This window comes from Humulus lupulus, chromosome 8 (genome assembly GCF_963169125.1).
Source record: "Humulus lupulus chromosome 8, drHumLupu1.1, whole genome shotgun sequence".
Lineage (NCBI taxonomy): Eukaryota > Viridiplantae > Streptophyta > Magnoliopsida > Rosales > Cannabaceae > Humulus > Humulus lupulus.
In genome coordinates this window covers 23,630,462-23,702,225 of record NC_084800.1, presented here as the reverse complement: position 1 = coordinate 23,702,225, position 71,764 = coordinate 23,630,462, and the positions used below count along the sequence as shown (strand labels likewise).

The window sequence follows — 71,764 nt, the reverse complement described above, 5'->3', positions numbered from 1 at the left end:
TGATGCAGCTCCTGGAGACGAGGCTGGGCATCGAATCGACTCCGGGCCTATTTCACAATCGTATGGCCAGGTTAGAGGAGCGGGCGCATACGTCCATGGATGGATTCGGGGCCTGGAGTGCCGGCCACATCAGCGCGGGAGCTACGCTTCCGCTTCATGACTACTTCGTGCGGTTCCTGACGTATGTGGGGATCGCACCATTCCAACTGCTGCCACAAGCATACCGTCTGCTTGCTGGGTGGAAGGTGTTATGTGTCGCGAAAGAGATCGCGGATCCTACCCCGGCGGAAGTCCTGTACTTCTACAAGCTGGCGCCGCAGGTCAACGCCAAAGACAAGAGCCAGGACGGCTTTTACAGGCTGCAGCCGCGGAGTGGCTATCCGGCACCTACCAGTACCTGGAAGCACCCCCCGGATGTCAGGCATTACTGGTTTATGACATCCGGGTTCCTTATTGACGAGAATCCCACGCTGCTGCTAGACTTCCAGCGAGTGGGTAAGTACTTCCCCGGACCCTCTATTTCACTCCCCTTTCGTTTTCCATCTCTCATCGTATTTTCCAGGTCGCAGGTCCCTTCATCCAAACCCCCCTCACCGCCTTTCTCCTGGAAAGGAGGAGGTTCTACGCCAAGCTGACCACGGAGGAGCTGGACGTAGGGGGCTATGTCAACGACAAAAACCTCCGGCTAGTAGGGTTACTCGCGGCCACCCAGACCATTGTAGTCCCTAGCTTCCGAGGCATCCCGTTTGAGAAAAACGTCGAGGTCCGGGAGCAGCTAGCCCTTGACCACATCGCCGGGGTGGTGAGAGCGGCGCGGGCCACCGCAGCCCAACGTAAGAAGAATCAGCCCCCGGTGGAAGAGGCCACCTCGGAAGAGCTGGAAGAGCTTTTCGAAGATGCCCTACCAAACGTTGGGACTCCCGGGGCTAGCGTATCGGGGCGAGGTAACTCCCCTTTAGTCTTAATTTATGCCCCTCAAGTTGGGGATTTGGCTAGGGATAGGCTAGAGCCGCCGGGCCCCGCGTTTGGGGCTGATGGGGAGATGAGGCCCTCGTCTCCCATCCCTGTAGGATCAGAAACCCTAATGTTCCTGTCCGGGTTCCTCCAGTATGGGGGGTTTCTAATCCCGGACGACGTAGGAGACCGGATACACTCATTTGCTTTAAGGGAATTGAGTCTCGCCCGGGGCCTAGACGAGGGTTTGTCCCGGGCTTATACTTTCTTCTTACTGTTGTGCTTTCCCGTTCGGCTTATCATACTAACTTTGTTTTTCTGTATTTTTGCAGAGGATTCCAACATGTCTGACCCGGCCAGCGAGATGAGGAGGCTTATCAAGGAAAGATCAGCCTTGAAGGCGGCCAGGAGGCCAAATGTCGTGGCCGGCGCGGAGCTCCCCCCAACCAGTGAAAAACCCGGGACAACGCCCGGCCCAGGCGAGGCACTGGCCGTTGTACCATTCCGGGCCATGGAGCCGGCCGCAGACGGTCTCCCGGACCAGCCCCCGGTAATCGATTTGGAAGCGGGCGAAGCCACAAGCCGGAGCTCTGGGAAGAGAGGCCCCGGAGATGATGCCCGGGAGGGCAAACTCGGGAAGAGGCCTCGGACGACGTTGTCAGAGACAGCCGAGGAGTCACACGGGGAGAGCAGGCTAACCGCGAAGGAGATCCCTGCTCCGCCTGTCCTTCCCCTCCGCCCAACCCTTCTCGAGGAGGGGGAGTCCGCCCTGCGGGACGAGCAGTCCCGGTTGGTCAACCGGACCTGGGAGAGCGGCCGATGCTGGAGAGACGACGCTTACAAGGCCCTGATGATTCGTCGCCAGGTCGAGTTTTCAGATCGTCCCGCCGAGTTTAGCGCTCCTCAGCCGATCGTAGATCGGCTAGCTGCTGAGGTGGGCTTCCGCCCCAAGCTGGGCCAGGACATTGCCCCCATGGCCGCTGATCTGCTCGATCAGGTCGGGAGCACTATGTCTAACCTCCAGCTGAAGAGGTACGCCACGATAGCCAATCCGGACGGACTGTTCATTTCTCAGGCTCTCCGCCACCAGGCTACCGCGGTAATTTTCAACTCATGTCCTTCAGTCATTCGTTGGTGGTGACTCTTTTTTCTAACTTTCGTTTGTTCCAGGTTGCCTTGTTATCTCAGAGGAGTGCCGATTTGATGGCCGAGCTTGCCCTCAAGATGGAGACAGCCAGGCTGGAATTAGAGGCGGCTGAGAACCAGAGGGAGATCGCCAAGGAAAATCTCAGCAAGGAAAAGGCCCGCCTCCAAGAAGAGCTGGCCCGCGCGAAGGCAGAGCGCGAGGAAATTAGCCGTGCCAAGACCGGGGTGGAAGAGGAGTTGTCCCGGACGACGAAGGTTGCTGACGAAAGGGCGACTCTCTTGGAGACGGCTGCGGCACAGTCCGTCCAGGACAAGGAGGAGATCCGGGTCCTGAAAGCCCGTGTTCTTGAGCTGGGTGACTCCCTTCTTCAGGAGAAGGCGGCACACGACACCACCCGTCGGGAGAAGGAGGAGGCCGACAACTTAGTGGATGTCACCTTTAACGAGGCCATTTATATGGCCTGGTGCAAGGACAAGAACATGAACCTCCTTATCTTCCCCGATCCCGACTCGAAGCGTGCCGAGTATGAGGCCAAGGAGAGGGAGGATGCGGACCTCCGGGCGGACGCGCTGTAGGCCCTTGTCTCGGCCTCGTTTTTTTTTGTTAATTAGTTTAGCTTGTAATTTAATTTCAAACACTGCTTCTTCCTTTGGTTTTTAAAAGATTTCTCCTTTCACCATTCAGTAAGAAGTTGATGTCGCGACTAACCGATTGCAGGGGGTTTTGTCCCGGTTCCAACGGCCGGGACTGAACCCAACGACTAGTCTTTGCTCTGTTCGGGGCCCTTGGGGCTTTGTTTAACCCGGAGTGTGCTTTCCCTGGAATTTTAGGTCCTGGGTTTGTTCCGGGGTTGACCTGGTGCTTCTGTGCTCCGAGGATCAACACGTCCGGGTTGGACGGACTTTATACCCCCGGACGGTGCTCGTCCGGGTGGGACCGGCCTTGGGCTCGGTTCCCTTTCATTTTTATATTCCCGGACATCGCTCGTCCGGAGTGGGACCGGCCTTGGGCTCAGTTCCCTTTATTTATACCCCCGGACGTCGTTCGTCCGGGGTGGGACCGGCCTTGGGCTCGGTCCTCTTATTTTTATACTCCCGGACATCGTTCGTCCGGGGTGGGACCGGCCTTGGGCTCGGTTCCCTTTATTTATACCCCCGGACGTCGTTCGTCCGGGGTGGGACCGGCCTTGGGCTCGGTTCCCTTTATTTACACCCCCGGACGTCGTTCGTCCGGGGTGGGACCGGCCTTGGGCCCGATCCTCTTATTTTTATACTCCCGGACATCGTTCGTCCGGGGTGGGACCGGCCTTGGGCTCGGTTCCCTTTATTTATACCCCCGGACGTCGTTCGTCCGGGGTGGGACCGGCCTTGGGCTCGGTTCCCTTTATTTACACCCCCGGACGTCGTTCGTCCGGGGTGGGACCGGCCTTGGGCTCGGTCCTCTTATTTTTATACTCCCGGACAACGTTCGTCCGGGGTGGGACCGGCCTTGGGCTCGGTTCCCTTTATTTATACCCCCGGACGTCGTTCGTCCGGGGTGGGACCGGCCTTGGGCTCGGTTCCCTTTATTTATACCCCCAGACGTCGTTCGTCCGGGGTGGGACCGGCCTTGGGCTCGGTCCTCTTATTTTTATACTCCCGGACATCGTTCGTCCGGGGTGGGACCGTCCTTGGGCTCGGTTCCCTTTATTTATACCCCCGGATGTCGTTCGTCCGGGGTGGGACCGGCCTTGGGCTCGGTCCTCTTATTTTTATACTCCCGGACATCGTTCGTCCGGGGTGGGACCGGCCTTGGGCTCGGTTCCCTTTATTTATACCCACGGACGTCGTTCGTCCGGGGTGGGACCGGCCTTGGGCTCGGTTCCCTTTATTTACACCCCCGGACGTCGTTCGTCCGGGGTGGGACCGGCCTTGGGCTCGATCCTCTTATTTTTATACTCCCGGACATCGTTCGTCCGGGGTGGGACCGGCCTTGGGCTCAGTTCCCTTTATTTATACCCCGGGACGTCGTTCGTCCGGGGTGGGACCGGCCTTGGGCTCGGTTCCCTTTATTTATACCCCCGGACGTCGTTCGTCCGGGGTGGGACCGGCCTTGGGCTCGGTTCCCTTTATTTACACCCCCGGACGTCGTTCGTCCGGGGTGGGACCGGCCTTGGGCTCGGTCCTCTTATTTTTATACTCCCGGACATCGTTCATCCGGGGTGGGACCGGCCTTGGGCTCGGTCCTCTTATTTTTATTTTTATGCCTGGGATGACACCCCCCGCAAGTGAGCAGAGACTGGTCTATGGTCACTTGAGATAATAGCCCTGAGGCACACATTTTCATGGAAATAATAGCCCTTTATGACGTTTTGCGCACGTCATTTTCATTGTTCTACAAAAGGGAATTAGCCCTGAGGCGTACATGTTATAGCGTAAACATTAAACTCGGACGAGCCCTTAGGCTACTGGTAGTATTTTACGGAGGTGTTCTGCGTTCCAGGCTCGCGGAACCTCGGAACCATTGAGCCGCTTTAAGCGGTACGTCCCGGGGCAGATCTCTTGCTGGATCTCATACGGCCCTTCCCAATTGGGGCCCAGAACCCCTACCCCCGGATCCTGAGTGGCCGGGAAGACCCTCCGCAGGACCAGATCGCCGGTTTCGAACTTACGGCTCTTGACTCTGGAGTTGAAGTGCCGAGCGATCTTGCCCTGGTACATCTTTAACTGCACTTGCGACTTTTCCCGGATTTCCTTGATAAGGTCCAGAGATTCTTGGAGTAAGGCATGGTTCTGGGTGGGATCATACGTGTCGCGACGATGGGACGGGATGGTCGTTTCGATTGGGATGACGGCTTCGCATCCGTATGTCATTGAGTATGGGGTGTGCCCGGTTGATGTCCCTTCGGTTGTCCGATAAGCCCACAACACGCGGGGGAGCTCTTCGGGCCACTTGCTCTTACAGGCCTGAAGCTTTTTCTTCAGTGTTCCTTTCAGGATTTTGTTCACGGCTTCGGCCTGGCCACGGCGGAGAAACTCTTCACTATACCATGCCTCTCGCAGAAATCCGTGAAGTGATGGCTGTCAAATTGTTTCCCGTTGTCAGACACGATTTTGTAGGGGAGGCCATACCGACACACTATGTTGTTAACGACGAAATCTAAGGCCTTCTTGGACGTGATCGTGTTCATAGGCTCTGCCTCAACCCATTTCGTGAAATAGTCTACCGCCACAATGGCATACTTCACCCCTCCTCTCCCGGTTGGGAGGGATCCCACAAGATCGATCCCCCACACTACAAAGGGCCAGGGACTGTTCATCAAGGTTATCTCTGTTGGGGGGGCCCGAGGGATCTTCGCGTACCTCTGGCATTGTTCGCACCTGCGGACGTAGTCTATGCAGTCCCTTTTCATGGTGGGCCAGAAGTATCCTTGGCGCAGAATCTTCTTGGACAAACTGGGTCCGGCTGTGTGGTTTCCGCAAAAGCCTCCGTGGACCTCATGCATGATGGCGCCCAGCTCAGTCCTGGACACGCACCTGAGGTAAGGCATGGACAGTCCCCGGCGATAAAGTTTCCCGTCCATCATGACGTATCGGTGGGCCTGGTACAAAAGCTTCCTGGCCGCGACTCGCTCGTTCGGAACCTCCCCGGTGGACAGGTAGCGGATCAGCGGCCCCATCCATGAATTGGAGTGATCGACGGCATGGACGGTCGGAGTCCCTATGCTTGGGACGGGGAGATGGTTGACGGGGACCAGCCCGGCCAACTCGGCCTCTGCGTCGGTTGCTAACTTCGCTAATGTGTCCGCAAAGACGTTCTTCTCCCGGGGTATCTGGCGGATGGAATGCGCTGCGAACGCTTGGAGCATCTCCCTCGCTTGGGTTACGTACGCCGCCATTCGCTCTCCCTTGGTCTGATACTCCCCCGAAATCTGTCTGACTACCAGCTGAGAATCGCTGTATATTTCGAGGTTCTCCGCCCCTACTTCTCGGGCCAGACGCAAACCGGCTATGACGGCCTCATGCTCCGCATCGTTGTTCGACGCTTTGAACTGGAAACGGAGAGCGTTTTGTAGCTGATGCCCCTGCGGGGATACCAGGATGATCCCGGCGCCGGCCCCGTTCTCGTTCGATGCTCCGTCCACGAAGACTTTCCAAACGGGAGAAATGCAGGCCGCGGGGGCACTCTCTTATGGGGTGACCCCAGAACATTCGACGATGAAGTCGGCCAGGGCCTGTCCCTTAATGGCCACCCGGGGCACGTAAGATATATCAAATTGGCTCAGCTCCATGGCCCATTTCAGGAGTCTCCCCGACGCCTCAGGTTTCTGCAACACCTGCCGCAGGGGGTGGTTGGTTAAGACCTTTATCGTGTGGGCCTGGAAATAAGGCCGAAGCTTCCGGGATGCCGTCAGCAGACAGAAAGTCAGCTTCTTGATTAGTGGGTATCTAGATTCGGCGTCTAGTAATCGCTTGCTCACGTAGTACACCGGGAGTTGAGTCCTCTCCTCTTCGCGTACCAACGCGGCGCTGATGGCGTGTTCGGTTACGGCCAGGTATAAGTACAAAAGTTCTCCTTCGACTGGCTTCGCCAGGATGGGGGCCTTGGCCAAGTGCTCTTTTAGCTTTTGGAAGGCTTCTTCGCACTCGGGTGACCATTCGAACCGCTGGCTTCCCCGGAGGGCGTTGAAAAAAGGGACGCACTTGTCCGTGGCCTTGGAGACAAAACGGCTTAGGGCGGCCACTCGCCCCGTCAGGCTTTGAACGTCCTTGTGCTTCCGGGGAGAGGCCATGTTGATCAGGGCCTTGATCTTCTCGGGGTTGTCTTCAATTCCTCGGAAACTCACGATAAAGCCCAGGAACTTCCCGGATGCGACGCCGAAGGTGCACTTCTTAGGGTTTAGCTTCATCCCGTACTTCCGGATAACCGCGAAGGCCTCCGCCAAATCGCTCGAATGTTCCCGCGACGTCTTGGATTTGACCAGCATATCGTCAATGTATACCTCCATGTTTCGACCCAGCTGGACCCTAAACATTCGATTGACGAGCCTCTGGTAGGTTGCTCCGGCATTCTTGAGTCCGAAAGGCATGACGACATAGCAGTAGATGCCCTTGTCAGTTTGGAAACTGGTGTGCTCCTGATCTGCCACATGCATGGAGATCTGGTTGTAGCCTGAGTAGGCGTCCATGAAACTCAAGATCTCGTAACCGGACGTAGCATCCACCATTTGGTCTATTCGGGGGAGCGGGAAACAGTCCTTCAGACACGCTTTGTTGAGGTCCGTGAAGTCGATGCAGGTCCTCCACGTCCCGTTAGGCTTCGGTACTAAGACCGGGTTGGCCAGCCATACGGGGTACACGGCTTCGCGGATGAAGTTAATGAAAGACAGCTTCTCTACCTCCAGCTTGAGGGCCTCGGCCCTCTCCGTCCCCAAAGGTCTGCGCTTCTGGCGGACCGGGGTCGCGTTTGGGTCAATACTCAGCGCGTGGCATATGATGTTATGGTCAATCCCGGTCATATCAGAGTGGGACCATGCCATAAGATCCTGGTTTTTCTTGACTTGGGCGATAATGGCGGCCCGAATGTCTTCCGGCAGGCTTTTTCCCACTTGGATGACCCTGGCAGGGTCGGACTCGCTGATGCATACCTCTTCTATTTCGTCCATTGGCTCAAGAGTGCGTTCCTCTCCCAACCGTGGGTCCAGATCGTCTTCGTCCTGGATAGCTTGCTCGGGCGGGCGGAGTGCCGGCCCGACGGGCTCATCCCGGACCATACAAACAGGACGGGCAGAGATATGGTAACACTTCCGCGCGCTTTTCTGGTTTCCGCGGACCGTCCCAATCCCTCCGCTGCTACACGGGAACTTCATGCATAGATGGCAGATGGACGTGATGGCCCCGAACTCGACCAGGGCGGGCCGGCCAAAGATGGCGTTGTAAGCGGTTGGGCAATCCACCACCACAAAGGTGCAGAACTTGAACGATTGCTGCAACGCGTCTCCCAGAGTAACAGGCAGCTGGACCTTTCCCATGGGGAGGAGTGCGTCTCCGTTGAAGCCGTAGATGTGGGTCGGGCACGACGCCAGATCAGCCTCCGTCAGGCCAATGGTGGCAAAGGCGGATTTGAACAACAAGTTGACGGAGCTTCCGTCATCCACCAACACTCGGGACACCATCTTGTTGGCAATTTGAGCATCTATGACCAGTGGGTCGTGGTGCGGGAAATGGACGTTACGGGCGTCGCCTTCCGTGAACGTGATGGGGAGGTTCATCAGTTTGGGGCGCTGAGCAGGGGCCTGGACGAGGGCGCAGACTTCTTAGTCATGGTCCAGCTCGCTCAGATAGCGCTTTTATCATTCTTCGAAGGGCCTCCTAGGTGGGGTCCGCCTGAAATGGTCGACACGTGCCCGTCCACTCGAGGGGGCGCTGCCCCGGAAGGATAGGGCATCCCAGGACCGGGGGCCTGCGTGGCGACAGCCCCCTGAGGGGTCTGTGCCGGGAGCCCTTGCGCGTACCCTTCCTGGGGCGGGTATGCACGGGTCGTTGCCGGCGCCGCGGACTGCGCGGGATTTGCTGTCATGCCCGGGACGCCTATGGGCATCCTTACCCACTGATGGAGGTGTCTCAGCTTGATGAGGTTTTCAATTTCATCTTTGAGCTGCCGACACTCGTCGGTGGTGTGGCCCACATCTTTGTGATAGGCGCACCGTTTGCTGGTGTCTCTGGGGTTCCTCCCCCCCCCTAAACATGGGGCTAGGTTTTCGGTAATGGACCGCTCTTTCCGTAGCCAGGTAGATGTTTTCCCGGGTATCCACCAAGTTAGTGTATTCCGAGTATTGGGGCTCATAGCCCCTCTTCCCTTTTTTGGCCGATTCCGGCCGGTTCTGGCCTTTGCCGGCCCGCTTACTCCGGGAGGGATTCACGCTTGCCTCGGTTACCCCGGTCTGCGATTGCTGGGCCACGACGGGGGCCATGCTGTGCCCCGCTGGCGCGACACCATACCCGGAGAAGGGCGTTGACTGGGCCGGGGCGTACCCCGAAACGGCAGGACCGTACACCGTAGGCGTGTAACTAATGCCGAGCGCGACTACCCCCCCCCCCCCCCCGGGACGATGGGGGGCAATGCGTAGGACTGCGCGGGGAAATGTCCCGCACCTCCCGGAATCGTCTGAGGGACTGGGTGAGGGGCCGAGGGCCACCCGAAGGCCTGGATCTGGGCCTCCTCCCAGTTGATGAATCCTTGGGCCCTCCTAATAAATTCTTCTAGGGTGGCGGATTTACTGCGCTGCATGTCGTCCCAGAGCGGGGACCCGGCCCGGATTCCAGACTGTAGTGCCACCAGGCGCTGTCCGTCGTCGACCTTTGTCTTGGAGGCTTCTTCAGTGAAACGCTGGATGTAGGCCCTCAATGTTTCTGCGGGCATTTGCTTAATATTGGTGAGGGCACTGATTTGCATGTCCATCCTCATGGCGGCCACGAATTGCTTCCGAAAAGCCGACTGTAGCCCGGACCATGTTTGGATGGACCCCGGTTTAAGCCTTTTCCACCACTCTTCGGCGAGACCGCCCAACGTGATGGAGAAGCAGAGGCATTTGCCGCTGTCGCTGACGTGAGCCACGGTCATGAGTCGGTTGTACCGGGACAGATGATCCCTAGGGTCCGTGCTTCCAGTGTAGGCGGTGAGAGTTGGCATCTTGAACCCCTTGGGCAACACGGCGTCTAAGATATGTCTCGCGCACGGCTCCTTGTCCTCTTCGTCAGAGTCAGTGTCCGCGCCCTCTTGCTTGCGGACCAAGCGGTCGGTGACCTTTTTTAATGTTGCCATTTGCCCCATGAGCTGCCTGGCCGCGCTTTCCTCCAGGGGGATTCTCTCGTTCCGCCTGTCGTTTATGTCATTCCTGAGGTCGCCGTTTCGAGGAAGGATTTTTTGCTTGCGGGCCTGATCTTTCCGGGCATTCAGTCCGTCACGTAAATCTACCCAGGAAGTGTCGTCCCCGGAGCTGAGAGCGTCACGATCCTCGCGGCGGGGTCGTTCCCGATGGTTCTTGTTGACCGAGGCACTCGGGTGCAAAGACTTTTCCCTCCCGTTCGCCCTTGGGGCGGGCCGGGGCTGATCGTCCTGCGGCCGTACCCCATGCGGATCGATTGGGCGACCTCGTCCTGGGACGGGGCACACCTTCTCTTTCCTAGGTAACGGTTGTGAACGTGCCCCGGCTTTACTGACGGGGGTAGTCTTTTTCTGAGTCGTCCGTCGCTCCTTGTCCGGGACTTTCGGAGCCGTGTCGGGGGGAGGCTCTGGGAAACGGATCGGGCTGGCCCCCCTGGGGCCCTCGGTTTGCGCTTGGGGAGCGGGATGTTGCGTTTCTGGGTGCGGGCCAACTGCGGGGTTGGCCGCCGGGCCCTGCGCGGCCATCAGCGCTTGCAGGGCATGGAGAGACTCTTGCACCCGGCGGTGCGCCTTCGCCTGCTCAGCCATCCTGGCTTCCTGATCCTGGATCTGCTGCCTCAGTCTAGTCACCTCCAGGTCTTGCTGATCGTCGCGAGGGACCTCGGGATCCGCGGATTCATCATGATACTCCCCCTCGTTCTCCTCCTCATAGTACTCTTCTTCGTTTCCTACTTCGTACTCCGTCTCATCCTCGTAGTCTTGCGACTCGTCTTGGTGAGATGTCTGAGGAGGCACGTCTTCAGGCAGGTTCTGAGGGATGCGCTGAGAAGGCAGTGGGTCTTCGTTGCCCTGCTCCGGGTTGGCAGGGTCGAAGGTGGTGTTACGAGTGTTCACCATCGTAGTAAAGGCCTGACGTTGGCGCTAGCTTCCTTCAGCTCTCAATGAAAGCACCAAACTGTTAACCGAGTTTTTCGGCAACTATCTTAAAGAAGGATATTTACTGATTATAATAAAGAGAATAGAAGATCGACACAAGATTTTTACGTGGTTGGGGCATTAACTAGCCTTAGTCCACGAGTCCATATATAAGTCTGTATTAGAGCTAGAATAAGCTTTTACAATGGAGTTGTTTAACTGTATTTGAGCAGAGTTTCTGCCTTCTCCCCTCTTTCTACGGTGCATTACAACTTATATTTATAGAATGAGGGGGACATCAGGTGTGGGCCGGGCCTGACCCGGGCCCATTTGGAATATGTGTACAGGGGGCCTTCCTAGTAGAGGCCCGAGCAAAAAAGATATATAGTACATCAAACCCAAACCAGCTCAGGCCCAATTAGTTACCCTGAGATGCAAGCATTCTCCCGACAAAACGACACTTTGGCTCAGACCACTTCGAATCACGAGGCAGATTCAGGGGACAAGACCGGTCAGAGTACTTGGCTGCGCAGTCCTGACACGCCAGCAGACAATCCCAAGGAGACCCTTTCTGCAGGTGAAAAGTGGGGGGACAAGACCCACGCGAAATGAGGCGGCTTCAGTGTCCTGGACGCCTGGCCCATAGCCTGGGGATGAAGCGGTCCAGGTTCGTTTACCTTGGGCCCGCTGCGTTTACTTCGGGCCCGGACCGTTCTGGGCCTGGGAGCGGGACGCGATGGCCGCGATGATCCGGGGCACTTCGGACAGTGCCGGGACCGTTCGAGCCAAATCATGAACCCGGAGGTACTTCCCGGACCCTTCTACACAGGCCCAGTCCGTAGTCCGCGAGTTGGGCCCAAATACCGAACCGGCCCCTCTGACCGTGGGCCGGGGCGAGGGCCCAAAACCCTGAGAGGAAATGGGGATAACAGAACTCATGTGTTGAGTTATGAGAATCTGGGAACTAAAGCTAAGTTATCCTATAAGGAATAGCCAGTTCAGATATGAGACTGAAAAGAATAAGGTTTTGAGAAACAAAGTGTACCTTGAGTTAAGGTATGTTACAGAAACAGTGAGATCGAAGGAATGACCTGGGAAACTACAATCAATTGTGCGAAATTCTTATTCCAAGCTGTTCAGATAAATTTCGAGGACGAAATTTCTGTAAGGAGGGAATAGTTGTAATGCCCCAAATTTCCTAATAAGGTTTAGGACCTTGATTAGGAGGCCGGGAGGGCCATAATTGCTTTATTATGTTATTAAATGATAATATGCATGTTTAGGTGTATTAAATATGCATGTGAACCCATTTATGAGTAATTGGGTGATTTTCATATTTTGGCCATTTCGGGCATATTTGGCATATATGTGATATGTGTGTGGTGCTTTATTATTATTTGGTTATGCCAGAGTTACCCAGCACAAGACGATCTTAGGAGGTAAGCTAGTGAGAAAGTCACAACGGGATTTATTCTTGACTTGGAGTAAGTCAAGGGGTATTTAGAGCATTACCGGGTTATTGGGTAATGGGAATAAATATTTGGTGATAAATTGGGAGTTAGTAAGATTAGGGGAAAATTCTAGAGGTTTTGACTATTTTGTCCCCGGGGGTGTTTTCGGGACCCCGAGTGTTAGGATATGGTTGAGGCTACTTAAGCTTGAAGTAACCTAAAGAATAAAAAGAACGTTCTGTACATTCTCTCTCCCTCTAAGTTTCCTTTTCGTCTCCCGATCACATTTTCGAAGGTAACTTGAGTTCTAGGACTCGGATTCAAGCGAGAATCGAGGCATAGCGATCCTAGGAAAGATTGGAAGCTTATTAGCCGGAGGATTTAGTTGGAAACAACTCAATTGGAGGTCATTCAAGATTTAAGTTTTAATTTTTTAAAAGTTTTTAAGCTTGAATTGGATTTTGTGTTTTGATGTGTTTTTGGGTGATTTGAGACTTGGGTTTTATGGGTTTTGGATCATGGGGATGTTTAGGAACTTTGATTTTGGGATTTGGAGATGTTTGGATAGGCTTTTGGAAGGTTTTAAAAGTGGAAAAACGAGGAAAAGTGGCTGGTGCGAGGTTGGGCCGTGACCCTGTTCTTGGGCGCCGCGGCCTAGCTTGATGAAGGTGGAGGAGGCTCTGCCCGGGGTCGGGCCGCGACATGGTCCTTGTAGGGCCGTGGCCCTTAAGGGAAAAAAATGGCAAATGTGAGTTTTTGTGATGGGAACTTAACTCTAAGGGCCTGGGATCGATCCTACTACCTAGTTGAGTGGGATTCGATGTCCTGGAGGCTTGGGTTGGGTTTGGAAGTATTTATTTACCCATTTTGATGAGGTTTTATATCATAGTTGTGACTTTTCACTAGGGGCTTGGAATCAAGATCGTGCTTGTAACTCATTTATTGGTAACTTATGCTTGGACCAAAGGTAAGAAAATTGCACCCTGTGTATATGTGACATGCATGCCTATTTTTGATGCATGTTGGATGTTTAAATGTAATGCACGAGAAATGTGTGATTAGGACATGCTTTGTATACTGAGTATGATATTGTTCAGAGCTTAAGCCTTTTTGTTTATGCATGATCTTAGTTGTGCTAGTAATTATTGAGTAAGCGTGATGAATGCCCTGTATTCGGTTATTTGACATATGATATATGTTTGGTGGCATGGCTTACTTGTGTATGGCACTGACTTATTAGTCAGAATCGACAATGGTGTCAGATCCATCCGTGAAGCTGTGATTTACTAGTCAAGTTCACAATGGGTTGAACACTGGTCGTGTTTTACTGACCTAAGAGTCAGAAACGGCATAAGCGTCGAGGACGCAGGGCCGAATGAAGATTAGATCTAATCGATATCAACGTTGAATGACTCATATGGGGTATTAATGTTGGAAAGACCCTAAGGTCGATGAACTTATAAGCGCTTGGCTAGTCTAGGACTAGTTACTTAGAGCGAGGGCCTAAGGCCTAGGTGACTGCTTGTCACATGGCTAGGGAATAGTGTTCCATAGTTATGACTCTAGGGTCATGAGGAAGGTTATGTTGGTGACTAATCATCATGCACCTATCCTGTTTAAGCTAGTGAAAGGATCACTTATTTATAAAGGGAGCGGAACCCACCTTAGTGACTTGTACCACTGTCACTCTTTTATTCAGGGCTATCAGCCCGGTATGGTTACCGGAACCACCAGTGTTAAATCACTTATCTGATTGAGATTGACTTGTTAGTCATCCACTCAGGAGGGCAGGATTTCCTATCCTGGATACCCATAATTACGTGGATTTGTTGCCTGCTTGACTAGGGCTATTTTTGCTAGGCGTGTGCCTTATGATTTGATGACATGTTATAACTGTTCATGAGCATATTAAGTTTTCTTGCTGGGTTTCGACTCACGGGTGCTATGTGGTGCAGGTAAAGGCAAAAGAAAGCTGGACCTTCCTTGAGTTGGAGAGCTTAGGTGGCAATGTGTACATATGCAGCTGCTCGACTGCCATGGCCGAGGTTTGAAGGAAATGAACTAGGGCTTAACCATGTTTTACCACTTAGATCGGCCTGTTGTAAATATTTTCTTGCAATAGACCTTTAAATTATATTTTCGGGATCCCAATGTATATAATAAACGTTCTAATGAAACGTTATATCTTAACCAAAATTTTTAATCCCTAAACCGCTAATCATACTTAGTTACACGATTTTGGCCAAATGACTCGATTAGCGAGTTTAGCACTATTTACAAGGCACACCGTAACGGTCCCTGGAGTTTAGGGCGTTACATTCCAATCACAACATTATATGCAGAAGGACAATCAACTACTATAAAAGTAGTGAGTAATGTCCTGTTCGCTGGTATAGTTCCTACTGTGACCGGAAGCCTGATCGACCCTGTTGGCGCGAGCCCTTCGCCAGAAAAACCATAAATGGTTTGGTTGCATGGCTCCAAATCCTTCACTAAAAACTTCATCCTTTCCAGCGAAGAATTGAACAGAATATTTACTGAGCTCCATGTGTCCACTAACACCCGCTTAACCATCGTATTGACGATCTGGACGTCCACGAACAGAGGGTCTGAATGAGGGAACTGGACTTGTTGAGCGTCAAGCTCAGAGAAAGTTATCAGTTCTTCCTCTGTTCGAGCTTTCTTGGGAGTTCGCTCCTCCACATTTAGCATTTCAATGTCCTGGTTGTGGCGTAAGGTTCGGTGATAACTCTAAAAAATAGAGTTATTTTACCATATTTTATATGCTAATCGTTGCTTAGTTATTGTGTTTTTAATTGATTTATTAAGTTTTTAAGTAATTTTGAATTTATGGGGTTTATTTTGATTTTATAGATTTTTGTGTGTTTTTATAGTTATTTTATTATAATATGTTGTAGTTTAATTATTTGAAATTAGTGTTATTAAACTAAAAGTTAAAATGTTGTTTTATTGAACTTAAATGTCAAGTAAATTAAGTTTTAATAAATAAATTCATGAGATTTATGTTGTATATTTTATTAATGAAAATATTAGTTTTAATTTAATTTATGATAATTTTGCAGAATTTTTGTGGCAATTTGATGTTTGAAAATTCAGAAAAAAAAAGAATGAAAAGAAAATTGGTAGATTTGAAAAGAAATAAAAGAAAATAAAAAGCAAAAAGAGGCCACCTCCACTTGCCCCAATCCAGGCCCGCCAGCACCTACACAGCCCACGCCAGCACCAACCCACCTTCACACATCCCTGCTACTCCAAGCCCAGGCCCACCCGAAGCAACTTCCCAGCCATACGGCCCACGCTCGGCCCAACACCCCACCACGTTTGCAGCTCCTCCCAGCAGCCGCCTGGCCCAAAGCCCCTCAAGCCCAGCCGCTTAAAAACTGGCCCAGCTCCCTGCCACAGCCCCCTTTGTGCTTATTGCGCCCAACAAATGACTCTCTTGTCCCCTATGTCCAAAAATGTCACATTTTTACCCAATTTTTCCACATATTTCACCATAACATCATTATTACACCTTATAATTTACCTCTACATGTCATATTTACTTTATTTAATTAATTTAAGTTGATTATTTTAGTGCTCTCATTTTGGCTATAAATATGGAATTTCAAGACCATTTTAGGGTGCTTAATTTTTTGGGGTAACCATCATCTTTTCTACCATTCTCTCTTCCATTTTAGTGTTTTCAAGAGCATTTTCAAGTATGTATTTTATTTATTTTGTAATTTCTATTCTAGTTATGTGTTTCTAATCTTTTTCATAAGATTATTAAGATCATGATGAAACAACTTGTAACTAGATAATATTTATGTTGTATGTTGATTTCCCTTGTAATGAAACAAAGTTTATGGATTTTTCTTCTTCATATATGTCTTTCATCTTTAATATCTCATATTTTGGATTGTTAGATAATATGCATTTTGTTCTTCATTTTGCAAAACATAATATTCTTTGTGTAAGATGTGTCATTAAATTGTACACATTTAATGCTAAAAACAAAAATATTATGTTTTGCCTTATAAATAACATTATTTGATTTTTTGCTGTTTCATTAGGTTGATTCACATTAAATATTATGAAATTATACTTTTTGAAAAGTGAAGAAAAATTCTATCTTTTTATAAATAATTTGTGCTTAAAATTGTAAATCTATTTAGAAAATGATAGTTTGATTTATTTTAACTATTACTAAAACTTGGGAATCAATAAGTATTATTAAACTTACATTTTGTGGATTCTAGTATCTTAATAATCGTTCTTTTACAACTTATTTTCAAAATCATATTTGGTTTATTTTTATTATCTTAAATAGCTTTATTTTAAATCTTTTATTTTATGTTCACGACATTAAATCTCACCAATCTTTGGAGCTAGGTTAGAATTTATTAATTTTGGTTTAAAATAGTTTTCTTTTTTATTTTGGAGAACTCATTTGGGTTCGATCTCATGCTTACACGAACACTATATTTCACATACGATTCGGGCACTTGCGAGTTATAAATTTTTAAAACATACCCGTTTTGGGTCCATCATTCGGGCGTATGCTCCCTTGCCTTCCCACTATCTCCTGCAATGGTTAGCAATGTACCCGCCATAGGAGATGGCTGTAAAGGGGGCGAGCGTTGGTGTACAGGTGCTTGTTCGTTGCCTCCTTGAGCCTCTCGTTGAGAACCTCCAGTGGCTCGTACATATCTCCTCGGGTGTCTTTGTCTGATAAGGAACTCAATTTCATATGGTTACACTCATTGGTTTCATGACCATAGTCGTTGTGAAAACGAAAAAACTTCATTGTATCTCTTTTGGAGATATCTTTCCTTATCGGAGCTGGATGCTTGTAAGGGACATTGGTGCTGGTCGCTTGGTACACTTCTGCTCTATTGTCGACTAGGGTTGTGTAATTGGTGAACCTTGGCTCGTACCAATTACTTTTTGGGCTCTTAATCTCAGACGTTGTCTGCTCGTTGTTTGCCCTTTTTCCACCGTGTTTCCCATTGTTTTTGCCGTTGCCATTAAGCTTATCTGACCCATTGGCGGCTTTGGCGGGATCTTCCTTGGGCCCATTGTCTCCTGCCGGCGACTTCCCTTCGTTAGCAATCGCCTCTTCGAGCTTGATGTACCGGTCTGCTCGTTCTAGAAATTCTTGGCTACTCTTCACCTCATTTTTCCTTAAACTGTTCCAGAGGGGTGAGTGGCGCCGCACTCCAGTAGTAAGTGCCATCATTTTCCCCTTATCGCCAACCGTCTTAGCTCCAACTGTCGCTCGCGTAAAACACTGAACATATTCCTTTAGGGTCTCTCCTTCCTTCTGGCGTATCTCAACCAGTTGGTTGGCTTCAGCCGGATGTACTCGACCAGCGTAGAATTGCCCGTAGAACTTCTTTACGAACATCTCCCATGACACTATGCTAGCAGGAGGGAATTTGAAAAACCATTCCTGAGCAGTATCGGATAAGGTGGCCGGAAAGATTCTGCAGCGAGTGTCATCCGACACCTTCTGGATGTCCATCTGTATCTCGAATTTATTCACATGAGATACTGGGTCCCCATCTCCATCGATGTTGGGCAATACTGGCATCTTAAATTTTCTTGGGGTTTCTGCCATCTCTATTCTCTGTATGAATGGAGTGCCTCTTCTCCGATCATACTCGATGTGGGATGTTCGGCTCCCCCCTAGCTATTGGACGGCCTGATTCAATGCATCGATCTGGGCCTGTACTGCGTTTGGTATCGCTGGTGTAATGCCCCAAATTTCCTAATGTAATGCCCCGAATTCTCCGATGTGTCTAACGGCATGAATAGTAGGCCGGGAGGGCCATACTTGCTTAATTATGTTATTAATTGATTAAATGCATGTATATATTAATTATATTATAATATGATGTGAAATGCATGCATGTGAGTCCATATTTATAATTATAGAGGTGTGATGATAATTTGGCCCGTTGAGGGTAACTTGTGTAATTGGGTGCATAACTTGATTTGTGAATGGGATTCCATTATTTTGGGACATATTCGAGCTAAGCAACATGAGATGGTTATTTTTAGTGGATTAGCAGTTTTACCATAACGGGGTCAATTTTGGGGTAATAGAAATGTTCATTTGGTGATAAATTGGGAATATTTGAGATCAGGGTGGAATTCTGGAGGTTTTGACTATAATGTCCCCGGGGGTGTTTTCGGGACCCCGAGCATTAGGTTTTATTTGAGGTTACTTAAGGTTGAAGTAGCTTATTAGATAGAACATACGATAGAAAACCTCTCGTTTCCCTTTGTTAGTTCGTTTTCGCCACCCGGAGCATATTTGACGAAATCTTGAGTTCTAGGAGTCGGAATCGAGTGAGGATCGAGGCATAGCGATCCCAGGAAAGTTAGAAGCTTCTTAACCGAAGGATTCGACGGAAAACAACCTAATTGAAGGTAATCGAAGTTTAAGTTTTGAGTTTTTCCGAGTTTCTAAGCTTTGAATTGATTTTGTGAATTGTTGAGTTTCCGATCCGTTTGAACCTTGGGTTTTGAGGCTTTTGATGCATGGGGAAGCTTGGGAACTTTGTTTTGATGATTGGGGAATGTTTAGGTATGTTTTTGGAGGCTTTGGAGTGTTAGAAACGCGGTTGGGAATGGCCCAGGGTTGGGGGCCGCGGCCATGTTCTTGAGCGTCGCGCTCTAGTTCGAAGAAGCAGGTGTCAGGAAATTGGCCTTGCTGGGCGCCGCGGCCCAGGCCGCAGCCCTAGCCTCAGAGAACCCTGGGGGCCGCGGCCCAAGGTGCTAGGGCCGCAGCCCTTGCCCTGTTTTCGCCCCATTTGCTCGTTTTGACCCCGGAAACCTAGTTTTAGGCCTTGGGAGTGTCCTTACTACTTGGATTAGTTTGGATTGATCCCTTGGAGGCTAGGTAATGGTTTGAGAACCCTTGATTATTTTGATTATTGATGGTATCCCATATGTGTTGTGATTAGGTAACCGCTAAAGGACTAAAAGCTAAACCGTTCTCAAGGGTCGTTCTTTTGCTCATTCTAGCTCGAATCGAAGGTAAGAAAACTGCACCCAAAGTGTGACATGCATGGATATTTGTGAGGCATGTTGATTGTGTAAATATGGACATGGATTGAGTACAGAATCGACAAAAGTGTTAGTATCAGCTGTGAAGCTGTGACTTATTTGTCAGGTTCGACAGTGATACTGGACACAGGTCAGGTAGCGCTGATTTATTTGTCAGAACGGCCTTAGCGTGAATCACGCAAGCCAACAGAGATTAGATCTAATCGACTACTAGCATTGAATGACTCAAGGAGCATTAATGCCTGACCGACCCTGAGGGTCGATGAATGAAAAACAGAGCTTGGAGGCTAGTGGCTTACCTAGCAGCCACTCTCCCGCTAGAAAACAGAGCTTGGAGGCTAGTGGCTTACCTAACAGCCACTCTCCCGCTAAAATCATGTGATGTTCATTTGCTTGTTTGAAAGCTTTATGATTCAGTGTGATTATAATGATAATCATTTGATAATGTTTATGAAAAGTATTATGTTTTCTTGCTGGGCTATGGCTCATGGGTGCTATGTGGTGCAGGTAAAGGGAAAGAAAAGCTCACCTAGCCTTGAGTGGAGAGCTGATGTGGTGTTGTGTACATATGCGGCCGCTTGACCACCACGGCCAAGGAGTTCTCAGAGGAACTAGGGGGTTTACCCTATTTTTGCCGCTTAGGTCGGCGAGATTGTAAATTTGAAACAGTAATGACCATTTTGTACTGAGAACTACTTGCAAATGTTTTGTTTAGCTCTGCAGAGCGGTTTGTAATGAAAATCTCCATTTCCTTTTTATTGGTTTTATACCTTAACCCGTTAATTACACTTAGAGCACGTTTTTGACCAAAGGACTCAGGCAACGAGTCAAATTTCCGGTCCACCGTTCTCCGTAACTGTTCTGGGGTAGCCAGGGCGTTACACCTAATAAGGTTTAAGACATTGATTAGGAGGCCGGGAGGGCCATAATTGATTTATTGTGTTATTAAATGATAATATGCATGTTTGGGTGTATTAAATATGCATGTGAACCCATTTATGAGTAATTGGGTGATTTTCATATTTTGGCCATTTCGGGCATATTTGACATATATGTGATATGTGTGTGGTGCTTTATTATTATTTGGTTATGCTAGGGTTACTCAGCATGAGACGATCCTAGGAGGTAAGCTAGTGGGAAACTCACAACGGGATTTATTCTTGACTCGGAGTGAGTCAAGGGGTGTTTAGAGCATTACCGGGTTATTGGGTAATGGGAATCAATATTTGATGACAAATTGGGAGTTAGTAAGATCAGGGGGAAATTCTAGAGGTTTTGACTATTTTGTTCCCGGGGGTGTTTTCGGGACCCCGAGTGTTAGGAATGGGTTGAGGTTACTTAAGCTTGAAGTAACCTTTATAGGAGTAAAAAGAACGTTCAGGAAGTTCTCTCTCCCTCTAAGTTCCATTTTCGTCTCCCGATCACATTTTCAAGGAAACTTGAGGTCTAGGACTCGGATTCAAGCAAGGATCGAGGCATAGCGATCCTAGGAAAGATTAGAAGCTAATTAGATGGGGGATTTAGTTGGAAAAAACTCAATCGGAGGTAATTCAAGTTTTAAGTTTTTAAAGTTTTTAAGCTTGAATTGGACTTTGTGTTTTGATGAGTTTTTATTAGATTTGAGACTTAGGTTTTGTTGGTTTTGGATCTTGGGGATGTTTGGGAACTTTGATTTTTGAATTTGAAGATGTTTGGATATGTTTTTGGGAGGTTTTAAAAGGTTGAAAACGGGGAAAAATGGCTGGTCCGAGGATGGGCCGCGGCCCAGGCTCGAAGAAGCAGGTGGAAGGCTGTGTGTGTGCTGGGGGCTGGGCACTAGGTGTGGGGTGCTGCAGCACTTGCCCCTGATGCCTCTGTTTTGGCTGGGGGTCGCAGCTCAGTGAGTTGGGGTCGCGGCGCTTGAGGGTATTTATGGTCGAAATGATGTTTTAAGCTTGGGAACTCAAACCTTAGGCCTTGGGACTGTTCCTACTACCCGATTTAGTGGGATTTGATGTCTCGGAGGCTAGGTCTTGGTTCCAGGATTGGTTTTAAAACTTGAACTAATTGGATCACCATTTATGGTTGTGACTAGGTTATCACTAGAGGCTTGGAGTAAGGATCGCGCTTGTGACTCGTTTATTGGTAACCTGTGCTTGGACCAAAGGTAAGAAAACTGCACCCCATATGTGACATGCATGGTTATTCTTGATGCATGTTGGATGTTTAAATGTGAACATTGATAGCATATTGAATGCTTAGCAATCTTGCTCACTTGTATATGGTTATTATTGAGGCATGTTAGATGTTTAAATGTGATGCATGTAATGCACTAGAAACATGTGATTAGGGCATCCCATGAATATTGAATATGACAATGTTCAGAGCTTGAGTCTCTGTGTTTATGTGTGATTCCAATTATGCTAGCAATTGTTAAGTAGCATATTTGACATATGATATATGTTTGGTAGCATTTCTTACTTGTGCATGGCCTTGATCATTCAGATTTGGCATTGGTCGTGTGTTACTGACCTGGGAGCCAGAAACGGCATAAGCGTCATGAACACAAAGCCGATAATAGATTAGATCTAATCGACATCTGCATTAGATGACTCAACAAGAGCATTAATGCCGGACCGACCTCAAGTTCGATGAAAACTAAAAGTGCTTGTGTGACTTACCCATCAGTCACTCATCTGTTTAAGCTAGTGAATACCCATCAGTCACTCATCTGATTAGAGCCATTGTAGGAAAGCCCAGGTAACGGTTTCGTTACACGGCTATGGGCACCGAGCCCCATAGTGACTTGCTTGTCAGTCACTCATTATGGTTTAACAGAACCTCAAAATGATATTCACTCATCTCTTCAGGGCTATAAGCTCTGTATGATTATTCTGATCATCATTTGCATGGCTTTGGGTACTGAGCCCTGTGGTGACTTGCTTGTCAGTCACTCAGTATGGTTTACCAGAACCTCAAGTGTTAAATCACTCATCTGATTAGGATTGACTTGATAGTCATCCAATTAGGAGGTTAGGATTTCTTATCCTAGATTCCCCAACATTATTTGAATTTACTTGCATGCTTGAATAGAGCTATGTTTGCTAGGCATGCCAGATATAATTTGATATCATGATATGACTGTTCATGGGCATATTGAGTTTTCTTGCTGAGCTTTGGCTCACGGGTGCTATGTGGTGCATGTAAAGGCAAAAGAAAGTTGGACCATCCTTGAGTTGGAGAGCTTAGGTGACGATGTGTACATATGCAGCTACTCGACCGCCACGACCGAGGTTTGAAGGAGAGGAACTAGGGTTAAACCCTGTTTTGTCGCTTAGATTGGCTGGTTGTAAATATTTTATTGTAATAGACCTTTAAATTATATTTTTGGGATCCCAATGTATACAGTAAACGTTCTAGTGAAACGTTATATCTTAACAAAAAATTTTAATCCCTAAACTGCTAATCATACTTAGTTACACGTTTATGGCCAAATGACTCGATTAGCGAGTTTAGCACTGCTAATAATGTGCACCGTAACGGTCCCTGGAGATTAGGGCCTTACAGCTGGGGAGACTGGTGCTAGAGGAGTGTCCTCATCGTGCCTTTCCCACCTATCGTTGAGCACATCCCTCAAGTCATCATCTCTACGCCTTTACTTGCTAGCGCCCAACCAATCAAAGACGTTAGGTTGCCTAGGCTGCACCCCAGCATTCTAGCTCATAAGCATATTTTCTCTTAATGGGGGGTTCATTTCTCCACCTCTCTCTCCTTGCCCTCGACCAGCATTTCCTCTCCCGGAATCATCTTCATTGTAATCATGACTGTCCCTAAAACGTGACTGGCTATGACGCGACCTGCTGATCGCTCTATTTCCTCCTCTTGCCGGTACCTCTCGAGTTATGAAGATCTGGAGCTCGAGGCAAATCTCTCCTTTGAGGAGCAGCCAGTCCAGATACTTGACAGAAAGGACAAGGTCCTCGGGAATAAGACGATATCCTTGGTTAAGGTATTGTGGAGGAACAGCAAGGTTGAGGGAGCGACCTGGGAGCTGAAGTCAGATATGCAGAATTAGTATCCCGAGCTGTTCAGTTAAATTTCGAGGACAAAATTTCTATAAGGAGGGGATAGTTCTAATGCCCCAAAATCTCTAATGCAGTTTAATGGTTGGATTAGTAGACCGAGAGGGCCATAATTGTTTAATTATGCCACTAAATGATTATATGCATGTTTATGTGAATTATATTATAATATGATGTTAAATGCATGCATGTGGGTCCACATTTAATTATTAGGGCATTTTGGTAATTTAGCTCGTTGAGGGCATATTTGTGTATTTTGGTGCATATTGTGATTTATGGATGAGATCCCATTATTATGGGGATATATTCGAGCTATTCGGCATAAGACGGTCCTATGTTGCAAATTAGCGATTTTGTCATAACGGGGTCAATTATTGGGATATTGGATAATGAAAATGTTTATTTGATGATAAATTGGGAGTTATTGAGATCATGAGGAAATTTTGGGAGTTTTGACTATTTTATCCCCGGTGATGTTTTTGGGACCCCGAGCATTAGGTTTTATTTGAGGTTGCTTAAGCCTGAAGTAGTCTGTCAGAAAGAACCGTACATTAAAACACCTTTCACTCTCTTCCCGTTAGTTCTTTTTACCGTTCGTGGCAATTTCGAAGACATCTTGAGTTCTAGGAGTCAGAATCAAGCGAGGATCGAGACATAACGATCCTAGGAAAGATTAATAGCTTCTTGACCGAAGGATTTAACGAGAAACAACCCAATCAAAGGTAATTCAAGCTTTAAGTTTTGATTTTTTAGAGTTTCTAAGCTTTTATTTGGATTTTGTGTATCGATGAACTTTTGATTCGTTTAAGCCTCGGGATTTGATGATTTTGGATAATTAGGAAGTTTGGGAACTTTGATTTTTGGATTTGGAGATGTTTAGGTATGTTTTTGGAAGGTTTAAAATGGGATAAATCGGAGTTATGGTAGGTTTCCCAAGTGGGGTCGCGCCCTGTTCTTGGGCGCTGCGGCCCAAGCTCGAAGAAGAAGGAGATGGGTTTTGTGTGTCCTGGGGGCCGCGGCACTGGGTATAGGGCACCGCAGCGCTTGGTCCTGGTGTGGCTGGGGGCCGCGGCTCGTGAAGGGTTTTGAGGCCAATTTGGTCTTTTGATCCTGGGGAACTCAGTTTTAGGCATCGGGATCGTTCCTACTACCCGGATTAGTGGGATTTGATGTCCCGAAGGCTAGATCTTGGTTCGGGAACCTTTGTTATTCATTTTATTGATGTAATCCCATATTTGGTTATGACTAGGTGACCGCTAAGGAACTTAAAGGTTGATCGTTCTCAAGGGTCGCTCTTATACTAATTCTCGCTCGAATCAGAGGTAAGAAAACTGCACCCCATATGTGACATGCATGGTTATTCATGAGGCATGTTGAATGTTTAAATGTGGACATGGATTGAATATTGAATGCTTAGCAAATATTGCTCACTTGTGTATGACACTGACTGAATAATTAGAATTGGCAAAGGTGTCAGTATCAACTGTGAAGCTGTGACTCATTAGTCAAGTTCGGCAGTGGTAATGGGCACTGGTCACACAGTGCTGACTCATAAGTCAGGAACGGCTTTAGCGTGTTCAACGCAAGCCAACAAAGATTAGATCTAATCGACATCTGCATTAAATGACTCAGAAGAGCGTTAATGCCAGACCGACCTCAAGTTCGATGAATACTATAAGCGCTTGTCTATCCAAAGGCTAGTTACTTAGAGCCACAGTGACTATTTAGTCACATGGTTGTGGGTGCCGAGCCCCGTGTGACTTACCCATCAGTCACTCATCTGTTTAAGATAGTGACTTGCTTGTCAGTCACTCATTATGGTTTACCAGAACCTCAAGTGTTAAATCACTCATTTGATTAAGAGCTATAAGCTCATTCATGGTTATTGTAAACACAAAGTGATATTCACTCATCTGCTCAGAGCTAAAAGCTCTGTATGATTATCATTTGATATTATATGCTTGCATTATTGTGTTTTCTTGCTGGGCTTTGGCTCATGGGTGCTATGTGGTGCAGGTAAAGGGAAAGAAAAGCTCACCCAGCCTTGAGTGGATAGCTTAGGTGGTGTTGTGTACATATGCGGCCGCTTGACCACCACGGTTATGGAGTTCTCAGGGGAACTAGGGGGTTTACCCTATTTTTGCCACTTAGATCAGCAGGTTGTAAATTTTATAATGTAGTGTCCATTTTGCATTGTAAATAACTGGTAAACGTTTTTATGGGCCCATGAACAGTTTTATGTTTTAAATAAAATATATCATTTCATTTTGATTGATTTTCCACATTAACCTATTAATAACACCTAGAAGCACGTTTTTAACCAAAGAACTCGGGTAGCGAGTTAAATTCACGGTTCAATGTTCACTGTAACAGTCTTGGGGTATCCATGGTGTTACACTATTGCTCAGGATCTTGAAATGGAATATCCTATTGAGCAGCAGGAGGTTGCTACGGCCTTAGAGGGCTTGCTGGTTGAGGTGGATGACTTGAGTTTGGGCCTTGTTGTGGTGGTACACTTGGTGGCTGATTCGGTTGGGAAGTTGGCGCAGGTTGTCCTCGGGCCAATTGAATGGCTGCTTCCAGGGCGGCAGTGGCGTCTCTCTGTCGGCGGTCCATGTCAGCCTGTCGCTCATGCAACTCTTGACGTTGAAGGTCAATTTCCCTCTGTTGCAATGCCATCGTCTCAGCCACATTCTCGTGATTAGCCCTCAGATTGGCTAACTCCTCCTGCAACACAATCAGTGTTGTCCTCAAGGGCTCAGAATCCATTTCCACCTCTTCGAAATCCAACTGTGGTTCATCTTCAACCACATTTTGTGGAGGAGGCTCGGTTGATGCGGCACCAGAAGTTTGTCCTGTCTTTCAGGATGTTTTTGCCATTTAATCTTATTGGAAATCTTGAGTTCGTCTCTCAATAAAAGCACCAAAATGTTGATCCTCGAATTGGTCAACGACACGGAGTCAGATAAATAATATAAAGTAAGATGAAAACAAGAAGAAATCCAGACGAAAAGATAAACGACACAAACAATTTATAGTGGTTCGACCCCAATAGAATGGTAATAACATACATCCACATAGTGTTCTTATATATGTAGTATTCCAAGAACAGTGATCAATGAACTAGGGTTCACGAGTTTCACTAAATCTCAGATAAATACAATTGTGATGGATAACAACACTCTTTTTCTCTCTCAGAATCTCTCAGCTCAAGTGTTTTCAAGCCAAATGTTCGAAAGTAAAAAAAGTCCCATCTCTTGAGCCCTTTGAATCTTATTTATAGGCTCAAGGAGGTCTACACGAGCCAATGGACCTTAATTACACTTAATACATACGTATTTAAATAATAATGAAAATTGCAATTAATATGTAATTACAAGATTGTATATCTAAAGAAAATAAATGAGTATATACGACCAGGCTGGTTGCCCATAATTATGATACTTGATAAGCCCATGTTCTCCTGGTCGATGGCCAATCAAGATATGCTCACTTAAAACTGCCACGTGCATCCCACGTGTAGATCAATCATGCCACGTCATCAGGTAGTCCGTTTTTGGGTAAACATATATTATTCAATGGAAATAGGGAAAACCAAATAACAGCTCTATGCAAAAATAAAATAGACAAGGTAATTGATTACAAAAATGTTACAACTCAATTGCAATAAATACAAATAAAATAGAAAGACGTAGAAGAAGAAGAATACAACTCAAAGCATAAATAATACAAATAAATATATAAACTAAAGAAATAAATAAAGAAACAAGAATAAGAACAAGAACTCTCGCACAACCAAAGTGTATAATAGTGTGGATGATCAATTTGAACAAGGTTCAAGACCTTTGTTAAAAAGCTTATTTCTCATCTTCTCTTAATACCAAAGGACTCTCAAAGTATGGAAATAGCTATTTGGAATTATCAAATTTTTTGGTGTTTTTTTAGCCAAGTGCTTTGTGAATAGAAAATAGTGTGTCTTACAGGTGGGCATCATGCTTGTATTTATAGAGTTTTGAGACACTCTTTGAATTTCAAATTCTACCAACCCTCTTAGCTATTACTAATATTTAATTGGATGTTTATGAAATTAAAATGAAGATTTGAGAGTTACTTGAGATGTTAAAATCATTCAAATTGGAAAAAAGAAAAAATGGAATTTGGTTGCCAGCAGCACCAGTCGTAGCGTGAAGATTGTTAAAGCCTCCCAATTTTGCATCTTTTTCCAAAACGTCTCAATACATGCAATAGAAAATGTGTATCTCTCAATCTACACATTATTTTGTGATATTTGGAAGTAACAAATTTGTAACTCTAAAATATGTTATACTTGGACACCCACACATGTTCAATTTGTAACTCTAAATATTATGTTACAAAGCGTGACAAATCTTATTTGTGTGATAAATCATATTTTTGTCATTTTATTTAGTCTAACATTATATTATATAAAATAATATAATAATAGCAATAATAATAATAATTTCTACACACGCAGATCTATTAAAAATCACACAATCTTATCTAAAAAAAAAAAAAGATTTTATTGACATTACATATAAAATTTATATGTATAAAATGCCTTTCTATTGGACCTCGCACTTTACATCTTTTAAAAAAGCAGTCATAATTAGAATTAGGGGATCTATGGATGATACTATATTAATTTCTTTTAAAAAATTATGTGAAGTGAACACGCCCCCATAAGATTGTACTATTATATATGTACCTTTCCTAAATATTTAAGCTTCAAGATATAATTTATAGCGACAATTCTCATGTAGGGGTTTCACTTTAAGTCCTATTGGTAGGGCTTTCAGTGTTTCTCGACCCGTGAACAGTTTTTGGCGCGAATTTTTTTTATGACCGTATATATTGTAGCTATTTAGAGCATCCTGCAAAGTTTCAGAAAATTCCGAATAGTTTACAGTACCGAAAACTAGGTTAAAAAATGTTAATTTCCACGCGCATAAAAAAAAATTAGTCACGCGTGCAACAACATGTTTGAACCAAATTTTCGGTACCGTAAACTATTCGGAATTTTCTGAAAATCGCATTGATGGTCTAAATAGCTACAATATACACGGTCATAAAAAAAAGTCACGCCGAAAACTGTTCACTGGTCGAGAAATACTGAGAGCCCTACGATAAGGCTCTTTTTGAAGGCCCTACCAAAAAAATTTCCTAATTTATAGTATACTAAGAAGTCTAAAAATTTATAAGTTTGTATTAATAATAAATAATGTCGGCACTGTAGGGTTTATAACAGTGTTTACACAAGAATGTCAAATAAGTATATTTTAAATTGGTATTTAAATCTCTTTCAAAAAAAAAAATTGGTATTTAAATTATTATAAAATAAGAAACTTAATTAAAAATACATCAATATAAAAAACATTTAGGGTAAATAAAATATCTTATTTTAATTAGTTTAATATTAATAAAGAAACCTTTATAATCCCTTAATTAATTACATTCGTGACATTTTATTTCGAGAAAGAAAAAGTCGTACATCTAAATTTAAGACATTAATGTACGTCCATATTTGATATGGATTTGCTCTTACAAAAATTTAAAGAAATGTACAATAAATGAATAAGCTAATGCCTAATTGTCAAAATGAAGCAAGATGCCTTGATAATTTTGATGGTCGTTCTCAAACTTTTGTCCTAGTCATTGCCGACACATTAGTTAATTATAGGTGTTAAGAGTCGACGGCTGAGATGAGCTCAACAGTCCCATCGTCAGCACCGCTGAATGTTATTATTAGATTTTGGAGTTTAGGATAAGATGGAGCCCACGTACTATGATAGTCGATATTTATTTACTCAATAGAAACGTGGCACGTTTCATAACGTTGCTGACACCACGTTGGGATTGGATTGGATCGCTGTCTTGCCCGTGACTGAGGGACCCACAGCCACGTTCTCCTCCCGCACTAACTCCATTCCAACTCAACACTGCGGCCCAATTAGCCCAATGGGCCTAATTTGAAAGAAATTGGACTTGGCCATTACTGGCTCTCGAGCTCCAAAGCCCTATCCATTATATAAAACTGGGCTATGCTTTAGCTAGTCTGTAACTATTGGAGCATTAATTGCCCAAACCCTCTCATACTTACCTTGCGGTCAGTCAAATAAGATTAGAGAACGGGAATTTTTTCATAAATATGATTTTTTTTTAAATTTAATACAGAAAAATATGACTTCACGATATTACTAAATAATTAGAAAAATATAATTATTATGAAGTAATTAGTGTAAATAACACATTTCAAAATAGCAATTTTCAGAAAACACGTACACAATTTATTTGTAATGTAGTTACTTAATAATACTCGACATCTTAAAAAAAAAAAGCAACACAACACGAGTAATTATCATACACAAAAGAATATTGTGATATAGCACTTTTAAGGTATCTATCAACACCTAGCTAAAAAGCTGTTACAATGCAATATTTAGCATATTTTACAAAAAATATAACACCAATGGTGTTCCAAAAAATATGTCAAATTTGACACAAAATATAACATGAGTTAAATTTGGAATATCAATAAATGTTATTTTTTTTATTTACCATATTGTCACTAATTATTATAATTGAGTAGTTAACAATTAATGACCAACCATATATCTTTTATTATTTATTTTTTTAATGGTAAATTTCTTAGAGTACATAATTTGGATAGTAAAAACATTAATTTTTGTGTATTCTCAATAAATATTAAATGAATTATTGGTTTTTTTGTGTTAATTTGCATCTTGTGTATTGGAGTACAATTACAAATATTAGGCCAAATATAAAATTAAATCATTTTTTTGTGCTAAATTTGGCATAAAATTTACATATTGCATTGGAGATGATCTTATGTGTGGTTAATACATAATAAACACAATTTATTATATTATATTTAAAATAAGAGTAATTGGTGAAAATGACCTATTTTTTGGAGTCATTTTGCACTTTGATCTAGTTTTGATAACTTTTTACAAAATGAACTCTGTTTAAAATTTTGACCAGCTGTCTAAAAATTTCGATTAGCTATTTGAATTTGACAACATGTCTGAAAAATTTCGACTACCTATCTCAAGTGTCGAATGCTATTTTGCAAAAAAAATATCAAAACTATGCCAAAATAAGTTATTTTGCCAGGGGACTCTTTAAATAAGTGAAATTCAATTTTAAATTTAACTACACATATAATGTATAATGTATAATGTATTGGGCAATGGTCACCTTAGAATGCCTTATAACATTAATCTACCCAAAAAATTTAGAAGCTATAAAATTAATAGAAGCAAAGTTGGAGTATTCACTACACCAAAATATTGATACAGTGACATTTGAAAATGTGACTACTGTATGTTTTTAGTAACATTTACAATTTTTGTGACATTTGTAGTAAATGTAAGATATGCCAATGTGAGTAAAAACTAGTGACATTTTCAAATGTAACAATAGTATTTTTTTAATGACATTTAAAAATGTCACTAAATAATTATTAATAGCATTTTCAAATGTCACTATATTATTTATTATAATAAATTTTATATTTATTTTTTATATTAAAAATAATTTTAGTGACATTTTAATAAATGTTACTAAACTAAAAATGTTATTAAAGTATTTTTTAATATATTTAAAAGAATATTAAGTACATATTTGATAATTAATTCTTGCGTTTTATTTTTCAAGTATTGGAGATGTTTTTTATTCTAAAATATTTTTATACACATTTAACTTAAGTAATATTCACAAATATATCATAATAATCAACAACAAAAAGTCTGATAAATATTGTAAATAATACATAATTGTAGCAAAATAACATTTCTTAAAACAACAACAACAATGGAACTTCTATGTACAAAAACATTGAAATAAACACCAACAAAAGAAAAAAAAAATACATACATGAGTTTAATTTCTACAACATAAAATCATAGCATTGAGTCACCAAGTTGTGTATCTGATTCCCTTGGAATCTGCAAGAGAATATAAATCATATAAAATTATTTGCATACACATATATATAATGACATTTAATGGAAGATAATTATTGTAACTTTTTAATTTAGCTTACCACAAATGTTGTTGGCCATGCAATAGGGGCTCCAACAACTTGACCAATTGTCTTAAAATGTCCATATGATTTAATCAGTTGTTCGTCAGGCTTAATAGGAACTTGTACTATAACTTCAGAAAAAAAGGATCCAAGCTTTTTTCCTCCAACTTCTTTTGATGGATCTCTACTTAAAACGATACCAATAGCAATTGTTTCAGGCTCACTAGTGACACTCTTAAGATTGACTACTTCTCCAACCTGTATGTATTATATTAATAAATGAATAATTTCCATAGTGGAGGATCCACTTATAAATATTTTAAAAAATGATAATATAATAGTAGTACCTCAACAACAGGAGTATTATATGCTGAAGATGAAAACCATAGTTGACGTTGAGTTTCTTTGTTATGTAAGGTACTAGCATTTATGGCCTACATATATAACAATAAATTAGCAAAATAACTATATATAGTTTATAGGTTAGTAACTTAAAAATCAACAAAATAAAATAAATCTTAACCAGGTGTGAAGATGTAGCATTTTCATTATAATGTAATGGCTGCACATAATTAAATTTAATGTAGTTAGTACAACTTGTTGTCAATAATTAAAATAAATGAAAAACTAGTAGTTTGACTAACCTGAAGTGTAGATATATCATTGCCATTATTTTGCTTGCGCAAAATAGTCTTAGTAAGAATTTGAACTTGAGACCTTAGATCATTTACTTCTGACTGCAGAGTATCTACATACTCATTTTGGTTTCTTCTCCAAGTTGATTTATCCTTCCACACATCAGATGGGCAAACACCAAATCCATACATGCGAACTGATCCATGTTTTTCTTTACCCATAACTTCAGAAAAAACGTCATTCATACTCTTTTCTTTTGATGCATCTTCAATCAGTTCTTCTTTCTCTTGTAATTGTAACTATTATTGATTTAATATTGTAAACATGTAAGTTAAGATTAAACTAAACTAGCAAGCAAGAAATAACACATTAATTAAGAATAATTGGATCATACCATTGCTTCTTTTGTTTTCTCATTAGTAATGCTCTTATCTTTTTTTGAGTAGCAGATTTTGAACATGGTTGCACGTGTTGGTGTACTTGCACCATCTTTTTTCTACAAAAGAACATATTATTTTAATTAAAAAGCAATGAAATTTACCTAATTTTGAAATAATATTCAAATGTTAATGTTAAAATACTAAATAAATTTTACCTGTAATGCTCTAAGTTGAGCAAAACTCTTTGTACCAGTTGTATGGTTGTATTTTTTTTCTGCACGACTAGTCTTGTTTTTAGCACTCTTTCTCTAAAAGAATATTAAAGATTAAAATTTAGTTAGTAAACAATTCTTGAAATACAATGAAAATAATGCAAGTTAATAAAAGTTTGAATGAAAAATACCATTGCACTTTCTGTTGCCCAATATTTTATTAGTTCCTCCCATTGATCATCATATACTCGTTTGTCTTTATATTTCTTTTGCTCCTCAAAAGATAAGTGCTCCAAATAATAAGTTTTTTTAAGATAAGATTTCCAAGCTCTAAGTTTCCTTCCAAAAGTTCTGAAAGTCCAATTCTTAGCATGAGGAGGAATTTCAAATTTTTCCTACAAGAATTTAAACACTGATTATTCACAAATTTAAATATACTAGATTGTAATAAATACACTAAACAAATATTGAAATGACATAATACTTCAATTTTTAACATAAAATACCAAACTAAATAATCATGAAAACAATAATTAATACTTGTATGATTTTCCACATTCCAAGTTTGTATTTAGCAGGTACCTCATGCCAAGTTTTATAATTAATTGGAGCATTTTTTCCATCCCGTGCTAATGTCCCAATAAAGCTTGAAAGTTTGCTTGCACTTTTATCATATGGCTGTCCAAAATCGTTGCAAGTGATTTTTATCTTCTCTCCATCTCGTTTTCCCCATATTTCACGCATTTGTGTAGGGCCTCGAGTTTTCTTTTCACCATTATCATTCATCAACATATTTGAAAATGATTCTATACTATCTTGTGAGGCCAATCTACATTGCATGTATGGATCCATAGCTGTTTTGAAGATTTGAAAAAAATAAAGTAGTTATGCATAATTTACTTCATTATAATAAAAAAACCATTTAGACATATGGAGAATTTTCTAGCTTTTCGGCCAAGCCCATTATCATGTAATTGTGCTAGAGTTTTTTAGCAATGGTAATGTCGGTTCATCACAGACTTTTACCATCTATATATAGGACTTTGGTCCTTTGTGTTGAGTGTGTCAAAAGTGAGTTCACTGAGTGTTATAAAGAGTGAGTCTAAGTAAGTAATATATAAGAGTGTTGTTATTTGATATCTTAAGGTGTCCAACACCACAAGAGGTAATACTTTATTATTGGTTAGCGATACTCCATAATTATTATTAAAGTCAAATGTGTGTGATACGATATTATCACTACTACAAAAAAGACTTTTTAGGACTCGCATTGCGAGTCCTCTATTTGAGAGCCCCAAAAAACTGGGGTTTTTTGAGACTCGCATTGCGAGTCCTAAAAACAATGTGAGTCCTTAAAAATTTTATTTTTTATTTAAAAAAAATTAATTTGTGGGTTTTGAATCCGATGGCGGGCCTTTGGCGACGGTGGTGGCGCCACCATTAAAAGGTGGTGGTTCAGAAAACAAACTATTGGGTTTTAAAGCCCAAGAAGCAAGGAGTATGGTGGTGGTGGTGGTTTAGCTTGTGGTGGCTTGAGGTGGCCGGAATATGCTCGGAAAGTTTGGGAGAAACCCATGAACGACCGAACTTCAAGTGCTCCGTTGAGGGCCTTAGGCCGCGCGTGAGGTCACCATCTCCGGGGGTCGGGGGTTTCGGGGGACGGCGCTTCCATTGGACTGGCACGTGGCGGTGGCCGGAGGTGGGACGGCGGTGGCACTTTGGGAGAGAGGGAGAGGGAACCGAGGAGAGAGAGTGAAAATGTGGGCTGTGAGATTTTTTTGGTTTTTTTTAATATATAATAATAAAACTTTTGTTAAAAAAAATTGGAGGGAATTCGAAATTTTTCAAAATTCAAAATTTTATGATACACATAAGTTTTTAGGACTCGCGAAGAATGTTGCGAGTCCTAAAAAACTCAAGTTTTTTAAAATTCAAAATTTTATGATACACATAAGTTTTTAGGACTCGCAAACTTTTAGGACACACATAGTTTTTAGGACTCGCTCCGCGAGTCCTAAAACAAATTCTTTATGGACTCGCATTTATGTGAGTGTCCTAAAAATGTGTTTTTGTATTAGTGTATATTGCATCAATATCGGTATGTCACGTGTTTGTGGTGTTGAGTATGAGTGGTGGCGCTTAACAAATATCAATATATAAGTGTGTGTCTAAAAATAGTGCGAGATAGATTATTAGTGAGTGCTCTAAAATAAAGTGTAACTGTTTAGTGTGTATTATGTATTGTGTTCAAATATTCTATCTAAATCATGGTGTATTACTTTAATAATAATAAAATAATTACATTTTTCGTTGTGGTGTTAAACAGAGTTGAGTTCTTCCAAAATGTAACCAAAGTTGAAAGTTGAATCTAGGAGGAGATGCACGGGGATATTAAATTTGGTAAGGCTTTAAATATATGGAGATACATATTTAATATATGATGGAGTAAATCAGCTAATGGTCATTATGAATTGCTACTTTAAAGTATGGTACAAAATGCCTTTATTCAAATATAATAATATGATGACATAACTAAGAGCTAGCTACAACCTTCATTTGGATCAACAATATCCAATATAAACCACACATAATTTACATTTAATATTGCGTAACTGAATTCTCACAGCGTATCAGAAAAGATTCGAGCAGTACAGGATGATTGGTCCTACCGAAACCAGACCATATAGTTGGTGAATCATATCATATCATATACAAATCTCCATCTCCTTATAACCCTTCCTACTGTTAGTACCAGCATTTCATACTTCATCTATGTAATACATCATTTAATATATAAGTTATATTGTTACTTCTCATTAGTAAATTCAATATCTCCCTGAAAATATTATCATTCCTCCGTTTTTGCAAAGTGAAAATTCAATAATAAATATTCTTCTTCCGTTTTGCTAAGTGAAAATCAATGAACAAGGTAGGGCAAATTGAGCAGATATACTAAAAGAAGCAGTTGTTGTGGGGTTTGTGAGTACAACCTCTTAGATTGGCGTATATCGTGGTGTATTTAATTCAATGGAACCACCTATTTTCATGAACTGGGTTAAACTCAGGCGCAGCATAAGGAAAGGTGATAGTGATTCGCCTCAAAGTTTTTTCATACGCAATATTGTTAAATATTTGTTTTGTAGCGTTAAATGCACATATATATACGTATATATTTACGAGGAGAAGTCCATTAAAGTCATCACTTTTTTCATATCCCCAATTCTAACCCATTTTTCTACTGTGCCAGTGAAATTATACCAAAAACATATGACTCGGCCTAAGAAATTCAGAGGTGTCAGGCGACGCCATTGGGGTTCCTGGGTGTCTGAGATTCGTCATCCATTACTGTACCCTCTGAACACATTTCACAATTTTGCTTCACCATCTTTAATTTCATATACATAATAGTACTACCATACATATATATGTAGTACGTACCTTTTCTTGTTTGTTTTTGTAGGAGAATTATTACATAATAATATATGCTTTGTGTAAGTATAAATATAAGAATTAATTAATAGTAATTTTGTACAGGAAAAGAAGGGTGTGGCTTGGGACGTTTGAGACAGCAGAAGACGCAGCCCATGCATACGACGAGGCAGCTATCTTGATGAGTGGCCGGAATGCCAAAACAAACTTCCCTATTAAACCAAACCATCAAGTCTATAATAATAATAGAATGGCTGCAGCAGCAACGACGTCGTTTTCGGCCATTCTTGGTGAAAAGCTTCGGAAGTTCAGCAAGACTACACCGTCACCCTCCCTCACTTGCCTCAGGCTCGACACTGAGAATTCCCACATCGGCGTTTGGCAGAAACGGGCCGGGTCTCGCTCTGGCTCCAACTGGGTCATGATGGTTCAGCTAGCAACCGCTACCACCAATAACATTAATAATAATAACAGCAAAGATCATCATCACCATCAACCTCTGCAACAAGTACTAGTCCCTGGTGATGATGATCAAGTTCTAGTGCAGCCGACGAGGCCAGAAGAAGGTGGCGGCACTATCGGACTGGATGAGGAGGAGAGAGTAGCCTTGCAGATGATTGAGGAGCTCCTTAATAATAATAATTAGTTGAGTTCATGATTATGATTATCATTATGATTATGATTATATAGCTACCTTGAATGTAGGGACCATACATTATGGGAAGCTTCTATAAATGCTTGGCGTCTAAATTAAGTGATTATTCTGATTATGAAATTAAATAAATTATGTATGTAATAGGTCCCCTGAATTATTCTACATGAATAAATGACAATTGATCATGTTGCTAGCTACTTTTTTTCTTCTTCTACTTGCTTTTGTTCTTAATTGTATCATATAAACATGGCGATCGTTCATATGAGCTATCTAATCAAATCGGTTTTCTTTGCAAATAATATTCAGCAGCATATCAAGTTTTCTATTGGTTTTATATATATATAAAAGTGGTTGTATAACAACAACAACAAAAAAGAAAATGAGATTTTTTAAGGGTCAATTTAAAAAAAAAAAAAAATTGAAAGTATAAATACCATGATTATCTATAAAAAAACTTAAAATTTTATTAAAAAACTTAATTGCTACTATTTTTAAAATCAAGAATTTAATCGCCAAACAATAAAGTTTTCAAAAAAAAAATCGCCAAACAATATTCTCAAGGACGGCAAAATAGTTAAAAAAAATTATGAGGCGCTGATGTTAAAATTATCAAATAAAAATGTAACACAGGATAAAAAGAGGTTTGGTCTCTTTCACCAATGTAACATGGTGGAGTGTTAATTTACCTGTCCCTTATAAACATTTTTTTAGTCTTTCACCAATGCAATATGATCCTTTTTATTTCGTCACCAAATAAAAAGAAAAATGCAAAATAAATTACAATATGTATTATTATATTCCTAACATATTTATTTAGATAAATAATTTTTATTGGTTTTTTTAGTCTTAAATTATAATGAACTTTAAGTCTTCTTTATATATTTATATAGTTCAATTCAAAATGTGTTTGATACATTCTTTACTAATTTATGTTTTAAAACAAAACAATTAATGCTAATTATTAAAAATCGACACATGTTTGTATATTTGGTTTAATAGGAACCCCTAATATAAATATAAATATAAGAAAAAAATATATTATTCCCTGATAATTTAATTTTTTTAATGTTATGATAATTTTTTTTAACAAAATATATGTATTTTTGAATGTACAACTTAACCTCGATAATTTAATATTTGATTAATTAATAAATTTCATTAAATTATACTTTTGTCCGGTTATAACTCGGAACTAATGTGATAAACTAATAATTCATTAAATTTATAAGATAATATTTTTTTAGAAAAACACATAAGTACCACTTGATATACATGGGCTGACTCCTAGTCATCTGGGGCCTTAGAAAAATTAACACTTTGGGGCCCTTCTAGAAATAAAATTGAAGAAATTACATTTTAATGAGATTTTTAATAAAATGTACAAAAATATGATTTTTTTTTTTAAGAATTTTCACTTTTATGGGTTTATTTTCCTATATTTTTGTATAAAAGTTAGTTTATACCATAATTTTACTCTTAATCAAGTTTTATTAATTTGGAAGGGTATGTTTGTAATTTACTTATTATTTTTTTAGTTTATTTATTTTTTTATATTATTTTTATGTAACTAATTTTATATTAATTTTTTCTTTGGTTATTTTGTAATTTTTTAATATGAATTGCGTTTATTATTATTTTTTATTTATTATAAACTTTTTTTCTTTTTTTTTTTAGATTGTACGTTTCTTTTTTCAAATCCTTGGTAAGGTAACCAGTTAATTGATTGATCTTTGACAATTATGTAAAAAAAAATCCTAGAGCTAGGTTAAATAACATGTACCAGGATGGGTAACGAGTTACCCTGCAGGGAGTAACATTCTACCATAAGAGGGGTGGCGGGTTACTCATATTAAATATGAAAAGAAACATCAAATTTGAAGGAAAAAGAGGAAGAATACTTCATTAAAAAAGGAAGAAGAAGTAACTAGGTAAGGTAACCAGTTACTTGATTAATTACTTTTTATTACCTTTTCACATCTGAATTTTTTTATTTTTTTTAAGTTCTGGATGTTCTCGTCAGGGTAACCTGCTACTATCTCAGGAGTAACCAGTTACCTATATTATTTATTATAAAAATTAGTTATTTTTTATTTATTATAAACATTTTTTTTCTTTTTTTTTTAGATTGCACTTTTTTTCCAAGTCTAAGTAAGATAATTAGTTACTCGATTAATTACTTTTTATCACGTTTTCACATCTAAGTTTTTTTTTTTTTACGATCAAGATTTTCTCGTCACGGTAACTTATTACTATTTCAGGGGTAACCAGTTACTTATACTGTGGGTAACCAGTTCTCATCTATATAACATTTTATTATCTTAAGGGTAACCAGTTTCCTATATTATGAGTAACTGGTTACCATCAATATAACATGTGACTATCCATGTAAAATCAAAGAAGGGTACTTCTATCTATGTATTAAGATATAGGCATAACATATTAAATTGACAAAGACACAACAAGTATATGTGAAGAACAGCCAAGGGAATGGTGGAGGTACCGCAAATTACATTTTGAGATGGTTTTCAATAATTTAATGCTAGATAAAAGTATGTGACCTCATTTTACTAATGGCTTTTATCTATAGCATATATATATTTTTTGAAGGTTGAGCATTGTCCTGTGTAACAAAATAAAACAATCAATCATAAAAATATATTTATTATTTATTTAAATGAAGTAATAATATTTAACATTCTATTTGGTTTTCTCTTGCAAATCACCACTCCTCTATGAACTTGTTCTTGTTTGCTTCCATTCCTCCACCCATTTTGGCAGTCCTGTGTTCAAAGAAGCATGTTTAATAGTTAAGAAAAAATGTTTTAGCATTAATCAATGTTCATTTTAAAAATGCTACCATCTCTACAAATTTAGACTCACTTCATGTAACGCCCCACGTCACTATGGTTGCTTTCTGAAATGACGACTGACTCTACAAATCAACACGAGTCTTTCCAGCGTCCTTTGTCCTCACTCGCACGCTTCCTGGGAAAACTTCCCAGGAGGTCACCCATCTTAAGATTACTCCAGGTTAAGCACGCTTAACTTTGGAGTTCTCAAATGATGGGCTACCAAAAAGAAGATGCATCTTGTTGATATAGGTAGTACCCATCAATTTATTTAAGCCATCTTCAACTGTGTAGTCTCATACCTACACAATCTTAGAATCATCACACTTGACCTTCCCCAGGCGGTGTGAGATTGCACGGCTTTACCCGGTCTTTTCCCCCACGGATCACAGGATACTGACTGTCTCAATCACCCCACCTTAGGAGTCCGACGTCCCTGTCGGCCACACTTCCGGCTGGGTCCAGGCTTTAATACCATAAGTAACGCCCCACGTCACTATGGTTGCTTTCTGAAATGACGACTGGCCCTACAAACCAACACAAGTCTTTCCAGCGTGCTTTGTCATCACTCGCACGTTTCCTGGGAATACTTCCCAGGAGGTCACCCATCTTGAGATTACTCCAGGTCAAGCACACTTAACTTTGGAGTTCTCAAGTGATGGGCTACCGAAAAGAAGATGCATCTTGTTGATATAGGTAGTACCCATCAATCTATTTAATCCATCTTCAACTGTGTAGTCTCATACCTACACAGTCTTAGAATCATCACACTTGACCTTCCCCAGGCGATGTGGGATTGCACAGCTTTACCCGGTCTTTTTCCCCACGGATCACGGGATACTAACTGTCACACTTCACAATATCAAATATACATATTATAATGCATGTAATGATAACCTTCAAACCAAGGAAAACAAAGTTCCAATATTTGACAATAAACTTCAATTTCTGCGTAGAGAACCTTATAAACATGCTGCTAATTCCGTAAGAATAAGCGCAACATAATCAAAAGAAATGTGAAACCCATGGCCTATACTAAGAGGTAGAGACATCTTTATAAGGCCATAGAACATGAGACTCCCCACAAAAAAGAAGCTGTCATAATTAAGAAGGCCATCAACATTGTTAAGTTTTAATTTGCATATATAAAAGATATCTGCTAATGCTCCTCCAACAAAGCAAAGCAAGCAATATATTTTCAGTTTCTTTGAAAAAAAAATCGCATGTCACGTTTACCACCACAAATGAGCACGCACTAATCAAGTACAAAAAATTAATAACGCTTCAGCTCCACAAAACAGACATCGCTTCAAGTTATTGACTTTTTCCCATTGTATATCCATTTTTATCCCTCATTTCATCATTATCAAGTACCAACAAACATAAACACAAACACAAAGAAACCTCTTAGATTTGGAACAACTATCAAAACTCACTTGTAAATATATATATTTAACGCATAAAAAGGACATTATTTAGATGTAAAAGTTCTGCTCTAAATATATCATATTATATAGCTTAAATAACATTAACAAACAAAAGTGCCTAGAAAAGAGCTTCATTTCATTATCCAATCCTCACACATGTTAGAGCTCATCACCATTTATACACAGAAGTTAAATATTGGCAGTGCAATTTAAACTAAACATAATTTGTATATAAACAAAAAGTAAAAAAAATCAAACACCATTTTCATCGAGTAGGGAAGAAGAAAAAAAATGGGAACAAAACAAACCAAAGGTCTTGGATAACACAAGACTGAGAAAGCAATGAGTTGAGGACTCTGATGGCCATGGACAATCACAAAAGGTACAAAGATTGGCTAACTCCATTCCATTTGACATAGTTGAAACAAGAGATAGCAACTAATATATATATAGATGTCTAACAGTGAGTAAAGGTTAGTACCGTCAAAGAGAATGATGGAGGAGATGCCTATGCTTCGGTAGTTGGTCGGCGACATTAGAGAACCCAGATTCTGACCGAAGACAACGAAGACGCCAGATCTCGTTCTTCGTTGCCGATCGAAGACCCTGAAGAATAGATCTCCACCACACAAGCAAGTCAGGCACACCAAAACACTAGGATCTGTGGTTGTTGCCACCACCAACACCTAAACCAGAGGTCGACGATGAAAACGATCCCCACTTCGCAGCTCCTCCGATCTCCAATGCGATTAGTTCCGATGCAAATCCGACATGCATAAGAACACACCAGTGGTTCCGGTCGATCAAAGATTTGGACTGAGAAATTTTTTTTAGGGTCGGCCTTGGTCGATTTTGCCCTTGGTGTTGAATTGTTCTTCAGTTTTTACTTGCTATTTCATTTCCCACAATTTTTTTTTTCCCATAAAAAATAGGGAAAGGGCTAATCTCATATTTTTGCATAGTTATGCTCTAAAAGCCATAATATTAAAAAACTCCCAATAAAATTTTGATCCTATTCTTTAACTATTCTTTTAAGGTCAAATGCCCTTAGCCCAAAACTAGCCTCATTGATATATAAATTAATAAGGAAATTTTTAAAAAATATGACTTTTATACTATCAATGTGCCAAAATATAGAAATTATATTTTTCTTAATTTGTATGGGAAAATTTATTAAAGAAAAAGTTAAAATATGAGAAATACAATTAATAGCTAACTAAAATATAGAAATACCACATTTTTTTTTATCATAGTTATGTTTTATTTGATTTTGAAGATAATTTTATTTGATTTTTTTAGTTTTTAATTTTTTCCTTCATTTTTTTATTATTTTTCAGTTATTTTTTCTTTCTTTTTTTCCTTACTTATTTTTTATTATATTTTTTTCTTTTTCTTTTTTTTTCTACTAATTTTTTCCTACATCTTTTTTTTTTTATTTCCATTTTCTATTCTTCTTTTCATTTTTATTCATTTATCTATTATCTTTCTTTCATTTATATTGTTTTTTTTTGTTCATTTTTGTTCATTTTTTTTCTTTTTTTTTTTTCTTCATTTTTTTTCATTATATTTTCTCCTTCCATTTTTTTCTTTTTTCACACATATGAGTTTTTTTTCTTTCTTTCTTTTTTTTTTCATTTTTTCTTACCAATTTTTTCATTCATATTTTTTTCTTTTCATTTTTCCATTATGTTTCTTCTTCTTCTTTTTATTTTTATTTATTCATCTATTTTTTTCATTCATCACTTCTTTTGTTTTTTTTCATTTTTTTTTGTACTTATTCTTTTCTCATTCCATTTTTTTTTCACACATATATTTTAACATTACATAATTATTTTAGTATTTTTTTTATTTATTATCTTTTATTATTGTAATTTTTTCCACTATATGTAAAAAAAATTCAAATCAATTTTTTCAGCATTTTCTTTTTACTATAACACTTACAGGAATACCAAAATTTAGAAAGAAAACTAATAAAAATATGAAAACGTGAATGGGTAACTGGTTACTTTCACGTTCTTTGTGTGTATATTTATGGTTTATTTATGGTAAGTGGTTACCTATGTTACTAAAATCATAGTTACTTCTTCTTCCTTTTTTAATGAAGTGTTCTTCCACTTTTTCCTTCAAATTTGATGTTTCTTTTCATATTTAATATGAGTAACTCGTCATCCCTCTTATATAACTGGTTACCCCTCTTATGGCAGAAAGTTACTCATCTGAGGATAACTGATTACTCCTCCTGGTGCATGTTATTTGACCTAGCTCTATGATTTTTTTTATATAACTGTCAAAGATCAATCAAGTAACCGGTTACCTTACCCAGGATTTGAAAAAAAAAATACAATCTAAAAAAAAAACATGTTTATAATAAATAAAAAATAATTTTAAAAACAATTCATGTTACCAAAAAATTGTTACAAAACAACCAAAGAAAAATTTAATATAAAATTAGTAATATAAAAACAATATAAAAAAACAAATAAGCTAAAAAAATAATAATTAAATTACATACCTACCTTTCCAAATTAATAGAACTTGATTAAGAGTAAAACTATGACATAACCTAACTTTTATACAAAAATATGGGAAAATAAACCCATAAAGTGAAAATTCTTAAAAAAATCCATAGATTATTTTTTTTTGAAAAAAAGTCATATTTTTGCACACTTTATTAAAAATGCCATATAAAATGTAATTTCCTCAATTAATAATATCACTATACATGAAAATAAGTTTATTTTCTTATAAATATAGACAGATTCTTAACTTCCATTTATTGTTGATTGAAGTTCATGAATTTGATGTAATATTGTTCAATTTAAGAATGAATGTGAATATTGGCACACACTTATTTTTCTCCTCTCACACCTTTTCTAATTAAACCTCTCTTAAAATTTAAAAATAAAAGAATTTATTTTCACACCCCTCTTAAATTTTTAATAAATACAATATTATCCATAAAACTTTCTTCCCACCCTTTTATATTATTGTTACTACATAATACAAATATTATTAAAATCACTATCTACTAAACAAAACTAAAACTTAAATCATTGTCATTAACTAACGTAAAATACCCATGATAATTAATGACTTCATATCATGATCAATGTTATGTCTTTTAGATCTTATTTTCATGGCTAAATGACTTTTATTTTCCCTTAAATAAATAAGATTTTTGCCCCCCGAACTATCACCACTGTCACATCGTGCCCCTTGAAAATTTCACGTTGTTAAAAATTCCCCCGAACTATGCACGTTACTGAGTTGTGGGACTTTTGTTAGATTTCATCTTATGTGGCCAACGACGAGCAAATTTAACATTTTGGGACTGCCACGTCAATGCCACATGTATAATTCAAATTAAAAAATTAATAATATTAAAATAATTAGGTAAAAAAATTGTTTTAAAAGATTAAAAAAATACTAAATTAATTTATAGAAAACCATTATCAGAAAAATAAAATATAAACACTTTTTTTTTCTTATAAAAAAATATCATATTAACTAATTAAAAACTAAAAACATAATTTTAATAAAACTATAACAAAAAAAAATCAATAACAAATTTAATAAAACCATAACCCAAAACAAAACAAAAATATATATCATTTTTTGTTGATTGGCATTCATTCTCCTTCATTGGTGTTAGATCTGGACAACTTTAAGAAAAAAAAATGTGGTTTGCTAATGGAGTTTATGAATTAAATGATTTTTTAGATCTAGAACAACTTAAGCAAGAACCCATATTCAATATGAAAATTATACACTCAGATTCAATTTGTGTTGATTTAATTTAAAAATTATACACCCAAATTCAAGCAAGAACAACTTAAGTGAACCCAATTCAAGAACACTCAAGAAAAAACTCATGAATACATACTCAAATCAATACAAAAGCTCATGAACACATTCTTAAAATCCAGATCTGCTCTGACAGGGACGGCATCTCTTCAACCCAGCCACATGAGTCCCACCGACCTCTTCTCTTAGCCACCAGCACCGCCGCTTGCAAAGCCCTCCGTTCTTGTCTATGCAGATCGAAAACCTGTATCTTCCTTCCCCGCTCAGTGTCGTCCATGGCTACTGTCCATGGTTGCAAGAAAAATACAGGAAGATTGAGAAGAAGACAGTGTCGGGGAACCCTCAGTTGTGTCTTGGACCCAAGCTCCAGTTGCCTCTAGTCCCTGTCACCGAAAAACCAAATATGGTCCCAAGATTCAGATCCTCAATCGTGTCTCTGATCCAAGCTTCAATTGCCTCTAATTCCCCTCACCAGAAAACCAGATTTGGCCATCATTATTTTGCCCAGCCCCAACTTCTTCTTATGCCTCAGCCCCAGACCCAAGTTGTGTTCTTCCTCGGAGAAGAGGAAACACACTATCTCTCTTGTTTGTTTTTTCTTTCTTTCTTTTTTCTTTTGATTTTTTAGAGACCCCTGTACTCCATTTTTTTAGATCTAACTCGTATTCTCCCATTTTTCTTTTGATTTTTTGGGCATTGATTTTTTGAATTAATCTTTTGTTTTTTTAATCTTTAAAATGATTTTTTTATATTTTTTAATTTGAATTATACATACACGTCAGTGCCCAAAATGCCAAATATGCTCTCTGTTAGTCACATAAGATGAAATCTAACGGAAGTCTCATAACTCATTAACGTGCATAGTTCGAGAGAAATTTTTAACAACGCTAACTATTCAGGGGGCACGATGTGACAATGGTGATAGTTCAGAGGGCAAATATCCTATTTATTCTTTTCCCCTTATGTTTTTATTTAGTATTTCTAATAATGTCAAACTTGAATGACTTGTTGTTATCATATACGATTTTAAGAATAAAATACAATAAAAAAGGTTCATATATGTGATAAAAAAAACTCATTAGAATTAAAATCTTTAGCATCTCCACATCCATATTCATATCTATACTTGTTCATCCATTACTTTTTATTTAGAGTTTTGATATTTTAAATTGATAATCTAATATATTTTTTAATGTTTATACCTAATATGTTGAAATGGTATGTGTTTATAATTATAATTATTTGAAGATATTTATGTCAATTTACACATGATTATGTTTGTAAATGACCAATTAATTACACATTAATTATAAAAGGATGAAGAGCGAAAAAAAGTGTGTGCCAATAGTCACAACCTTTGATAATTTAGGTTTAGTCATCAGTACATGTATGTCAATACATTCAATATATTTTCATAATTATTACCTTAATAAATTAATATTTTATTATAATAAATTTTCAACCTTATTAATTTATAAAATTTTGACTGGGAATTGAAGTCTTATCTCCTCACCACACACTCACACACCCAAAACATTATGATAAATATATTACAAGGAGTGAGTTGATAAATTTATTTAATTATTTCACTATTCATTAATGTCAATTTGTATAAACAATTGTTTATTAATTTTTTAAAATTACATCAATTCTGCCCGCTCTCTACCCTAACCGCATATTCTCTTCTCAACGAGATCTTCTTTCTAATCTCTCTCATCGGTCCTTTCTACTCCTCAGTCCTTTTCTCGAAGCTCTCTTCTCGTTCCTGGCCTCTCTACCGCTTCTTACTTCAGGTATGGTTTTATTTTCACATATGTATAGGCCTAGTGTCACGTTTGTGTTTTCAACCAATTCAGTTGAGTCGTAATAGATAGCAAGAAAAATGCTGCGTTTGCTTACAATGTGTTTGTGAAAATGTATGAACCAACAAAAGAGTTTTTTCATTAGATTTTCCCTAGAATTCATGCTAGATATTTGTTCTTGGTCTAACCTTGTTCCTAATGACTCTACTTTTCTGGTTCAATATTTGGTTTTGGTGGTAAACAAAACAAAATACTGCTGGATTGCTGTAGTGCATACACACTTATATTTAAGCTTACATACTTTGGGGGGTTATTTGTTGCAGGGGGTTTAAAATCTATTCTCACTGAATAAAACAACCGGTCGTTGCCACTGGGAACTTGGGGTGTAACTTGTTTAGCAGCAGAGATTTACACAACAAGGTAATGTTGTTCTATTCTATTCTTGATTGTAAGTATGAAAAACTGGTATTTCATATCTAAGTGGAAGTAAAAAAATAATTAGATTCTTTACGATAAGTTGGATGGATTGGAAAGCCACTATTGCTTGGCATTTGCATCTGCATTATAGTTTATGGAAGTCTCATGGAAATTGTCCATGATTAACACGACCAATCGTAAATGTGTCATTTCAGATGATTCATCTCACCTCTGGATTCTTTCATTTTTTTTTAGAAATAAGAAAAAATAATATCAAAATTGCAGACGAAGGAGATGACCAATTGTTGAAAAATAAAAAACAATAAATAATCCATAACCAGTTGCAAAGAAAAAATAATCAACAATATTTATGTTGAAATAACTTGACTCCCAAAAACTACAAGTTGTTCTTAATCCTTAAAATTCATTCTCACTATATCAATTCTATGAGCCCCTGGACATCCTCACCAACTAAACAATCACACGATCACTTGTATTTTTTTATAGTCTGTAAAAGCTTCTGCATCAGTTGCTTAATCCATTCATTAATTTTCAAACACTCGCATAATTTCATCTTGATGATGGGGTTCTTCATTGATCTCTTGCTGATTCAATAAACTGTTATGATTCAACAAACCAAATATAGTCAAGTGCCTGACATTTAGAACTAAATTGTCTACGATAATACCGCTTCAGTTCTCTTGCTCTCTCAATTTTCCTTACTATTAATTCTCTTGCCGGCTCTCCCAGTTTCTCTAATCTATCGCCGACCCTCTCTGTCTTTGCATTTCTCTCATCAGTTAGCAGTACTGCGCTGTCGTTGCTTCCTATTTCAGCGTCTTTCTCTGTCTGTCAGTGGCCACTATCACATTACAGGTTATCTGTGTTTTGAACGAATGCCTTTGCCTAATTCATGGTGTTGTTATTTTGTTAGCTACTGAATTTTAACAGTATTTTACTTTTCTCTTTCATATCTTTCAAGTAAAAAAAACTGGTTAATCCTCGAACCAAAAATGGGAAAAAAATCCAGTTCACTCAGTGTTATTTATTATTATTATGGGTGAGCTTGTTAGTAAATTTGCTACTGTTTTTTATAATTATTTTCAAGCAGGAATGAGCCGATTGCAAGGTCCTTCGTCTCTGAAACGTAAACAACCAGATTCAAATTCACCATTGCATTCTCTATCAGAACAAGAGCGCACCGTCTATAATGTAATCAAAAGCAAACAAGATATGGGAATATGGTCTCGAGACTTGAAGCGAGAGACCAACCTTCCTGACAATATGGTCACCAAATGTATCAAAACCCTTCTAACCAAAAGGTTGATCAAAGAAGTGGTAACCAAGAACAAGGGAAAAAAACACTACATGGCAGCTGAATTTGAGCCCTCTAAAGAAATCACTGGTGGGAATTGGTATGTTGATGGGAGTTTAGACACCGAGTTCATAAACTTGTTGAAAGACCAATGTGCTAAGTTGATTTACAAGATGAAAGTTGCTACTTCAAAAGGGATTTCGGATGCTATTCGAAGGAGCGGTATCTTTAAGGTTGAGTTCACTAGCCAACAGATTGAGGAGATTGTAAGGGCTTTGGTTTTGGATAACAAGATTGAGGAAGTGACAAGTAACGGGATGGGAGAGTTTGATTATATTCCAGTTGGGAAAGTTTGCTACAAATGTGCAAACAAGGAAGGTAGAGGAGACCCTAGGATAGGAGCCATGGCTTCTATCCCTTGTGGTGTTTGCCCCAGGATTAGTGAGTGTAGCCCTGATGGTGTTATCTCTCCCAAAACATGCGTCTACTACCAAAAATGGTTGGACTTTTGAGTTGCTTATAAAATCTCGAGGCTTTTGTCCCTTTTATACTTGTGCTTATCCTTGTTTTGTGTATTCCAAGTGGGTTTCTTTGTTTTTTTTCAAACTTTCTAGGTAACTGAACTAAAAAATGCAACATAGATGAATACTGTATTGTTTATTCTTTTGGAACTTAACTATTAAGTATTTTTGTCACCTTCTTGGTGGGTCAGAAACTCAGATTGTCACATCCACGGGGCCATATTATAGTTTAGATTTATAGTAAAAGTCTTGTTATTCAATTGTGAAGATTTTCTGGTTAGAAGTCGGTTTCTTCTCATATAAGAATGATGTGGTCCTATAAACTCTAAAGCTCCCATAACCGTATAATATAATACCTACGGAATATGCTTTTATATTTTGGTTCATCACACTACACACCAATGTATTATCCATTGGTAATTTTTAGTTTTCAGAATCAAAACAGAGAAAATTCACCAAATTAAACTAAAAGAAAGCATCTTTTCCATAAAAAAAATAAATAAACAAAAGAGTAAATGTTTAGTCTGGATTTGGAGGTTTATAGCTTGGATGGGAATTGACCCAAATTTCTTAAACATTGATGCTCTTGCCAGTGCCAGCTGCTTTGTACTTTGAAGTAAATAATATTTAACCAAAAACCAGTTGTCATTTTTAGTCTTGGCAGATCGCAAGTAAAAATAATTAAAGAGAAAAAGAGAAACAAAATCAAAAGACTTATCTACCCCTGCAAAGTAGAAAGTTCGCACTTTTTTTTTCTCCTTAAAAACCAATTTCATAGACAGATCTATTTATCACTTTTTTAAAAAAAAAAAATACAAAAAGAAAACTTTGCAGCGAATATGGCGAGAACGATGAAAGCATTAGCCACATTTCTGGTCTGTACGACCTTCGTCTTCACCTTCGCTCTAGCTCAGTCCACCTCTGTTCTTCCACAGCCTCAATCTCTCACTTCCTTCATCCCCAACAATACCCACACCCAGGTTAGTCTCTCTCGCTAACTCAAAGATACTCGATTTTTTTCTTTTGCTTCACTAATTAACATAAAAATTATATTTATTGTAGAATCAAGGGACCTGCTCTTTCACAGTATCAATCAAAACGAGCTGTTCTTCACCGAAATACACTCGTGACGAAATCAGCCTTTCATTCGGCGATGCTTATGGAAACCAGGTATTGTTTTGATTAGTTTTTGAAATTCAAAATTGGATTTGGTGGTGATATTGTGACTAAGCGATTGATTGATTGATTGACTGTGGCGATGAAATGGAAAAGGTTTATGCGCCTCGGCTAGACGATCCCCGTTCGAAGACTTTCGAGCGGTGCTCCACCGATACATTTGAGGTATCAGGGCCTTGTACGTACCAGATCTGCTATCTCTACCTCTACCGGAGTGGTTACGATGGTTGGAAACCAGAGACGGTCAAAATCTACGGTTATCACGTCAAAGCCGTTTCCTTCTATTACAACACCTTCATCCCTAACGGCGTTTGGTACGGCTTCAATTTGTGTAACACCGCCGCTAGTTTAGCTTCCTCCGCTTAAGCTTAATTAACTAATTAAAGTACCAAATATCATTTGCTTAGAGTTATGTTCCTAGAAATTTCGCCTTTAATTTTCAAATGAATAATAAATGCGTGTTAATTCAATTTTATATGAGTGTCATACCGTGTTTAGTGATGTTGATAATAATGGTGTTGGCTCTTGGCCCTTATCTTTGTTACAACTCTCAACAACTTCTGTGTGGTGGTTGTAATGTGCATTGTGCTCGTGTAGCATGTGTTTTAAAGTTTTGGGTATTTATGTGAAAGAAAACAAAAAATGCAAAAATTAAAAGGAATTCAATGGAAATAATATATTTTAATGAAGATTAAGTTAAATCATAGAGCTTATTCTTTAATGGGGAATAGATAAAGTTAAAAAGGACATTCATGAACGACAAATGAGAAAGGACATTAATGAAGATAAATTTATTATTTTTCTTCCGTAATAAAACTTGTTATAATTAGAATCCTATAGGGAAATTTGATCTTCAATTCTTCCAAGTACCGAAAAATATGCGTCCTCTCAAAATTATGCTTCCATGTTCAATTAGACTAAAATACCCTATTCACAAATTTTCTCCTTTCCCTATCTTTGGTTTCTCCTCTCTCCACCCACGGTGGCAGAGCACTACATCCCCACCAACACTAACACCACCTTCCTTCACCATCAACCACCATATCATTTTTTTTTGTTTGTTTTGTTTTTTAATGATTAAAATTTCAATCAAAAACTTAAACCCATCAAAATATATTACATGAGACACTAATATATATATTTTCTACCACATTTATGTATAAATTTTTTGTTTCAATCGCGATTTTTTTCATATCTAAACTTCTGAAATTTTGCAAGAATGATGGTTTGCAATAATCCCATAAAAATTTAGCCTTTAAAGTGAAATTTTCATGGGACCATCATTTCTAATACTATTTCGGCCTCTAAAATCCAATTATCATGAGACCATCATTTTGGCCTCTAAAATCAAGTTTTTATGGGATCGTCGTTAAAAATTGTTCACCATCATTGCATAAAATTGAGTAAAAAAATTTAGCAAGCCATAACTTTCCACTTAATTGTTGGTTTGAGTTAATTCTTTTTTATTAAAAAATGCCATTAAAAAACGAAAAACACAAAAATAAAAGGAAAATGAAAGAAACTCACACGTAAATCACTTACTTACATCTAATATATCTCGTTCATAGTTAGATATAAAATAAGTGAAGTTATGATTATCGCTCAAATTATAGTGTGTAAACTTAAGGTGGATCTAGATTAGCAATGAAAGTTAATGAACAACAAAATCTGAAATTGTGAAAGAAATTGCATCGCTAAAAAGAAAGCCCTAGTCATTATAATTGCGAAAGAAATTAAAGGAGGATGATTATCGATTATCATCAACAATTAGTGAGGTGGGTTGTGCATTGTCTGTTGTGATTGGTTAAATACATGGTGAAATTGATTAGGTATGAAGAGGTGCAAAAACCATAACAAATTGACAAAAGTCAACATGTGAGACTTGACTTTTATTATAAGCATTTATACATCATCTTTTTTGGGTCTAAAGTGTTTCTTTGGAGTATATGAGAGTACCCAAAAAAATTGGAAGCATTTGTGGATGTTTTGAGACAATTTTTGGAGCATCATTACAGAGGTGACGCGTCTCACGACCAAATTTTCATAGACCAGGCGACACGTTAGCGTCCCAAAACTCCTCATGAGGTTTAGCACCTTGGTTAGTGTGCCTGGAGGGCATGATTGGAAATTGTGTGATTTTAATTGAATATATTTGTGATTAAGTGAATTATATAATTTATATTATGATATGACCGCTTATGCATGTTTTTGTGTAGTAAATATGTTTAAAGAGGCATTTTTGTAATTTTGACACGTTGATGGTATAATTGTAATTTTTTATGTTGTGTCATTGAGACCACATTATTATGTGAATATATTTGTTATATTTGACACGAGTCGATCCTTTCGAGCAATTTAGTAGAAAATTCACAACGGAGATTAATACCCAGCTCGGAGTGAGCCAAGGGGTATTTTGGTAATTTTACACATTTCAGGATTAGTTGTTAAACGAGAGTATTTGATGGGGAAATAAATTGTATTTGATGAATTGGTTGAATAATTTGGAGATTAGGGGAAATAGAAGCTATTGATGATTTTGCCCTTGGGGTATAGTCTTGAGGTTAAGAGGGACTAGGGGTAAATTGGTCATTTGACCAATTGGTGTAGATTTTTGGCTAAGTGTGGAATCTGCCTCCTTTTTCACATTTAGCTCCCTCTCTCTTATTCCCTCTTGCTCTCTTCCTTGTTCCAAGACAAAATACTCGAGCTAGGCCAAATCTTGTGGAATTTTGATGAATCCTAGAGGAAACTGAAGTCATTCTTGGGGATTAGCAGCTAAATAATAACCTTTTCAGCTAGAAACTTTTAGATTTGAAGCAAGGTAAGCCAACTCTTTTAGATGTTCTTCATGGTCCTTGATAAATTTTGAGGTTAAGATGATTCTAAAATTTTGATGGATCTAGGGATTTCTCTATAGTTGTTGGTGGTGGAAGCACAATTTCTAGTTGCTATGAGGCTTGGGATTGGATTAGAAACTTATAATTCAACTTGGATACTCGAATTTGGGTAAGTTTCTAACACTTAAAGCTTAAATGGTAATTCTTGGCATCTTTGTGTTTTTGGGGTGTTTTAGAGATGTTTTGATGTTGTTCTAGGGTTATACTAGTTATACTAAGGCTTATTGTGGTATCCAAACTGCTAGGAATCGATTTTTGGGACTAGAGTTGGGTCTGAAATGCAGGGGAAAATCACGGTTTTGGGTTCTCTCGCAGTAGCGCTGCGACCCACTTGAGTTTCCTTGAGGGCAGGGTTTTCCCTCTGACCATTGTGGTGTCGCAGGACTAATGTAGGATTTTTGGATAGGAAAAACTCTTTGTTTGTTAGAGCGTTGCGACCCTTTAGAGGGGGCATTGCAACTCAAAATGCACAAGTTTTGCATAGGGGTTTCTCAGCATGTTTTAGAGTCACGTCGCTGCAAGGGGCACTGCAGTGCTAGTGCAGTTTTCAGGGTACCTTTGCTTAGGGTTTTAGGAAAACCAAATTGAAAGGCTCGGGGACAATTCCATTGCCCGGTTTAGTGGAATTTGACGTCCCGAGAGCTAAGGCTTTGTTTTGGAGCCCATTATTTGAATTAGCCCTGATAAATGTACCATTGATGTTGGGGTGAAAGGGATCGTACTCAGGGTTGCTTCGGTAATTTGCTCAGGATTTAAGGTAAGAAAACTGGCATTTGCACCATATGTTGGGCACTGTCCCTATTATCAAGAAACAATTATGATTATATCTAAATTGTGAATAATGGTTGTGTGATTTTATTTGGTTTAATCTGTTGCATCTAATTGTTGAATAGTTAATTGTGAATGATCGGTACTGGACGTATTTGGCAAATTGCATGTGTAATGCAGGTTGAGATGGCAGGGCCACTTAAAGGGTTATGAACCCATTGGTTCGACACAGGTCGTGTAACATCCCAAATTTGTTAATCAAACTTAGTGTGTCAGAAGGCCATAAATGGATATTGTGTGTATTTCTATGATTACATGCATGATTATATGAATTATGCGAGTTATATTGTGATATGACTAGTGTAGCATTTTTAGGTGTATTAAGCATGCATGCGGACCTGTTAATTATTAGAATGATGTTTTCGTAATTTTGACCCGTTGAGGGTGTATTTGTGAATATATGTGTTTTGTGATTTAGACCACATTATAATGTGGATATATTTGAGTTATTCGGCACGAAACGACCGTAGTGAGCAAATTAGTGTTTAGTCACAACGGGGATTAATACCCAACTCAGGTTGAACCTAGGGGTATTTTGGGTAATTTAGTACATTACCGAGATTTATTGGGTAATGGGAATTATTTTGTGATCATTTGGGGATATTGGAATTAATTGGGAAACATGGTGTTAATTAAGGATTAGTGAGAAATTATGGCAAAAGACAATTTTGCCCTTGAGGACATTAAAGAGCTAAGGTTTAAGCAAGGGGTGTTTTGGTCTTTTCCCTAACCTTGGATAGACTTAGGCTAGTAGAAGCCTTCAGAAATTAACAAACTCCCTCTCCCTTTATTTCTCTTGTTATTTCTTTCTCTATGTTTGATTTGGAATTCCTTGAATTTTGAGGATAACTTCTTGAGTTGGAAGCTTGTAGGAGCTGGGAATTGGTTTAAGGTGCAGCTTAGGGTTGGATTTTCTCAGTGATGCAAGAATTATAATTTGTTTTGGTGAATTGTTGGCATTTTTTTTTTGCTCTTGAGTTTTAAACTGAAGGTGGGGATTTTGAGTTGTGGTGAGTTTTTAGCTTAGTTCTTATGTTTATATGTTGCATATAATGTGTTGTGCTGAGTTTAAGACTCAATTCTAGGTTTGGTTGAGGTTTGGGAACTGATTTTAGGGGTTTTGTTCGGAGAAAATTGCTGGAAAATGCTGGAATTTTGGGTTCGTGGGGTTGCGTTGCGGCCCGCATGAACTCAAAGGTGCTGGGGTTCTCCTGAACCGTCTTGGCACTGTGGTGCGTGCCCTATGCCTTTGTGGTTCGGGGCTCCCTGCCTAGAAGTGCGTTGTAGCCCTTTAGGGGCAGGCCGCAGCTTTAGTAGAGGAAAGTGGCCAGACGAGGTTTTGAGTTGTGGGGACTCAATCCTAAGGGCTCAGGAAGGATTCTTGTAATGCCCCACATCACTGTGGCTGCTTCCTGGAATGACAACTAGCCCTGCAAACCAACACGAGTCTTTCTAGCGTGCTTTGTCCTCACTCGCACGCTTCCTGGGAAAACTTCCCAGGAGGTCACCCATCATGAGACTACTCCAAGTCAAGCACACTTAACTTTGGAGTTCTCAAGTGATGGACTACCAAAAAGAAGATGCATCTTGTTGGCATCAGTTAGTACCCGTTAATCCATTTAAGCAATTTTCAATTGTGTAGTCTCATGGCGATGTGGGATTTCACAGCTTTTACCCGGTCTTTCCCCCTACGGATCACAGGATTCTGACTGTCACAATCACCCTTCCTTAGGGGTTCGATGTCCTCATCGGACACACTTCTGACTGGGTCAAGGCTCTGATACCATTTTGTAACATTCTCCTAATCGAGGATCGTTACACTGTGTAGTTTAAACTCAAATGGCTCGTTTAGCGAGTTAATCACTGTTTAAACTGAACAGTGTAACGGACCTTGATTAGGAGGACGTTACAATTCTACTACTTGGTTTAGTAGAATTCAAAGTCCCGGTGGCTAGGACTCGGTCCAAAAGCCTTTATTCGCTCGTTATTGATGGTTATTCATTATTATGGCTGTGACTGGGGTTCACTGATTGACTCAGGAGGAAAGGGTCGTGCTCATGGTCGTGGTGCGTGTCTCGTTAAGGACCTAAGGTAAGAAAATTGCACCTAGTCTGTGGTTAGGGTTGAGCTCAGTCATTGAACGTAGTTATAACTATGATTGAGATGATTTATTAAACATGTTTGATTGTATTTAGCATATCTATGATAAATGGTTTATGCTTGTCTGTATTATCTTATTGAAAGACTTGACTTATGGGTCAAGGGCGGCAATAGTGCGCTGAGCGCAGGTCAAAAGACTTGACTTATAAGTCAATGGTAGTAATAGCGCACTAAGCATAGGTCGATATGGTTAGGCCTATCCAGGAGCATAACATACGCTTGAACGACCTAATAGTCGCTTGGAAAACAAAGCGTTGGGTGCGCTTGTCTAACCTTATGGATAGTTATCAGTAAATAGGGCTACGGGCCCCGGTGTGACTATATAGTCACTTAGCTGGGTTGTATGCATCCATGAGTAGGATTATTACTGTTAGGCGTGCCAAATAAGATTCTAAAATATGTTATTAACTGCTTATAAACATGTCTATGTTTTCTTGTTGAGCCTTGGCTCACGGGTGCTATGTGGTGCAAGTAAGGGAAAATGGATGCTAGACCAGGCATGAGTTGGAGAGCTTCAGTGGCAACGTGTACATATGCAACCTGTTCGACCTCCACAGCCGAGGATTCAAGGAGGATCTAGGGTTAAACCCTAATTTTGCTGCTTAGGCCGGCGTGTTTTGTATTAATCTATTGAGTTGTAAATAACTTTTTAAATGTGTTTTTTTGGGATCCCATGTACAAACTTAAACTTTTGAATGAAAGTTAAGATTCCTTTGACCAAATTTTTTAACCTTAATTCGTTAATTACTTCTAGTTACACGTTTATGTCCAAATTATTTGATTAGCAAGTCCAACATTATTTAAAATACACAGTGTAATGGTCTTGGCTATCAAGGGCGTTATAGGTCGTATGAATGAATATTGGATTGACTTAAATTGTGTTATCTATTGTCATGCCTATTATGAGTTTTAAATGTTGTGATAGTTTTCTTGCTGGGCCTCGGCTCACTGATTCTTTATGGTGCAGGTAAGAGTAAAGGAATGCTGGACCAGCCATGAGTTGGAGAGTTGTAGAGGTGGCGTGTACATACTCAGTCTGCTCAGCCGCCACGGTCGAGATATTTTGAGGAACAAGAGTTATTGGCTCGATTATTGGCTTGATTTTGCCGCTTAGGTCGGCTAGTTCTATAATTTTTTTGTAGTTCTATTTTTTATTTAAAACCTTTGGGATCCCTTGTATTTAGTCAAACATTTTTAATGAAAAGTTTAACTTCAGTGACCAAAATTTTTAATACAAAAACTGTTGTTTAACCTTAATTAGACTTTTAAGTCCAAATGACTCGCTTAACGAGTTAAGCACTATTTTTAACACACAGCGTAATGATCCTGGATTAGTAGGGAGTTACACGTCGCCTGGGGCTTCCTTACATGTTCGTATAGTGATGTGTTTTGGCTCAAAAATTCAAATTAAAATGCTCTAATCTTATTGGATGGGTTTAATAAGGTTCCTACACTATTTAAAGGGTTCATTTGAGTTAATTGGTGACTTGATCATTCACCTCTCTCTCTCTAAAAAAAAAAGAACTTCACAATGTCATTCCATTATAGTAGCTTTCAAAATTACTAGTTTTCTCCAAGATCTTCACAAGAAAGTTTGACTTGTATGAATGGTCAAGGCTTGTGAATCCCAATGTCATTCCATTATAGCAGCTTCAAGAAATTATAAGGAGAAGGATAGGAATATAGATTTTTGGATAACAAATCTACATTTGTGTCAAGCGTTGTCATTTTGGTGTTTCACATAAAATCATAGCTTGTGATTTTGTGTTTGAAGGTTGTTCTTCAATAAAGGTCCAATATACACTTTGATTCTTTTGTGTTTATGCAATTTGTGATTATCTACATATAGAGCTAGATTACTTGTTGTTTATGCTTTGAGTTGTAATACAAAACCAAGGTTGATTAAGCCTAATCTCTAAAAATAAAAAATATTTATCTCTTAACCTTTGCATTGTACCAAAGTTTGTCTATCTCTAAGGTTCACTACTAATCAAATCCATGGATGAAAACTCCTCAATCTAAGCTCTCAAGTTCGTGTCCCAAGATCTAGTAAGACTAGATAGGTTTGATGACTCAAATTGTGTAAGACAACATCAAGTTCCTCCTCATAACTTTGAAAGTGCACTACAACCTTGACAAATATTTGACGACTTTGGAGCCCCCAAAGGATGATGATTCTCAAGATGTGATCAAAGAAATGAAGAAAAGGAAAAATGATGACTCATTTGTAGAGGTCACATGTAACGTCCCAAATTTGCTAATAAGGCTTAGTGCATTAATTAGTGTGTCGGGATGGCATAATTGGATTTATATGTGAATTATGTGGATTTAATTGAATATATGTGTGATTATGTGAAATATATGAGTTATATTATATTATGACTGCATATGCGTGTTTATGTGTACTACATGTGCTTGTGGGCCCACTTTCGTTAAAAATGGTATTTTCGTAATTTTAACTCGTTGAGGGTATAATTGGAATATTATATGCTATGTGATTCGAACCACATTATTATGTGAATATATTTGTGAAGTTTCACCCGAGGCGATTCTAGTGAGCAATTTAAAGGAAAAGTCACAACAAAGATTTAAACCCGGCTCGGGGTGACCTTAGGGTTATTTTGATAATTTGGTGAATTACCGAGATTTATTGGGTAATACGAATTAATTTGGTGAATATTTGGTTTGATGGATTTAATTGTGAATTTTAGGTGAATCTCAAGGTTTGGTGGGAATTAATGCCAAAAGACTAGATTACCCTTGGGGCTAAACTTTGAGGGCTAGTGGGACAAGGGGTAATATGGCCATTTGGCTTGCTAGGGAGTGTTATGGGGCAAAAATGGGCAGCTGAACTGTAACGACCCAAATTTGCTAATAGGGCTTAGGGCCTTGATTACCGTGCCTGGAGGGCAATAAATGATTTAATATGTCAATATGTGAATATGTGATAAATATGATATTTATGTGATATATATCTGTGTAGCACGATCCGAGACAGCTCTAGAGAGCAGTTAGCCAGAAAGTCACAACGGGGTTGAGAATCCGACTCGGGGTGAGTCGATGGGTAATTTGGGTATTAGTTATTATATTGGGTTATTGGGGTATGAAAATAAATATTCTGAGATATATTTGAGGTTAGAGTGTGTAGGAAAGAATATTGGGGAAAATTAATATTTTGGACCTCGACGACTTAGCGGGATTTGGTAAATGACTAAATTGCCCTTGGGTCAATTAAGGATAGAGGCTAAGCTTAAGGAGCAGCTTGGTCATTTTGTAAGGGTAGAATTAGACACAGTTAAGTAAAAGGAAACTGCTGGAACCAAAGGAAAGAATCAGTTATCAGCTCATTTCTCTCTAGGTCGGTTTATTATCTTGGTTTGTGGTGTATGAGCTTGGGAGATTTCCAGCAGAAATCCAAGGCTTGAGGCTTGTTGTGAGAGAGCTTTGAAGGTGGAGGAGCAAAGAAGGCTAGGAATTATCAGCTGAGGTAAGGAGTTTAACCTTAAACTTTCTTGAGTTTCAGTAGAATAGTAGTTTAAACCATGAGCTGCATGTGAATTGGGATTATGATGTTAAGTTTGGTTGTGAGCTGAGTTTCATGGCTGTGTGAACTTATAGCAAAGTTTAGATGGTGTGGTTGAGAGACTTAAGCTTAATTTTTGGGTTAAATTGCTGGGTTGAGTTGATTTTGGATGAGATGGTTTGAAGAAAACGCAAGAAAAGATGGAGATTTCTGGGTTTGGAGGCGAGGGTCGTGGCCCTAGGAGGGGCATGCCGCGGCCCGTGTGCACGCAGGGCCTTGGGAGGCCAAGATAATCAAGGCGCGCCGCGGCCCGTGCGTGTTTCAGGGAGGTGTTAGCCTCTGTTTCGAGGCGAGCCGCGGCGCTTGTGGGGTAGGGCCGCGACTCTTAGTGCCTTTTTGTGTTTTAAGTGTGCTTGGGCTTGGGAACTCAAAGGTTAAGGCTCGGGATGGATTTTATCACCCGGATTGATAGAATTCAAGGTTCCGGAGATTAGAGTTATGGCTCAAAGTTATTTAATGGATGAACATTGTTAATGCGTTGTGACTAGGGTTTCGGTGAGGCTCAAGTTAGGGGACTATGCTCGGGATATCTGTGCTCAGAAAGCTTGGGACGCAGGTAAGAAACCACTGTTCCCATAGAGCTTGTATGCAGGGCTAAGCCCAATATGTTTGAATTGCAGGGCGTAGCCCTTTGTCTGAATTTGTTAACGTTCAATATATGTTTATTATGCTATGAATGCGATTGTGAAAGTGTTCGGCAAGGGCCGGGAACGGCGCAGGCCGAGGTCGGCAGGGGCCGGAAACGGCGCAGGCCGAGGTCGGCAGGGGCCGGAAACAGCAAAGGGCCGGGAACGACGTTGGGCACGTAGGGTGCAAGGCCGAGTGTGGCAAGGGGCCGGGAGCAGCGTTGAGCACGTGGAGTGCGAGTTGCCAGGGCGAGACCCTAAAGGATACCTGGGATATCCTCATGGTGTGGACCGCTAACCCAGGGCTTGGTAAAGCGCCTGGGACGGCTTGGTCGTATGTGTTTAGCTTATTGATGGCCTGTTATATATATGTTATGTGTTTGTTATGCATATGTTACCTGTTTGTGAGTTTTCTTGCTGGGCTTCGGCTCACGTGTGCTCTGTGGTGCAGGTAAGGGCAAGGAGAAAGCCAACCAATCATGAGTATGGCAAGTACGAAGCGGCGTGTACATGTTTGGCCTGCCTGACTGTCACGATCAAAAGTATTTTGGGAGATGAATGTATAAAACTGGATTTTGTCGTTTAGTCGACTGTGTTTCTATTTTTGAGTTGTAAATATTTCTAAAATTGTATTTTGGGATCCCAACTGTTAAACTTTTATAATTTTCAACTGTTATTTCTAAAGTTTCTACTCTGATTATGACTTAATTACACTTATGCTTTAAAAACCTCGATTAGCGAGTGATTGCATGTTTTAAACTCACTTAGTAATGACTTTAAGAAAGTAGGGCGTTACAACTTGGTATCAGAGCGAGCCAAGGTTTATGGTTCTGGAGATTGACCGAACATGCACGCTCGCTGTCAGTGACAAACTCGACTCAGGGTTGGTTGATATGATTGACTAATATGCTTGAATATGTGCTTAAATGCCCTGTTTGCCTGCTTATTTCATATAGAGCATGCCGAATGAGTTAACATATGCATGATGTCAGGGCATGGCCCGTTGTGTGTTATATGTTATCTGTATGTTGTGTGAATTACTGAATGTGGATGGCTAATGTGTTTGGGAGGTGGTTTTGGATGTTGTTATCATGCCTGATGAGCGGCATCGTTCGTTGCAGGCATATTTGCTGTGATGCCTCGACAATCATCTAGACTCCGCGGCAGTAGGGCCGAGGATGACAACCAGAGTCAGGACCCTCCACCTGCCCCACAGAATTGGCAAGAGATGTTTGCCGAGATGGAAGCAAGGCTGCAGCGAACAGAGGAAGAGCTTCGACAGTTGAGGCAGCAGGCCTCACCTCAGGTCACTGGGCTGCCAGTACAGCAGGTTGTGGCGCCAGTGCCAGTTCAATTTGCTATGGAGAATAAGTGGGAACCTCTGTATGAGAGGTTCAGGAAACAGCATCCTCCCACCTTCGAGGGTGGACCAGACCCACTGCGGGCAGAGCAGTGGATGAATATGATTTCCTCAATTCTGGATTTTATGAGGGTTTAGGGAAATGAGAGGGTAGCTTTTGCTAGCTACATGTTTAGAGAGGATGCCCGCATCTGGTGGGATGTGGTAGTTCAGAGACGGAACATAACAGTTATGACTTGGGAAGAGTTCAGAAACTTATTTAATGAGAAGTATTACAGTGTGGCAGTTCGAGCTGCGAAGGTTGACGAGTTCATCAACCTGACTCAGAACCGATTGATAGTGACAGAGTATGCTTTGAGGTTTGACAGATTGGTGAAGTTTGCGCCAGATTTAGTGTCGATTGATGCGTCAAGAAGAGACAGGTTTGTGCGGGGGTTGAACGTTATGATCGCCCGCGATGTGAATATTACTTTGGATCCGGAGACTACTACTTATGCCCAGGCAGTGGACAAGGCCCTCACAACTGAGAGGGCCGAAGATCAGATATGGAGGGAGAGCGTTGTTAGGCACAATGCCAGGAGGACAGTACTTCCTTTTGTTGGATCCAGTCGTGGAGGTGGCCCTAGATTCCTTTGTTCCTCCCAGTTCAGATAGGAGGGCACGAGGTGCTTCTACTGGCCGTCAGGGTGGAAGTGACAACTAGAGGAGTTTCCCAGTGTGTCCGCGGTGCAGACGTCGACACCAGGGTGAGTGCAGGATTAGAGCCTGCTTTGTCTGTGGGAGTGCTAGTCATCTGAAGAGGGACTACCCTCAAGTCAAGAAAGAGGAGCTGAAGCAGGGTGACAGTCTTGCTCCTGCCAGGGTATTTACTTTGACTCAGACTGAGGCGGAGGCTAGCCCCTCAGTTGTGACAGGTCAGATCTCTAGTGCTAGTTCTTTGTATACTGCATTGTTTGATTCGGGGGCTACCCATTCATTTGTATATGCTAGAGTGATAGATCAACTTTGTAGACCTAATGGTGTGTATGCTAGGGGATTTCAGACTTTGTTGCCAACAGGAGAACTGGTAGTCTCTAGGAAATGGGTTAGAGCATTGCCAGTAGAGGTAGATGGTAGGGAACTGTCTATTGATTTGATTGAGTTAGAGATCGATGACTTTGATATGATTCTAGGGATGGATTGGTTATCGAAGTATGGGGCAACGATAGACTGCAAGCGCAGAATGGTGACTTTTGAACTAGAAGGGGAGGTACCCTTTGTGTTTGTGGGGACAGTTAGTGGACCGCGAGTACCAATGATTTCAGCATTGAAGGCTAGAGACCTGATGCAGGAAGGTTGCATAGGATTCCTAGCGAGCGTTGTGGATACCTCTAGGGTGGTGACGGTTGGACCGGGTGAGACTAGATTGGTGTGTGAGTTTCCGGATTTGTTTCCGACAGATTTGTCAGGGTTGTCGCCGCAGCGGGAGATTGACTTTCTTATAGAGTTGGTACCAGGAGCGGAGCCAGTATCTAGGACACTTTACAGAATGGCTCCAGCGGAATTGAAGGAGTTGAAGATTCGGTTGCAGGAGTTAATTGATTTGGGGTTCATCAGACCGAGTTTCTCGCCATGGGGTGCTCCAGTGTTGTTTGTCAAGAAGAATGATGGATCTCTTAGGATGTGCATTGATTACAGAGAGCTGAACAAGTTAACCATTAAGAACAAGTATCCACTGCCTAGGATTGGCGATTTATTTGATCAGTTACAGAGAAGAACAGTGTTTTCCTAGATAGACCTCTGATCAGGTTACCATCAATTGAGGATTAAAGAGGAGGACATACCAAAGACCGCTTTCCGAACAAGGTATGGACACTATGAATTTCTGGTTATGTCCTTTGGATTAACCAATGCCCCAGCAGCTTTTATGGACATGATGAATAGGGTTTTCAAGGATTATTTGGATAAGTTTGTGATTGTATTCATTGACGACATCCTGGTGTATTGTCAGTCAGAGACAGAGCACGAGCAGCATCTGCGGCTGGTTCTACAACGGTTGAGGGAGCATAAGCTATATGCTAAGTTCAGTAAGTGCGAGTTTTGGTTACCACAAGTTACATTTCTGGGTCATATCGTCAGTAAGGAGGGGATTCTGGTTGACCCAAGTAAGATTGAGGCGGTCAGAGATTGGCCTAGACCGAGCAATGTTCCTGAAGTGAGAAGCTTTTTGGGTTTAGCGGGTTATTATCGGCGGTTCGTAGAGGGGTTCTCCAGAATAGCTACGCCTTTGACAAAACTGACAAAGAAGAAGACAAGGTATGTCTGGACGGATAGATGTGAGAATAGCTTCAAGGAGTTGAAGCGACGATTGATCACTGCACCAGTGCTAAGTTTGCCGACGGATAATGAAAAGTTTGTAGTTTATTGTGATGCATCCAGACAGGGTTTGGGGTGCGTGTTGATGCAAGCCGGTAAGGTGATAGACTATGCATCGAGACAATTAAAGGAGTATGAGCAGAGATATCCCACGCATGATTTGGAGTTGGCAGCGGTGGTGTTTGCACTTAAGATTTGGAGACATTATCTCTATGGTGAGAAGTGCAAGATATACACCGACCATAAGAGCCTGAAGTATTTCTTTACTCAGAAGGACCTGAATATGCGCCAGAGGCGGTGGCTGGAGTTGGTTAAGGATTACGATTGTGATATCCTCTACCATCCTAGGAAGGCTAATGTGGTAGCTGATGCATTGTGTCAGAAAGGCCTGGGATAGTTGTTTAGTTCGAGACAGATATCTGATAAGCTAGCCGAGGAGATGACCAGAGCAGGTATAGAGTTGGTGGTTGGACAGTTGGCCAACATCACTCTTCAGTCTACACTTCTTGAGAGGATCAAGGAGGCGCAGGGGAAAGATTCCCAGTTGAGAGGTCACAGAGAGAATGTCTTAGTCGGAACAACTAAGGACTTTTCTATTTCAGAGATGGGATTACTGAAGTACAAGGGTCGGATCTGTGTTCCGATGGATTCTGATATCCAGTGGGAGATCTTAGATGAATTGCATACCACTCCCTATTCTTTGCACCCGGGTACAACGAAGATATACCAGGATTTAAGAGCTTTGTATTGGTGGTCGGGCATGAAGAGGGATGTGGTGGATTATGTGGCCAAGTGCTTAACTTGTCAACAGGTTAAGGCAGAGCATCAGAGGCCAGCGGGGTTGCTGCAGCCTCTGGGGATCCCAGAATGGAAGTGGGAAGATATCACCATGGGCTTTGTGGTTGGTTTTCCGAGGATCATGGGACAGCATGACTCGGTGTGGGTGATTGTGGATAGGTATACCAAGTCTGCCCACTTTTTTCCTGTTAGGACAACTTATACTGTGGAGCAGTATGCTGAGTTATATGTGAAGGAGATTGTTCGACTTCATGGGGCTCCAAGGTCGATAGTATCCGACAGAGACCCCACCTTCACTTCCAAGTTTTGGGAGAGTCTACAGAAGGCTATGGGCACGCAGTTACGGTTTAGTACCGCTTATCATCCTCAGACAGATGGATAGTCTGAGAGGATGATTCAGATATTGGAGGATATGTTGCGAGCCTGTGTGCTAGATTTGGGGGGATCATGGAGTAAGTATCTCCCTTTGATTGAGTTCTCGTACAACAACAGTTATCAGGCGACCATCGGAGTGGCTCTGTGTGAAATGCTATATGGTAGGAAGTGTAGATCATACATCCATTGGGATGAGACAGGTGAGAGGAGGTATCTGGGTCCAGAGATGGTTCAGAGGACCAATGAGGCGATTGAGAAGATTAGAGCGCGAATGCTCGCCTCCCAGAGTCGTCAGAAGAGTTATTCAGACTTGAAACGCAGGGGCGTGGAATTTCAGGTTGGAGATCATGTGTTTATGAGAGTTTCACCTTTGAGGGGTGTGAAACGATTTGGTGTTCGGGGCAAGCTGAGCCCTAGGTTTGTTGGCCCCTTCGAGATTATGGAAAGGGTTGGAGAGGTAGCTTACAGACTAGCAATGCCTCCAACTTTATCAGGGGTTCATGATGTTTTTCATGTGTCTATGCTTCAGAAGTATGTGTCAGATTCGACGCACGTTCTAAGTTATGAGAATCTGGAGCTCAATCAGGATTTGTCCTATGAGGAGAAGCCGGTTCAGGTTCTTGACCGGAAAGATAAAGTCTTGCGGAGCCAGACCATCGCCTTGGTGAAAGTGTTGTGGAGGAATAGCAAGGTTGAGGAGGCGACGTGGGAACTTGAGTCAGAGATGAGGGAGTGGTATCCCGAGTTATTCAGGTAAGGGCAAGGAGAAAGCCAACCAATCATGAGTATGGCAAGTACGAAGCGGCGTGTACATGTTTGGCCTACGTGATTGTCACTGTCAGAAGTATTTTGGGAGATGAATCTATAAAACTGGATTTTGTCGTTTAGTCGACTGTGTTCCTATTTTTGAGTTGTAAATATTTCTAAAATTGTATTTTGGGACCCCAACTGTTAAACTTTTATAATTTTCAATAAGTAGAGTTATTTCTAAAGTTTCTACTCTGATTATGACTTAATTACACTTCTGCTTTAAAAACCTCGATTAGCGAGTGATTGCACGTTTTAAACTCACTTAGTAACGGCTATAAGGAAGTAGGGTGTTACATGAACACTTAGTCAAGTTCAAAGCAATTGCTAGTTTTTTTGTTTGAAAATTTTGGAAGAACAACTCAAGGGTACTAAAAAACTATGCTAAGTTTGGATTTCTTGTGGAGATTGAAGGAGAATTGAAGCTTTCTGGGGGATTAGGAGCTGTTGAGAATCTCAAAGCAACTTGGAAAATTCATAATTTAATGAGTAATCCCTCTGTTCTTAAGCTTTTGAATTACTTTGAATGTTCTTGAGTTTTAAAGCTTTGATTTCGGGTTTTGGGTTATATGATGTGTTTTGTGGTGAATGAGTGTTGGGTATAGTTTATTTATGCTATAGGGTGTGTTTTGTGGTCGAAATCTTGCTGGAAACACCTGTTTTGGTCAAAATTGGAGTCTGGTTTTTGCAGGAAATCGGAGGTTTGAAGTTCGGGGAAGAACACTTATGTTCTGGGAAGTTTTTGGATTTCTGGCAACCTAGCGCGACCACACTAGTGTCCCAGAAAAGGTGGAATTTGAATTGGGATCTGGGTTTCGAGATTAGGGGAGCAACTGCACCAGGGTTTGACGTGACCGCGCCAGTGCCCTGGAAAGCCCAATTTTTCTATGGGCGCGATCGTGCCAAGTACCTTAAAAAGTTGTTTTTCTGAATTTTGGGAATGAGCTTGGAGGCTCGGGAATTTATTTTAGGGGCCCGCTTGAGGGCTCGGGGAACATTTTTAGTAAAACAAGGGTTTAAAGAGTTCAGGTTTTGATTGGAACTTGGAATCTAGGGTTGGATCCTAATAAATATATAATTATGTTGTGACTAGGGTTTCTGCAAGGCTCAAGACAGGGATCGCGCTCGAGGTCGCTTCACCGTTCACATAGGACCTGAAGTAAGAAAATTTCACCCTGGTTGTGATTAGGGCCTAAGCTCTGGTTATGGAATATGATTATAACCATGTCTCTGAATATCAAGTTAAGCATAAATGAATGTGTTATGTGAATTTTTTGTTTGATTGTATCTGATTTGAAAGCTCGGCTTATAAGTCGTGGTCGGCATTATGCGTACAGAACGTAGGCCCCTATGGCTAGGCTACCCTGGGAGTGCGGTATGTACTTGTCCAGCTCGGATGCCATTGGATAAATAGAAGTGTGATATGCACTTGTGTGACTCTTGTTGGGGGATAGTGAGATAACATCGCCACAAGAAATAGAATCTACACAAAATTTGGACTGACAGAGACTTAAAAAAAGATTAAGAAAGAACATGCAAACCCAAGTAGAACAATGGTATTCTTCAACTTTAATGAAGCTTCAAACCATAGGCAATATCACCACTTTGAGCAAAACTTTAAGCAATCCTTTGAGCCAACCAAACACAAACCAAGGTTTATACATGTTGCAAAACACTGTCCTAATACTCTATTTCCTAGCCACCATTGATGCTTGAGGCCTTCTCTTGAGGAAATGAGGATTGAGATTGAACAAGCCTTCAACTCTCTAAGTCAACACTTTCTTGGAGAGTTCTTGAAGAAAACTAGAGATTATCGGAGCTAGAGAGAGAGGGGGTAGAGAGTGATCAAGTCTTCCAAATCATTGTTTTGACCCTTATATATAGTAGGCATTGTCATTATGTCCAACCAATAGAATTAGACTTGAAAAACACGTCATTTAGAGCATTTATGATATTTCACGTAATACAGTAGGCGCTCTGGAAAACCCTCGGTGTTAGGCGATGTCTCGCCTCTTGGGTGGCAACGTATCGCCACCCTCTATGACTTTGGACACTTCCAAAGGTCCCAAAAATGCTCTAAATGCCACCAAACTTTTTGGGAACCCTTAGATACTCTCATGTATCACTTTGGACCCAAATTTGCATTTTATAAGTGCCTACAATTGAAACTCAAATTCACATCTTCATTATGTGAATTCTACCAAGTGTTTATACAATGCTTGTATTTTAACACTTACCATTTGTATTTAACCAATCATAACAACTCTATGGTTGCATACTCAGATAATGTGTCTGCTTGAGTACAATTTTTATTGCTAAGCATGTTGTTTATGTTATGTTGAAAAGAATGAAGGGAGAGCGGTAGCTCAACTAGATTATGGAAGTGCAATTGGAAGTTTGATTTATGTCGCTCATGGTACTAAAACGGACATTGCATTTGCGGTTATTAAACTAAGTTTACTAGCAACCCAAATATCTTACATTGGAAGGTTGTGAAATGAGTATTTGGATACCTTAAAAGGGCCAAAGAGTTATGCATCTAATATTCTAATTTTTCTAAGATACTTGAGGGATATTTCGATACAAGTTGGAAATCTGGTGTATGAGATAATCTCTCCACAACCGCTTGGGTGTTCACCCTTGGTGGGAGTGCGGTTTCTTGTGGGTCTAAGAAAGAAACATGTATATGTCACTCAACCATGGAGTCGAAGTTTGTAGCTCTATCAACAACCGACAAAAAGGCTGAGTAGCTAAGAGATCTCATGTTGGAGATACCGAAAATCGCGGTTGATGTATCAACGATTTTGATACTTGTGATAATCAAGCCACTTTGATTAGACCTTACAACAATATATACAGTGGGAATCCTAGACATATAAGTCTAAGACATGATTATGTGAGGGAGTTGATTGATAATAGTATCATATCAATTTCATATGTGAAATCTTATGAGAACTTAGCAGATCCGTTTACCAAATCTCTTGGGAAAGATTTAGTTAGTTCCACAAATAGAGGAATATCACTAAAACTCATTGATTAATAGATTCCCCAATGATGACAACCCAACTCAAAACTTGTATACATTAAGTGTAGAGTTAAATGGGTGATAACAAGTCATTGATAAGTAAATAGTTTAAACATTAACAACTTAAAAGTACCTTCAAGAGTGAGTTTATGTTGGTTGCTATTGTTGGGAATAGTGTCATTAAAGCAATTGTAGTTGACAAATATTTTAAATGAAATAAATAATTGAATTGAATTATTATGTATATATAGAATATGTCTGATATTTTGTTGATAATATTAAATAAATATCATAAAATTCCAAAGTTTATCTATATGGTCTTAATATCATATTGGTATTAGAGGATCGATATTAAGATAATAAACTTGAAACAGTTCGCAGTAAAATAAAGTTATAGAATCTTTAGATTAATTACTGCTAGTATGGTTTGCTAGCATCATGAATACAAGTGACATAGATCCGGGTCACTAGTGTAGTAGGATACTTTAGTGGAGGTACTTTATATATAGTGATATATAGAACTGGACGAGATGTGATTTGTTAATACTTGTTTAAACACTGTTTCGTTGTATTAATTAAACACATCAAACGATGATCATATACACGATGATCTTAATCCTGATGTTACTATGAACTCCTATATATGTCATCTGATCCTTTGATTCATGCTTTAAGGTTTGTCAGAATTATCAGACTAAGAACAATTATTTTGGGGACTCAATGATATATATGGTTGGGGACATAGTTTAACAGATATGAAATATCTACCTTCTTATAGATTGAATAATGGTTCCCTATTGGATTGACTTTTGGAACTGAAAAGGTTATGATCGCTCACGGCGCAAACTTGTTGTAACACAACCTTCACTAGTAAAGTAACAGTACTCTAGGAACAAGATATAGTAAAAAGGGTAAAACAATAATTTTATTCCCTTTTAATTATGAACCATTAATAGATGATTAATGTTGTATGTAATGATTATATCAATGGACAATTTATTCTTTAATAAAGTACTCTATAAATTTATGTCCATAATTATCAAGAGTTCAATCTCATATTTATAGTGGAGTAATCATTAGATTAATAAATATGATTATTGAATAAAAGAGAATTGATTAATAATCTAATATTTATTGGAGCTTGATATTATAGGTTCATAGGTCCATAGTGTGACTCTATCAACACCAAATCAAAGTAAGAGTTGATACAAGAGTATATCTTTAATTTGAAAATTTGAGAAGAATTTGATTCTCCGGGTCAAGTATACAATTATATGATAATTGAGATTGAATAATTAATTATTAAATTTTCGAAAATATGCTTATTAATTTAAATATATATAATTTCGAAATATATATAAATAAATTAATTATTTTATTTGAGTGGGAGAAAATAAAATTGGTAAGTCAAAAATAGTTTTTGATTTATTGAATTTTAAAAGATAATGATAATTGTTATCCAAAAAATTGGCATTGATGACGTGGCAAGTGATCCCTGGACACGTGGTTGACACCTGGAAGAGCTCTGCTAGTGTATCGACCAGAAGACACATTATAAGCAGGAGGCGGCCCAATCTTACCTACGACCAGTCTGGTCGATGGTTCCGCATGCAATGTAATATTACTATAAAGATCTTTGTAAATCCTGAATTTAACTCACACAATCTCCTGGATATCCGGTTATTTAGGAGAGAATATCGGCAACAAAATCATGTAATCCCCCTTGAGCCTATAAATAGAGAAGGATAGCTCAAGGGAGGGACTTTTGCCTTTCGAATTACTTGAGACTAGTGTAATTCTATTTGAAATATTGTATTGTTCTTCAGAGGTTGGTGAAACTCATTGAACCCTTGTTCTTTGATCACTCCTTTGATTCTCATATCAATAACAATCTAAGTGGACGTAGGTCATTACCAGATCCTGGGGCCGAACCGCTATAAAATATCGTGTTCTTATTACTTTTTGTCATTCAGTTCTTTTCAACGCATTCATTCACATCAGGCATATTCCGACTCTGTGTCAGTTGACCAAAATCTGGGTCAACATTCTGGTGCTTTCATTGAGAGCTTGATTTATCATTGTTGAGAAAACCAATGGCGAAAACTGCAAGGAAAACTGGACAGGCGGCCGCCGCTGCACCGTCAAACCCGCCACCTCCTCCTCCTCCTGCAAGCGTGGCTGAGGATGAGCCACATTTAGATTTTGAGGAGGAAGAAATGGATGATGTAACGCTGAAGAGTACTCTGGGAGCGCTGCAAGAAGAGCTGGCTAATCTGAGAGCCAGTCAAGAGACAGCTGCCGAGGTTATGGCACGGCAGCATCAGAAGATTGAACGGCAGCGTGCGGAGTTAAGCGAAAGGCAGGCGGAGATGGACCGCCGCCAGAGCGAAGCCATGGCAGCCCTCGAGGCAGCCTTGCAACTGGCTAGGAATCAGGCCGCACCTGTCTCGCAGCCTGACCAACCTGTCAATGGGCCACCCCATAGGGGTCCTAATCCTAGCCCACCAATCCAGACCTCGAGTCCGCAAAGGCCCGAGCAGCCTCAGGTACCTCATGACGATGTCCCACTGGACCCTGAGGCACAACCTCCATCCCAAGCTGGTCGCGGCAATCCCCCGCAACAGAGGCAGAATAGGGCCGAGCATCAGCCTCGTAGTCCTAGACGCCGTAGGGGCGATGAGCCAAACCTACCGAACAAAGGTCAGTATCCTCCTGGTAACAGGAGAAACTCAGAGTTAGGCTTTGCGGTCTGGGGTCCCCCACGGCATGATTATGCCCAGGGACATAACGA

General features: G+C 40.3%; 4 protein-coding genes and 1 long non-coding RNA gene across 6 annotated transcripts; 3 read left to right on the top strand and 2 right to left on the bottom strand.

Annotated features, from left to right (window-relative positions):
- Positions 1-31,411: 31,411 nt before the first annotated feature.
- Positions 31,412-33,616, bottom strand: LOC133795149 (uncharacterized). Its single transcript, XM_062232596.1, has 9 exons — positions 33,347-33,616; positions 32,956-33,159; positions 32,768-32,860; positions 32,567-32,668; positions 32,181-32,471; positions 32,060-32,098; positions 31,884-31,970; positions 31,555-31,794; positions 31,412-31,456 (listed from the first exon to the last, which is right to left on the bottom strand). The coding sequence occupies exons 1-9, from the start codon at positions 33,614-33,616 to the stop codon at positions 31,412-31,414; spliced, it is 1,371 nt and encodes a 456-aa protein (XP_062088580.1).
- Positions 33,617-36,031: 2,415 nt separating this feature from the next.
- LOC133793583 (ethylene-responsive transcription factor WIN1-like) lies at positions 36,032-36,959 on the top strand. Its single transcript, XM_062230899.1, has 2 exons — positions 36,032-36,111; positions 36,299-36,959. The coding sequence occupies exons 1-2, from the start codon at positions 36,032-36,034 to the stop codon at positions 36,837-36,839; spliced, it is 621 nt and encodes a 206-aa protein (XP_062086883.1). The 3' UTR covers positions 36,840-36,959.
- Positions 36,960-39,493: 2,534 nt separating this feature from the next.
- Positions 39,494-41,927, bottom strand: LOC133793584 (uncharacterized). The gene is made up of 2 exons (XR_009874886.1): positions 41,606-41,927; positions 39,494-39,628 (listed from the first exon to the last, which is right to left on the bottom strand). It is a non-coding gene; the product is annotated as an uncharacterized LOC133793584 (long non-coding RNA).
- Positions 41,928-46,399: 4,472 nt separating this feature from the next.
- Positions 46,400-49,177, top strand: LOC133796379 (uncharacterized). 2 transcript variants are annotated; one of them, XM_062233867.1, is made up of 4 exons: positions 46,400-46,721; positions 47,054-47,150; positions 47,948-48,023; positions 48,259-49,177. In XM_062233867.1, exon 4 carries the CDS (start codon positions 48,261-48,263, stop codon positions 48,972-48,974), a length of 714 nt encoding a protein of 237 aa, XP_062089851.1. In that variant the 5' UTR covers positions 46,400-46,721; positions 47,054-47,150; positions 47,948-48,023; positions 48,259-48,260; the 3' UTR covers positions 48,975-49,177. The 2 variants fall into 2 exon arrangements, with proteins under 2 accessions (XP_062089851.1, XP_062089850.1); XM_062233866.1 differs by lacking the exon at positions 47,948-48,023 and having other exon boundaries at positions 46,403-46,721.
- Positions 49,178-49,769: 592 nt separating this feature from the next.
- Positions 49,770-50,634, top strand: LOC133796380 (embryo-specific protein ATS3B-like). Its single transcript, XM_062233868.1, has 3 exons — positions 49,770-49,963; positions 50,046-50,153; positions 50,256-50,634. Exons 1-3 carry the CDS (start codon positions 49,823-49,825, stop codon positions 50,523-50,525), a joined length of 519 nt encoding a protein of 172 aa, XP_062089852.1. The 5' UTR covers positions 49,770-49,822; the 3' UTR covers positions 50,526-50,634.
- The last annotated feature ends 21,130 nt before the right edge of the window (positions 50,635-71,764 follow it).

Coding starts and splice junctions, on each gene's coding strand:
- LOC133796379 (XM_062233867.1), top strand. CDS start 48,261: ATGAGCCGATTGCAAGGTCCTTCGTCTCTGAAACGTAAACAACCAGAT.
- LOC133793583 (XM_062230899.1), top strand. CDS start 36,032: ATGACTCGGCCTAAGAAATTCAGAGGTGTCAGGCGACGCCATTGGGGT. Junction 36,112..36,298: donor GAGATTCGTCATCCATTACT/GTACCCTCTGAA, acceptor AATTTTGTACAG/GAAAAGAAGGGTGTGGCTTG.
- LOC133796380 (XM_062233868.1), top strand. CDS start 49,823: ATGGCGAGAACGATGAAAGCATTAGCCACATTTCTGGTCTGTACGACC. Junction 49,964..50,045: donor CCAACAATACCCACACCCAG/GTTAGTCTCTCT, acceptor TATTTATTGTAG/AATCAAGGGACCTGCTCTTT. Junction 50,154..50,255: donor GCGATGCTTATGGAAACCAG/GTATTGTTTTGA, acceptor GAAATGGAAAAG/GTTTATGCGCCTCGGCTAGA.
- LOC133795149 (XM_062232596.1), bottom strand. CDS start 33,616: ATGGATCCATACATGCAATGTAGATTGGCCTCACAAGATAGTATAGAA. Junction 32,669..32,767: donor CTCAACTTAGAGCATTACAG/GTAAAATTTATT, acceptor GTTCTTTTGTAG/AAAAAAGATGGTGCAAGTAC. Junction 32,472..32,566: donor AGAAAACAAAAGAAGCAATG/GTATGATCCAAT, acceptor AATCAATAATAG/TTACAATTACAAGAGAAAGA.